Source organism: Microcaecilia unicolor, chromosome 14, assembly GCF_901765095.1.
Source record: "Microcaecilia unicolor chromosome 14, aMicUni1.1, whole genome shotgun sequence".
Taxonomy (NCBI): domain Eukaryota; kingdom Metazoa; phylum Chordata; class Amphibia; order Gymnophiona; family Siphonopidae; genus Microcaecilia; species Microcaecilia unicolor.
This window is the reverse complement of record NC_044044.1, coordinates 48,830,551-48,902,639: the sequence shown is the minus strand read 5'-3', so window position 1 is coordinate 48,902,639 and position 72,089 is coordinate 48,830,551. Positions and strand designations below refer to the sequence as shown.

The 72,089-nt window shown below is 44.2% G+C and overlaps 1 protein-coding gene across 1 annotated transcript; it reads left to right on the top strand.

Annotated features, from left to right (window-relative positions):
* Positions 1-19,812: 19,812 nt before the first annotated feature.
* LOC115457777 (vang-like protein 2) lies at positions 19,813-61,919 on the top strand. The gene is made up of 8 exons (XM_030187367.1): positions 19,813-19,889; positions 29,348-29,626; positions 30,159-30,279; positions 35,669-36,276; positions 38,023-38,159; positions 55,811-55,946; positions 57,465-57,696; positions 59,940-61,919. Exons 2-8 carry the CDS (start codon positions 29,556-29,558, stop codon positions 60,198-60,200), a joined length of 1,566 nt encoding a protein of 521 aa, XP_030043227.1. The 5' UTR covers positions 19,813-19,889; positions 29,348-29,555; the 3' UTR covers positions 60,201-61,919.
* Positions 61,920-72,089: the final 10,170 nt, after the last annotated feature.

Genomic DNA, 72,089 nt, shown 5'->3' with positions numbered 1-72,089 from the left:
TAGGTGAGGGGTGGGGTGATCTACAGAGACATACAGCTTTATGGTTTATAATGGGATCGCTTGAATTTTCTTGTATGGTTTTGCCTCTCCCTTTTTCTGTACTGGTTAAATTAAGCACTGCTCTAATGAAAATATATATATATTTTTAAGTTTGTAGACGGAAGATGGGTTTATTCTTTATTCAGGTGTAGTTATCAATAGAAATCAAACAAAAGAAAACATGGAAAAGAAAATAAGACGATACCTTTTTTATTGGACATAACTTAATACATTTCTTGATTAGCTTTCGAAGGTTGCCCTTCTTCGTCAGATCGGAAATAAGCAAATAATCAAGAAATATATTAAGTTATGTCCAATAAAAAAAGGTATCATCTTAGTTTCTTTTCCATGTTTTATTTTGTTTGATTTCTATTGATAACCTTTAAGAGTGGACTAACACAGCTACCACACCTCTCGACTTAGAAATATGCAAAAGCAATCAATCAAACTATGATTATCCATCTAGCATAGATACTAGAAAAAAGGTCTCTTAGTTTTTATGTACAAGGCACTTTTGATATTGTGCATGGAAATGATTCTGCACCCTTCAGATGATTTTTAGGGGTTCTCCTATAGGCGACTGCCCAGTGCGATGTGTAGTATGATGTCATGCAATTTTGTGTCCTTTGGTTTGTTGTCGTTGGGGGTCAGTGGTGCCTCATCTTCAGTATAAACTTGTCCTCGATAGCATGTCTGGTTCGGTGATTGCCATCGGATTCCACAAGAACTCTTTCTGCTTTCTTTTCCACCGGACAGAGAAGATTTCTAATGCATGCTAAAGAAAAGACCACATGTCTTTAGACTCATTTCTGAGATGTTCCTTTGTTACATTTTTCATTACTACATCTAAGAAATATGCCCAGATGCCACAAAATTGAATAATAAAATGGTGGTTACGTAATCATGTAAATTCAGTCTCTCAAAAGTCTCTATTGTTTGTTCCTTGTTCTCTTTGGCTCTTACGTCCTGGAACATCAAAGGATGGCTGCAACGCAGGAATGAGGTGGTGTCAGCACTGGAACATCTGGGGGTTCTACAGAGCAGGATTTAGGTGCATCAGCAGAGCTGCGTTTGCATGTGTGTGTGGGAGGGGGGGGGGGTCTTGGTGTTGGAACAAGGGATTCTGTAGGGCAGGAATGAGGTGCACTGGAGTGCATCTTAGGAGTGGAGAGAGAAAGGTAGAGGGGGACATGGCACATTCACATGGGGAGCATACACCACACCAGTGGGTCCCTTGTTTTCCTGAGCCAACTTTGTCTCTCTCTGTTGAAATGCTAAATGAAGCAAAACTGGATGAGAAACGGCGGGGAGGTTGTCCTTTCCAGGTTCACCAATGAAGCAGTGTGGAAGCCTGAATGTTGTACTTCAGAGTCGACACAGCATAGTCATTAGCTTGCCTGTGGGCATCCACTGTGAAATATCCTTCAGCGGTTCTCACAACCTTAGCCTTTATCTCTATAATAACATCTGGAACCTTGCCCGGAGCAGCTGCAGCCACGCGGTCTTCCTTGCTCGGTGAGGAGAGGCTTCTCATGCGTTCATTCGCTGCAGACTTCTCAGATTGTAAGCTCTTTGAGCAGGGACTGTCTTTCTTCTATGTTTGTGCAGCGCTGCGTACGCCTTGTAGCGCTATAGAAATGCTAAATAGTAGTAGTAGTAGTAATAAGTAGTAGTAGTAGTCTTTGAGATTCCGGAATCTTGCTGCTCTTTGGGATTCTGCACAGAATGTTGCTACAGTGGGACTCCGGAATCTTGCTACTCTTTGAGATTCTGCACGGAATCTTGCTACTCTTTGTCCTTCTCCCTTATTTGTCCTGTCTGTCCTGATTAGATTGTAAGCTCTTTGAGCAGGGACTGTCTTTCTTCTATGTTTGTGCAGCGCTGCGTACGCCTTGTAGCGCTATAGAAATGCTAAATAGTAGTAGTAGGGACAGGGGGGCACACAAGGTGTGCGACTGAATCACTTGTCCCTCTTTGCTCCTGTTCCCTCACCTCCTCTCACAGGCAGGTGTTCACAGTAAGGAGATGGATGGCAGATTTTGGGGGGGGGGGGGGGAGTCTCTTTCCATTTGTCCCTTTGGGATACTTCATTAGTCTCCTTGTAAGCTTTCTTTAGGAAATTATCACTCAGCCTGCTTGTTTTATGGATGAGTGAGGTTTAATGACATTGGACTACTTTATAACGATGAATCTTATGACGCTTGGCGCTCAGATAATGAAACGGCTTGGCAGCATGGCGTAATTCCGTCCCCGGGCGTAGAAAACAAGGTGGTTGAAAGGTCACAAACGACATCGCGGGTTTCTCGGGTAGGCTCCAACTCCGTCAACCGGACCCATGTATGAATAGGCCAGAGCTGTCGGAGTGCATGGGATTTTGAGACCTCCCAGGCCCTTTCAGATGAGACAAGGCACATGCGGCATTTCTAAAATAGTAAGTAAATTCAGATTATGGGGGGAGGGGGGGAGGGTGTTGCTATCAACCTGTCCTGGATAGTTGATTTGTCTTGTTTGGTGTTTCGAGGGGTGGGATCGCTTGAATTTTCTTGTATGGTTTTGCCTCTCCCTTTTTCTGTACTGGTTAAATTAAGCACTGCTCTAATGAAAAAATATATATTTTTTAAAGTTTGTAGACGGAAGATGGGTTTATTCTTTATTCAGGTGTAGTTATCAATAGAAATCAAACAAAATAAAACATGGAAAAGAAAATAAGATGATACCTTTTTTATTGGACATAACTTAATACATTTCTTGATTAGCTTTCGAAGGTTGCCCTTCTTCGTCAGATCGGAAATAAGCAAATGTGGTAGCAGATAGTATATATAAGTGAAACATCCAAGCATTACTTTGACAGTCTGACAGGGTGGGAGGGTGTAGTAAAATCTTGAAAAGCCTTTCAGAGATTAGAAGATGTTTGGTTGAGGGTAAATAGCTGGGTAGAGATGGGTCCTTTTTACAAGCAGGTCTTGGGAGGTTCCTTTATTTTCGCTGGGTAGTGCTGTGAAAGCCTCGATGCTTCTGCATTTTGTTCAGCGTCTCAGAAATGCCATCTCCACCCAGCTACGCTGCGACTGTTGCACGGGGCAACGTGTCCTTTGAATTGATGGCTTTTAGAGCTATCGACTTTGGAATATGGCCTCTTCCTGAATACCGGGTTGAAAGGTCATGTAATGATCTCGCATCTCGGTAATAATCTATGGTGAGCCTGTCAGGTCCTTTCCATGGAGAGAGATTTTTCTTTAGCCTGTCTCCCAGCCTCGCTGCTGATGGATTGCTACTGTCTGACCCCCTCCGCTTCACTTTATTTATTTATTTAGATTTTGCTCACTCCTTTTTCAGTAGTTGCTCAAGGTGAGTTACATTCAGGTACTCTGGATATTTCGGGCTCACAATCTAAGTTTGTACCTGAGGCAATGGAGGGTTAAGTGACTTGCCCAAGATCACAAGGAGCAGCAGTGGGATTTGAACCGGCCACCTCTGGATTGCAAGACCGGTGCTCTAACCACTAGGCCACTCCTCCACTCCACTTGAGTTTCTCTGGAAGTGCATCCAGCATCCATGGTATAACTGTCGGACAGAATTGTATTTTGTCTGTGTGTGTGTGTGTGCGAATGGCACACAGAATGAACGGATTCAGACGTTCCAGGACGGGCTGGGCAAAGGTGGGTTTTTGCGCGCATTTCATGGGATTTTGTCCTTAGTGGGTTTTTTCCCATTCTTTGTGGCTTGCTCTGTGTGTAAGGGCAGTAGCAGAGTAGGTCATATTCCTTTCTACGGTTAAGGTCATTGCTAAAGGGGAATGATGGATGTGTGAACGCTGTTCCAGTGCGGAGGTAACAGCTGCTGCTCCTCAGGGTATCGGGATGTTCCTTTTTTTCTCCTCCTGTGCCTATGTCCTCCATCCTCAAGTCTTCAGTGGAGTGATCTTCCTGTGTAAGTAACTGAGTGCTGTGCGTGGATTCCAGTGTGTTTCAGAGGGTGGTGCTGGATTTGGGTTATATGCTCTTTTGGTGTGGGGGGAGAGGGAGGGAACAGAACAGATGCATGCCGATGTTATTTATGACTTCCATTCATGGTGATTAATGGCAGTGACTGGAATAACCCATTACCCTTCTATCTGCCGTGACTCCATTTGTGCATGAAAACAAAAACAAACCCCCAGAATCCCTTCATGATATCCTCTCTGACTTTTGGAAAGTCAAATGAGTGCTTCGCATCTGTTAACTGAGCTGGAGGGTGAAGGAGAGGAGCAGGGACCAAATTGAATTAATCGGCTTTTGTCATAGCAGGGAAAGACCGTTCCATTACCACAGTCTCACCCGCCCCCCCCCCCCCCCCCATTATCTCATGCAGATTTGATCGATTTCTTAAATGGGGCAGAGAGGTGTGGTAGCCATGTTAGTCCACTTTTGAAGGTAATCAATAGAAATAAAACAAAATAAAACATGGAAAAGAAAATAAGATGATACCTTTTTTTATTGGACATAACTTAATACATTTCTTGATTAGCTTTCGAAGGTTGCCCTTCTTCGTCAGATCGGAAATAAGCAAATGTGCTAGCTGACAGTGTATATAAGTGAAAACATTCAAGCATTACTATGACAGTAAAATAGATACCATTGGAGATTCTACATGGAATGTTGCTACTATTGGAGATTCTACATGGAATGTTGCTATTCACTAGCAACATTCCATGTAGAAGGATGCGCAGGCTTCTGTTTCTGTGAGTCTGACGTCCTGCACGTACGTGCAGGACGTCAGACTCACAGAAGCAGAAGCCTGCGCGGCCACATTGCTGATCTACAAGGGCCGACTTCTACATGGAATGTTGCTAGTGGAATAGCAACATTCCATGTAGAATCAATAGAAATCAAACAAAATAAAACATGGAAAAGAAAATAAGATGATACCTTATTTATTGGACATAACTGAATACATTTCTTGATTAGCTTTCGAAGGTTGCCCTTCTTCGTCAGATCGGAAATAAGAAAATGTTGGTTGATATATACTGTCATCTACCAGCATTTGCTTATTTCCGATCTGACGAAGAAGGGCAACCTTCGAAAACTAATCGAGAAATGTATTAAGTTATATCCAATAAAAAAGATATCATCTTATTTTCTTTTCCATGTTTTATTTCTATTGATTACCTTTAAATGGGGCAGAGATGTGTGGTGTCCTTGGTTTTTGGGAAGGTTTGAAACTGTCCTGTGTAGGAGGCTCTGAAATAAAAGGAGCATCCCAGTTGGTAAAGAACCCGCCCAAGGTGGTGGACTGGCTTCGAAGTTGATTAAGTGATTGACAGCAAATGGTAGGGGGCGAGAAGAGGTCGGTTCCAGGCTGGTTCTGTTCCATATCTTTTCGAGTGATGTGGCCTATTTCTGAAAGAGACATTAAGACCTGCAAACAGAGTGGGACACCCTGGGGATGGAGTTCTTTTTTTAAAATTCAGTCGAAGAAATCTTGAGGAAGGGTAGCGTGCTCAGCAGTTTAGTTTCAATAGAAACTACATTGTGTTATGTGATGAGATGGGTGAGGATAAGATAGTGATATGTTTCAAGCAGGAGAGATCTTGGAGGGGAGTTGGGGGGAAGGTTCATATGTGATAGTTAAGGTAGTAAAAGAGTGTGATGTAGGTAGCAGCAAAGGGATGTTTGAACACGCAGGGTAATGGAGGTTTAAATAAGAATGGGCAGTTCTGAGTGAGTTTCTTGGTGGTAGGTGGACAAGGGGCTGTTCCGTAGAGAATCTTGTGGACTAGGGTACAGATTTTGAAAGTTATACGCTCTTGCACAGGAAACCAGTGTAATTTGTAGCTTAGTGAGTTTAGGTGGTTTACTATATTTACATGACCTTTCCCTCTGCCATCATGTTTATTCTGAATTCCTTGTTTCCTTTTGTCACCCCCAACTTCTCTTTATAAACTTGTTGTTGGTAGTAAGCCTTTAACAGACCAGTTTTGCAACTGCCCACTTTCGTACACAGCCTCCCCCCACCACTTTTTGCACAGTTTTAAAGGGAAGGTCTGTGCGTGTCTGCAGCAATTTTTAAAAGACTCTGTACCCGCCTTTAAGTGCAGATGCTGTAGTAATTGTTTTTGGAAAAGGGCGCCCATTGAGTTGAAAACAAAACAAATCTTCATGCATTGTCTCTTCAAATACACACCATTGGCTGCCTATTCTGTGTTAAATGCTTTTGGTGCTTTGGTAAATCTTTTGGTAATGGAGATTCCTGCTGTTCTTTGCTACTGATGGATAATAGTTTGATAAAAGTGTGTTTATTGTTTTGGCTCGGTTGCTGGGTTTCCTTCCTTTTTAAATTCTTTTTTTTCTCTGTATTGATAAATTTCTTAGAACATAGCATGGGTGTCTGTTTTCCGTTAGGAAAGCTCCTTTGTTTCGAACTCAGATGGCTTTAGCTGTCTGTTATAAAGTCATGCGCTAAATGCCTCCATGTGACACCTGCGTGAAGCCCTGATAAAGGGCTGCCCTAAAGTTGTCCATGTTATAAGACAACATCATTGATTAAATTACATATATAACAATGTAACTCACCTTGAGCTACTACTGAAATTGGAAGACATTTTGAAATTTATAACACACATGTATGGCCTTTAGTTGTGAGCAAAGTGATTAGTAGCAGTGCATTTGTTCCAGCAAAAAAGGTGCCGGTACTCAAATGCTAGGCCACCCATCAGGGGTGGGATGATCACTGAAGGGACCCACCCCACAATAACCAGGCCCCCTGCAACCAGTCAAAGAATCTATGGCAAGGCAGAATTGGTGTGTAGAGCCTGAGCTTTTTCATTAAAACTTTGGGTCCATGGGTCAATTTTAGCAGACAATGGAAAAGGTGCTGGTACTCAAACGCCAGACCACCCTTCAGGGGTGGGATGATCACTGAAGGGACCCACCCCACAATAGCCAGGCCCCCTGCAACCAGTCAAAGAATCTATGGCAAGGCAGAATTGGTGTGTAGAGCCTGAGCTTTTTCATTAAAACTTTGGGTCCATGGGTCAATTTTAGCAGACAATGGAAAAGGTGGCGGTACTCAAACGCCAGACCACCCTTCAGGGGTGAGATGATCACTGAAGGGACCCACCCCACAATAGCCAGGCCCCCTGCAACCAGTCAAAGAATCTATGGCAAGGCAGAATTGGTGTGTAGAGCCTGAGCTCTTTCATTAAAATTGGGGATCATGGGTCAATTTTAGCAGACAATGGAAAAGGTGCCGGTACTCAGTACCCCCTCAAAAAAAGCCCTGGATAGTACCCGTGTGTTGTTTTACTGTGTAAACTTTGGGGATATGAGATGAATGATTTTAAAAAGATAGGGATGTTCGAAGAGTGAGTGTGAGAATTTTGTATTGATTATATTGTTGAGGATTATTATTAATAAAGGTTATATTTTGTGGTCATAGTTATTTGTGATGTATGCATAATGAGCATTCGTGAGAGTTGTATGCAGTTCTATGTCATGCATGTTAATTAGAGCTATCCTGGAATCATGACCTCTTTTATGGCCTTTAAGTACTGACTGCCCCTTTTACCAAGCTGCGGCAAAAGGAGGCCTGTGCTGGCGTCGGTGCGTGTGTTTCACACGTGTCGAGGCCCCCTTTCACCACAGTGGGTAAAAGGAAAGTCTCTCTTTCCCGCAGAAAATGGCCGTACGGCAAATAAAGCACTTGCCGCTTGGCCATTTTGGGAGGAGGGGGGGAGCCCTTATCGTCACCCATTGAGGTGACAGTAAGGGCTCCCACGCTAACCCGGTGAATATGATGGTGTGCTAGAGGTGGGAAGTACCACCGGGCTGCTGTGGTAGCCCAGCGGTACTTCCTGTTTAGCGAGTGATAAGCCCACGTTGAGCTTACCGCCGCTTAGTAGAAGGGGCCCTGAATTTGTGAATCTCCAAGATTCCATAGTTAATCCAGCACTCTCGACCTCCACCTCCCCCTGCTTTGCAATAATTCCAGATGGCTCTGAAAACTGGTGAGTCTGTTACCCAAGCATCCAGTGCCCCTGCTTTGCCCACCACCACCCTGTAGACTGAAGGTGTAAACAAATACAAAATGATGTTGTGGTAAGATAGGTTCTCATGGAAAAGTCTCATTAGGGCGTCATAAAGCGGAAGGGTTGTGTTGTGACCATTACGTACTTTGGTTTTGATGTGTTGCAGAGTTTGGTTCATCTAGACTTCCAGTACCATCTCCAGCATAGTACCATAGAGCCTGGCATCTCTGCCCTTCCCTCCTCTTCCATTAGGAATATTGAGTGGAGGAGTGGCCTAGTGGTTAGGGTGGTGGACTTTGGTCCTGGGGAACTGAGGAACTGAGTTTGATTCCCACTTCAGGCACAGGCAGCTCCTTGTGACTCTGGGCAAGTCACTTAACCCTCCATTGCCCCATATAAGCCGCATTCAGCCTGCCATGAGTGGGAAAGCGCGGGGTACAAATGTAACAAAAATAAAATAGATACTATTGGAGATTCTACATGGAATGTTGCTACTCTTGGAGATTCTACATGGAATGTTGCTATTCCACTAGCAACATTCCATGTAGAAGGCTGCGCAGGCTTCTGTTTCTGTGAGTCTGACGTCCTGCACGTACGTGCAGGACGTCAGACTCACAGAAGCAGAAGCCTGCGCGGCCACATTGGAAAGTCCATAGACCATTATTAAATGGACTTGGGGAAAAGTCACTATTTCTGGGATAAGCAGTATAGAATGTTTTGTACTTTTTTGGGCTCTTGCCAAGTATTTGTGACCTGGATGGGAGACAGGATGCTGGGCTTGATGGACCTTTGGTCTTTCCCATTATGGAAATACTTATGAGACCTATTAATCTATAACGCTGTGTGCAACGTTTTGGAACGCCCCCTTTTGGTTCGCATGCTATGAGATGTTACAGAATAGTGCACAGCCCCATGCATGCGCAAATCCTAATTGATGCCAATTAACATAGTAAATGGCGGCAGATAGACCTACAGGGTCCATCTGCCCAAAAGGGTGGCCAGAGCTGCACCCGCAACTCTGCAGGTCACAGCGATCCATGCTTAAATAGTGGTTGGCAAGTCTCCAATGTGCCAACCAGATAGCCAGCCAAATATGATAGAGTCTTGGGTATAACCACATATCATCCTCAAGTATTACTGATAGTATTCAACTTTACCAGTCAAGATGTCTTCCTCCCTCCTCCCCCCCCCCCCCCCCCCCGAGCTGCACAGCGCATAACAAGGTGATCAACTTTGTTTTCGACTGTGCTACTAGAGACCAATTTGAAGCACCAACTACTCAATAATGCAAAATAGTACAGATTTATGCTGAAAGAGTAGCCAATTAACTCTACCTGTATCACAACACTCTTTTAAATCTCTTTATAATTTATATTTTAATTAAAACTTTTCACTTCACAGAAGTAACACAAACTGTGATATAGCTATTTTCACCTTCCTCCTAATCTTGCAGACCTGTGGGCGCTTGCAAAACATATTTTGCAAGAGAAGCTCCCTGTGGGATTTTTTTTCCCCTGCCATGCCAACTTTTTGGACCCCTGGGCCAGCTAGCAAATAGGGCCTCTCCCTCCCACTTCCCAGTTGCAACTGCCAAGAATCCATCACACAAGGAACACAATATACAGGCGACTGGGCAAGTGTTTTAAATTTATACAAATATGTGTTTAACATCAAGTCGTGTTTTAAAGTTAAATATGTGTATAACATCAAGGATATAGTTCACGGGCTGTTGTACATGTGATTAGTAATTGCTGTCTAATCTGCTATAATAAAACTCACCCTCAACGTTCTGACGACATTGACGTCACTGCAGGCACTCAGACACCGGTTCGTAAGTTCATGGTGGTGAAGCCACAACACTGACCATGTCTCCGTGCCCCGCCCTCGCGTCACACGTGATGACGTCGAGGGCGGAACAATTAAAAAAAAAAACCTTAAAAGAACGAACGGGGAGTCCCTACTCCTCCCCTTCCAATGAATCGCTGCAGACTGCCAAACAAAGAAAACCGCCCGAGGACGTGCCCAAACGAAGCCATCTCTGCCCGTGTTTCCTAGCCCCGCCCTCACGTCTAACGTTATGACGTCGAGGGCGGAGACATGGCCAGAGAGAGATGGCTTCAACCGACGAACCCTACAGTGACCCACAAAGGCCCAGCTAACCTCCAACCACCCCTCCACAAATGGCCCCGCAACAATCGCCGTCAACGCCGCTCCCACCCTCCACTCACCCCTCTCCGTCTGCCACCGGAACGCCAGACAAAGTGGTGAGTTACAGGGTAGTGGGAGAGGAGAGGGAGGACGGCCTGGAGGGCAGGAAAGGAGGGCGTGGGACTCGGGAGAGAGGGAGACAGCAACGGAGGGAGGAGGGAGCCCTTGCTAGCGCCCATTTCATTTCACACAGAAACGGGCCTTTTTTACTAGTAGATTAATAATAGGCCTATTGCACTCGTAGACACATGGCTTAGTTAGAGTACAGTATCTTCACAGAGGCTTTTTTCTTTTCTCTGTGAAAACTCATCTACCATGTCATCAGTCTGTTTAGAAAGTTCACTTCCAATTGACATAGGTGAAAGTGAATTTGGTTGTTTCCGTTTCATCCTTGTATGCAACTCATTTTTTTACCAGTCCCGTAAGTGAGAATGACCACTGTCCCTCACAATTTGTCACTGGTAAAGCTGAAATCAGTTTTGGAGCTGTATAGATGTTAGGAAAAATATATTGTATCTCATATATTCAAAGTATCCATGAATTTCTGTGGCAGCATTCTGTCATCTCATTCCTGTCCACGACATTCAGTGATGAATGCTCTCAGCTGAATCAATTTATCGTCCTGGCTGCTGTTCAGATCAAATGCAGGTGCTTGGCCTTGTGGATGATCGAAGGAGAAGGCTCTGAACAGCATACACAGATGCTCATAAGCATCAAGACAGCCTGAGATTGTTGACTAAGCATTAAATGTCTCTATCTGAAACGTTCCCTTGCCTTCGAGAGTAAGTCTGAATCTTCATCATCAGTTTAATCAGCAAAGCACTTGTGTTTTTGTCTTCCGTGAATGTCCATTTTGCAGGATCGACTAACACCAAGCACATCTAGAGCTTTGTATTCATAGCTGTTGAACAAATTTCTTTGTCATCCAGGAAAGTCAGCAGCGACTTGAAGGCTCCTAACACCCATGGCAAGATCAGCGTCTCCTTTCTGGAGTAATGGATGTTGTCTTGAATCAAGATGAAATGGTGTGCCAGAAATTTGCCATGAAAGCCATTTCTAGGGTGGCCAGCTGTGCACAGAATCCATCAGCTTTTCTCTGCATGTCTCACTTTTCAGCTACATCTTCTGAAATAGCCTGGAACGCCAACGTTATAATGCTGTTGTCATTCCAAAGGGCTTTGGCAGAATCTGCCCAAGCGCTAGATCGTGTGGTTGACAGAGATTTTGACGTAAGAGTGATGAACAAATCAGCATTTGCTAACACCCTGTTCCAGTGATAGGTGGAAGAAGATTCAAACACCTAGAGAGCTTGCATCAGGTCAACGTAGTTACGAACTGTTGAGTTGCATGCATCAATACTGTTCACGCCAACTGAGTTCAGTGAATGTGCAGCACAAGGGATATAATGGATCAAAGGATACTTTCTTTTGAGGTGTACTTGCAATCCATTGTAGGCTCCAGACATATTACTACTACTACTTAACATTTCTAGAGCGCTACTAGGGTTACGCAGCGCTGTACAGTTTAACAAAGAAGGATGGTCCCTGCTCAAAGGAGCTTACAATCTAAAGGACGAAATGTCAAGTTGGGGCAGTCTAGATTTCCTGAGTAGAGGTGTAGTGGTTAGGTGCCGAAGGCGACATTGAAGAGGTGGGCTTTGAGCAAGGATTTGAAGATGGGCAGGGAGGGGGCCTAGCGTATGGGCTCAGGGAGTTTATTTCAAGCATGGGGTGAGGTGAGACAGAAAGGGCGGAGCCTGGAGTTGGCAATGGTGGAGAAGGGTACTGAGAGGAGGGATTTGTCTTGAGAGCGGAGGTTACGGGTAGGAACGTAAGGGAGATGAGGGTAGAGAGGTAAGGAGGGTCTGCAGATCAAGTGCATTTGTAGGTTAGTAGGAGAAGCTTGAACTGTATGCGGTACCTGATCGGAAGCAAGTGAAGTGACTTGAGGAGAGGGGTGATATGAGTATATCGGCATTAATGTGCATCTGGCCATGTCAGTACTGTAGATCTATCCCCAAATCTTTTACCATTAACCCCACACAGTCTGCCAAATTTTCTCCAGTGTCTGTAGATTGGCTGGAATTTGACGAATCATTCTACAGCTTTACCATTGCTGTTCACAGATCTGAAAACGAAATGTTAACTGATTGTGAGCCAAGTCAGGTGTTGAGTCAGCAATCACGGAAAAATGCTTTGCCTTTTGCAGCTCTTCTGTATCTTCTGCTTTGTTTTGTTACCCATGAGCTCAATGAATTCATTAACAGAAGGTTGATGACTGATATGAAACACTGCCGTGGACCTGCCGACCAAATTTCTTGATGCAGTCTTTCAAAAATGGGTTGAACACAGACAGTAACTCCAGAATCCTCAGATAATTTCCATTCTTTAGCAACCCTACATCACCACTAAAAGCCAGTCCACTCTCAGCCAAAAACCTTTATTACTGCTGCCACCACTCTTCAAAACCACAGTAGCTCCAGAACGTCATTGCAGCTCATGTGCTCCTCGCTCCTCTCATGTTCTCTCATACGTTCTTGATGCTTCCAATCGTCAAAGCTGGTAACAAAAGCATGTGGTTTGGTCGAAAACCAGTTTATATGCAAAACGAAATGCATTGCCAGTAGATGGAGAATAAATGGCTCACTCCCTCGGCACTACTTGCCCATTGAGCAAGCTACCGTGTAGCAGCTCGTTAATAAGTACATGTCACTTGCTCCCGAGCCCACAGTTCCTAGTTGAGGCTGGGTAACTGGACCATCGGTTGTGGAAGCTTTCCGGCCCTCTGGCGATCAGCACTGTTCTGACATCATTTATGTCCTCTCACAAAGCAGAATCAGTTGTGGTTTCATACCAATAGAAATCAAACAAAATAAAACATGGAAAAGAAAATAAGATGATACCTTTTTTATTGGACATAACTTAATACATTTCTTGATTAGCTTTCGAAGGTTGCCCTTCTTCGTCAGATCGGAAATAAGCAAATGTGCTAGCTGACAGTATATATAAGTGAAAACATTCAAGCATTACTATGACAGTCTGACAGGGTGGGAGGATGGGGGTGGGTCGGAGGTATGCATGGGGACATCAAAGCATATCATTGATATTCTAACAGGATGGGTGTGGATAGGTGAGGGGTGGGGTGATCAACAGAGACATACAGCTTTATGGTTTATAATGGGCTAGGAACCCCAGATCCTTGTTAAGTCCTTTCTGTTGGGTGTTAAAATATTCAATCATTCTGACTTCAAAGGTCTTACGTTCTTGTATGGTTTTAAAGTTATCTTCATACCAGTAAGAGCTGGTTACCTTGTTTTCTTCTGTCAGAGTCTCACCTTGGACTCAGGATTCAAGGGCCCCATCCCCATTGCCTGCAGCTGCTTCGTACTCGTATCGCCCATCCCTGCTGCAACCACTGGCATTAACTTTTCTTCCTCTTCCAGTTTGACTTGTCTCTTGCCTGATCTGTTGCTAGTCGGGGGTCCTGGCCGTAATCCACTGACAAAAATATAAATCCAAAAGAGATATTAACAATTCTAATTCTTATCTTTTTTTCTTTCAAAGTTTGTGTTTAGACACATCAAGACTTACAATTCATTTAACAATAACAGTATCAACAACAACTGACAAAATGTCAACGAAAAATGATGTAAGCTGAAGTAGGTTGCAAAGAGTATGAAACATAGTCTATGTAGATATTGGTAGATGAAAGAAAAGGAAATATTTTGCTTGGTCACGTTACTATTAGTGTGTTAGAGTACTGACACAAACATTAATAAATGATATATAAGTCAGGGTTTCAGCAGAGTTTGTAGATTTATCGTGTTCCTGAAAAACACAACCACCGGAGTGTACAGGTAGGCTGCTACTCAAAGCCCACCTTGATGATAAGAAGAGCCTCCCCCCTCCCGACCTTTGGGCCCCCGGGCATGGGTGGGGATCTGTCCCCGGTGCCACAGCAAACCCATATCCTACAAAACATGTGTCATAAAGTAAGGGAACGAACACGCAGGCCGTGAAAGTAGAAATCTCCAGTCACCTGTCTCCAGTGCTGCCCCTTTACCCCTGCAGAGGGCTGGGATCTGTTATCGTAAGAGATTTTGTTTCTGTCCTGTAGGTAAATACCCATTCAGATCTCCTTTGAGATGTACATTCTAAAGACCTATATGGTGCTGTGCCACAAGAACTTACTGAATGGTTATAAGCTTTTCAGGACTGTATAATGATGCCTCAGCTTGGATGGATCTCTTTAAAAGTAAAATAAATGGGCCTATGCTTTAAAATAATTTTAAAATTTTTATTTGGATGAACTTGTGGATGTTTACTGGGTCTTGGCATACTACACTGCAGTGACTGACTCTTACAGAAGGTCATGGGGCTGAGAGCAGCAGGAGATTTTGGGAAATTGGAGCTGCAGCACCTGTTTCTCCAAGAATCTTGTTCCAGGTGGAGGGAGGCTCTTACTTCATTTTGCTGCAGGGAGATCTTGTTAATCCTGACTGCTTTCCTGAGCTGTGGTTGGGGGTGAAGGAGAGATTTCCCAGAAGATCAGAGCTTAGAGTACTGGAGACTTTGATAGGAAGAGATCAAGGCGATCGGAGTCGAGGTGTGGCTTACTAGTTAGAGAAGTGAGCCGCGGACCAAGAGAAGCCTGGGTTAATATAGCATTTCTCGCATTGATGTTTATGACCTCGGGCAAGTTGCTTCACCTTTCTCCATCTCAGGTACAAACTTAGTCTGTGTACTAGGCTCAGTTATGTCAGTAATGTGCATCATTTTCCAGTAATGCAGTTTAGTGGAAGAATTTTGACCATAATGTATATCAAATACCTGTATATAATATGTAAACTGCTTTAACTGTACTATTAAGACGGTTTGTGCTCTAACTGATTGGTTGTTCATTCCTTGAGACAGCTGATTATAGCAAAACTCTGGCCACAGTGGGTGTGATTGACTTTATATATATATATATATATATATATATATATATATATATATATATATATATATATATACATGCTTGAATCGTCAATTAAGTCAAAAGCCAAGTGTTTGCTTTTTTTCTTTTGTTTGCCACAGTTTTGGGTGGCTCCATTAAATTTGAACATTCCTTGGAGTTATAACAAAATTTTGGAAGAAAGGGTTTTTTTATGCTGATGAAGAGAATTTGATCCATTTTAAGTCCTTTCTACCCTGTTAATGTTTGTTGGGTGGAGGCGTAGGTGCTGAGGGTTTTTCCCTTTCTTACTTTTTTGTATTCCATAGGAATATAGTGTCTTAATAGTACTTTGCAAATTAGAAGAAAGAGGTTCTTATTTTTGGTTATATACACTCTTATTACTGAACAATAGTAGCTGCTTTAACTGTACCAGAGAAAGCCAGTATATCAAATCCCTTCTCCTTTCCCTTCCCCTTGAATGGCTTACCGTGGGACACGCTCAGGTGTTCTGTAGTAATTTTTGAATCTGTACGCACAAACCCCACGCTGAAATATATTTTTAATTTTAGTGCAGGGGGCATATGTGTGGGGGGGGGGGGGGTGGAGAGTGAACATTCCACTGACCCAACACAAATGTCTACCTTCTGCAACACAGCAAAACCAAAGCTCGTAATGGACACTATATAACCTTCTTCCCTTCGATCCCCACTGTACCCGAAACACGTGTACCTTTATCCGACCACATCACCACCTTGCACTTGTTTCTCTACCGGACTAGGCGAACACTTTTACGATACTTTGTAAGCCACATTGAGCCTGCAAATAGGTGGGAAAATGTGGGATAAATGTAACAAATAAATAACTTCTGCCCTAATCAGTGCATCTACATTATTACTACACGTTAACTGGTTAGCGTAGGATTAGCATGCAAGTCCTTACTTCCTACAAAATAGGCATTAATAAGTGCTCATGGTTTAGTTTTTTTTAATGGCTGTGTATTAATGGCAACATTAGATGGCAATTTAATTCAAAAATAGAAAATTGCCCATTTTTCAGCTGCAGTAAAAATAAATGGCCTTGGTGCACAGGAAAGACCATGTAAGGGTGCGCCAACGCAGGCTTTTACCGCAGCTTAGTAAAAGGGCCCCTTTAGTGGCTGTCTGTCGTTGGGAACCCACTTAGCATCCCCTCCCCCCTGAAAATAAAAACACCTGCAATTGAGATGGTTAACAGGACATGCAAGTCCTATTTTCGGAAAGAATAATGCATTTATAGGAAATCTTAAATGAAGCTTTGCCCCAATCAATATCGCTTGCTGACAAAAGCAAAGAAACTTCTTCCTTCCATCTTGTGTCCATTTTGAAGCATCCAGAAATATCTGTATTCACCCCCTGCCCGTAAAGGAAGCCCCAGTACAAAAGTAATAAAGCTTCTTTATCTTGGAGGAAATGTGAGAAAACTAATAAGGTTTTTCAGCTCGGAATCTCATCCACAGGACTCTCAAGGATAGCTGTCAGGTCTACCACAGAGTGCTCACCTTGTCTGTCAACCTGTCTCTGAACAGAATCTAGCAAATTTATCTTATGCAGAGGTGGCAATCAAATACCTCCTTCAGAAGTACATAAAATAGATCTCTCGGAGTACAAGACATCATTTGTGGAAAATTGAAAATGATATTTTATGTCTGAACTTGCAAATCCTTAATCTTTTGCTGAGTAAGCAATTTATCATGAGACCTTGTAGCCTGAACAAGTTTTAGCCTGTGAAACTTCATATTCTTTCTCTGCAGCCTTAGAGGTCTTGGTATCCAACTACTCTTCAAGCTTCTGAAGTTTGTTAGGCAAGTTTACCATAGACTTTAGAACAAAGTTATAGCTTATCTTATAGAGGGTGTCCAGAGCACGCCATAGAGAATCCAGAGTAATATCTGTAGGTTGAAAAAGAGGCAACAGGGGGTAGCTCCACAGTTGGAGATTGTCCAACCTTCAAACGAGGCCTTCTGTCTACCAGAGGACCACCATCAACTCTAGATGCTACTATGTCTTCCAGGAATGACACTGAGTCAAGTCTCGTTGCTGTTGTAGAATTCAGTGTGTGTGTGGGGGGGGGGGAGCATTGGCAGTGGCCTACTTCTACCATGTCAGGAAGTTCTGTGCTTCCTGCTGCATCACACAATTCTGATATCGCCAACCACCTTGGCCTCAAAGGAACTACTGGATCTGCTCAGTTGAGTGAAAGCTTCCATTCCTAATCCAGGCTCTTCCTCACACCCTGATCAATGGTTCGACTTTGAAGAAATTCTTTTCTCCTAAGTTGTGTGGCCTGTGACACAACCCGGAACACCTGGGTGGGCTGGCCACGAAGTTTTCATATGAAAATAATTCTTCCTGCTTCGTAGAAAGTGTAGCCCAGTATCATCCTTTGAGGACTCGAAAAAAAAAAAGAAAGGCATTTAAGCCAAGGGAATCCTCGAACACCTGTTGGCCTAATGCTTAGTGCCATGAGCTGAGATCTTGGGGAACTGGGTTCAATTCTCACGGCAGCTCCTTGTGATCCTGGGCAAATCACTTAATCCTCCATTGTCCCAGGTACAACAAACACCTTGGATTGTGAGCCCACTAGGGACAGAGAAAGTACCTGGATATATACAGTGCTGTGTACATCTGGTAGCACTATAGAAATGATTAGTAGTAGTAAAATGGGAAAATTCAAAAATCTCAAATTTCTGAGTAATGTGTATCAACAAATTATTTTTTTAATAGCAGAAACAGCTGTTGCCTGAAATTCTATCTGCTGTAACTCACATTGCTTTAAATGATTATCCACAGATGACCTCCCAATCTCAATCTCCACTCATTTCTCCACAGTTTCCTTGGAAAATTGAAATAATTAAAGAATTGTAGACATCGTACGCTTATCAGTTCTTGCCACTATTCGCCAGACATTTAAAAGAGAGACCTGTTTGTTAGGTTACTCTATAAGTCTAGAAAAAGTAGGGTATGAAACAGTTTGAGGAATAGGTACAATACCAAAATAAGATGAAGGGAGTTGTAGTTACATTTCCAGTAGATACCTTTTCAGAGGAGGGCAAACCTTGTAGGGACATGTCTCCAACTGAAGGAGAAAAGAGAGAAATCAGTGGGGGTGGGGTAGGATGACTCCCCCCCCCCCCCCCCGAGCTGAGAGAAGACCAAATTCTGGTGAGCCACCATGCCTTCTAAATGGGGGAAATTCTCTCATGGATGAATCCTGTGGCTACTGCTTTTAGTAAACATACATGGGTGCAGCGAAGGGCGACTAAAATGATAGCGGGGATGGGACGACTTCCCTATGAAGAAAGACTAAGGAGGCTAGGGCTTTTCAGCTTGGAGAAGTGACGGCTGAGGGGAGACATGATAGAGGTATATAAAATAATGAGTGAAGTGGATGTGAAGCGTCTGTTCACGCTTTCCAAAAATACTAGGACTAGGGGGCATGCGATGAAACTACAGTGTAGTAAATTTAAAACAAATCGGAGAAAACTTTTCTTCACCCAACGTGTAATTAAACTCTGGAATTCGTTGCCGGAGAACGTGGTGAAGGCGGTTAGCTTGGCAGAGTTTAAAAAGGGGTTAGACGGTTTCCTAAAGGACAAGTCCATAAACCGCTACTAAATGGACTTGGGAAAAATCCACAATTCCGGGAATAACATGTATAGAATGTTTGTTTGTACGTTTGGGAAGCTTGCCAGGTGCCCTTGGCCTGGATTGGTCGGTGTCGTGGACAGGATGCTGGGCTCGATGGACCCTTGGTCTTTTCCCAGTGTGGCATTACTTATGTACTTTATAATTTGGGGGGTATAAATGATTACAGAACTGAAACTGCCACTTTCTTGTATGTCTTCATTGGTCGAGGACTTTTTTTTTCACATTGGTGGACTTCAGAGAAAGAAATGGGGGTGGTGTCTCCTTTTAGAATCGGATGAGACTGCACAAAGTCATTAAATGTTGCTGCCTGTTTGTGGTTTGAAAGCTGCTGATGGATGGGAGCTGATCCTATCGCCAACTGGGAGCCTGGAAGGAATTTTATATCTAAGGATGGAAGGGCTCTTCTGTTCTCTATCATTCTACGTAATTAATCATCCAGATCTTGGGATGCATTGAAACAAGGCTGGGATGCTAAGGAACCTTTATCCTTGCAGCCTTGTGATCAGCTAGTGGAGGAAAACACAGAAGGGTGATTGAAAAAAAAAATAGGCAAAATCTCTTCTCTTTCTCCCTCCCCTTCTCTGTATCCGCTGCATTAGCGATCAGACTTCTGCAGTATGCATGAGAATGTTTGGTTGCATTGCACTCTGGCAGCAGAAAGGGTGGTTGCACTGGTATCTGCTACAGTGCACTCAAGTCTTCTAATGCTTGCCAAGTTTCTAGAAAATAAAGTGGTTTTATTTACTTAGTTGTGTGTGTTTTGTATTGATTTCATTTTATTTCCCTTTGTCTTTTAAGCTTCCTGGTGAAACTCTGGTGCCCAGGCTCTGGCTACAAACTGCTCGATGCTGAGCCTTGCGATTCTGCGAGGCTTCAAGGAAAGGGGAACGAGATTTGCACTGGGAAGCCCTACAAGGGACACTGGGATGCTAGAGGGTTTCGAAGACTGACCAGGCGCAGGGAACCAGCCTTCAACGACGCCTCTCTCTCTCCCTGCTGCTCTGCCCGACTCGGTGAGTTCCACCCTGTGACCTTCTGCTTACAGTAGGGCATCCCAGACCTGTCCCGGAGACCCCACAGGCAGTCGAGTTCTGAGGATACCTACAATAAATATGCATGAGATAAATTTGCATACGTAGGAATCCCAGAATATGCAGACTGATCTTATGCAGATATGCTGAAAACTCAACTGACTGGGATCTCCAGGATAGGCTTTGGGGAGCCTGAGCTTAGTGTGGCTGGAGTGGTCTTAGCCAATCTGATTCTAGATTGTTCGATCATGCCTTTGTTTCGGCACTGCTCCTCCCCCCCCCCCCCCCCCCCAAAAAAAAAAAGAATTTTACTGTAGTTTATTGGACTTATATTTGGAGCATTTGGATTGGAGCTTTGGGATGAGGTTGGAAGATTACATTTTTCCACAGCATGATTTAAATGGCCCTTTGTTTCAATATTAAGCAAAATGGGGGAGGGGGAAAGCTATCCCTCCAACATTCGTGGAAAGAGCAATATAATTTATTATGTTAAAATATCTGCGTTTTGGCCATGCATAAGACCTGTTCCAGAAACGGATGAAAAGCAAATTGATGGTGAGGGTGAAATGCTTCAGATATGGTGTTCTCACACTGTAAATATATACACCCGGGTACGTTTGCTAGAATTCCCTTAACCCGGCACAGTTTGGGGTTCAGAATTCACACTAAGGCAATTACTCCTGTGCTTACGATGTTCCCATCTACTTTATAATTAATAGAGAGGGGGAAGGGGGCAAGAGAGGGGGGAGTTTAAGAGTAGTACCACATACATGGTGGTTTGACAGGCCACTTGCTCAATGTGTGTGCATCACAACCCTCCTCCTTGGGAAGAAATCTCCTCCCGTCATTCCCAATTGTTGCTTTGGGGGGGTCTTTGGTGGAAGCAGATGCAGTCATCTGGTTTAGCAGTGAGTGAAGATCTAGAAGAGCTCTGATAGGTGCTCAGACTCTGATGCTACAGTCGCACGGACCCTGAGTGGTCTAGAACAAACCACTTTATCTTGTGTCTGTTTTTATGAGCGTCTGTGGGAGTGATACTCTAAAGTGCATCTATTCTATAAAAGAAATTAGGCACCTATAAATTATCTTGCACGCATACAGCTGGATTCAGTTGCATTTCGTTAGTCTTATAGCCTTCTACAAAGAACAAGTTCTAAGCGGGTAATGTCAAGAAAAGGAGCATATTCCAGATAGTTGCACAAAATGATCACAATCTTAGGGAAAAAACTTAACCTCTATAAGCTAAGAAAGATATTTTTTTAAAAAGGAAAGTCTTTAATAATTTTCGAAACTCAAAATAGTGTTCTATTTGCCTAAGAGAAGAAGGAAGGGAGTTCCAACTGATAAGTTCATGAACACTGCAAAAACCGTAGACCCTTTACGAAGAGTAGGAAATCCTAACGTAAACAGATTTCTAGTAACTCTACCATGATTCTTACTAGTAAATGATTCTCAAGATTCAGTATCGGAAAAAATCGGTTCCGAACGGTTTGGGCATGAAGAGTTACACCAACTGAAATTGTATTAAATTCCGGTGCAAGAGTTGGGCGTGGATCCACACTATTCTATAAGTCTTCATGCATTTTAAGGGAACGCCCCTTTTAAAAAAAAAATTGGATTTGCTCACACCTTTTTCACTAGTAGCTCAAGGTGAGTTACATTCAGGCACTCTGGGTATTTTACTGTCCCTGGAGGGCTCAAAATCCTAATTTTTTTTTGTACCTTAGGCAATGGAGGGTTAAGTGACTTGCCCAAGATCACAAGGAGCTGCAGTTGCAGGTCCGCACGGAAACACTTAGGTGCTCTTCTAGAAATGGGCGCATAAGTGTGTTTTCACACTGATCAGCCGTTTTTGCCCCCATTCGGCGTCTTGCGTTTGAAAGTAGCGCCTAACGTTAGGCACCATGGGGCAGGCTCTATATATGGCGCCTAAAAACTCCACGCAGAATAAATTTCTGCCTAAGTGTATTCTGTAAGCGGTGCCTCTACTTAGGTGCGGTATATAGAATACGCTTAGTTGATATCCACATCCATTTACACCAAGGGAAATGTAGCGTAAATGGCCAATGTGTAGATTTAGGTGTACGGGGGCATATCCTATAACAGTGTGCGTAAATTTTAAAACGCCTACAAAAACGCCCATTTCCCTGCACATAACCATGCCACTTTTTGTCTGCACGCATTAGAATTTAGGCGCAGTTCATACGCCAAATGTGTTTGCATAAATTCTAATGATCGCAAATCAGTGCTCATTATTGCTCATAAAGACCTGTTATCAATGCTGATTAACTTGTTAAACCAATTAAGTTGCGTGCGTTGTTATAGAGTACGCTTGGATTTCGGCGCGATATATAGAATCTGGGGCAAATGTAGAATTCTCCTGTTAACGTCGCCCATAGAACTACATAAGTGGTTGTTCCTAAATGCCAGGTAAGTGCGTAACTTATAATAGTCCATAGGTTATGTGCGTTGTGTGCACACCCTGCCCTTCTCAAACACCCACGGGTGGATTTTTCCTGCTACATGTAGATATGCCATTATTCTAATCGTTTACGCCTGTAATTGGCACATAAATGTTACGGCCCACTTTATAGAATTATCCCCTGTAGAATTACCCCCTAAGGCCTAGGGCCTGTTTGACTAATTCTGCTGATAGTGATTTGCTGCCTGTGTACGGAAGAAGAACAGGACTTGGGTGATTGTGTCTGATGACCTTAAAGTGTCCAAACGGGTAGATAAGGCAAAGGCCAAAGCCAGAAGGATGCTCGGGTGCATAAGGGGAGGGATGACCAGCAGGAATAAAGAAGTGATAGTGCCTTTGTATAAGTCCGAGACCCCGTTTAGAATGCTGCGTGCAATTCTGGAGACCACACCTACAGAAAGATATAAACAGGATGGAGTCGGTCCAGAGGGCGGCTACAAAATTGGTCAGCGGTCTCTGTCATAAAACATATAAGGAAAGGCTTATGAACCTCAACATGTATACGCTGGGAGAGAGGGGGATATTTAAATACCTCAGTGGTGTTTATGTGCAGGAGGAGAGCCTTTTCCAATTGAAGGAAAAAAACTCTGGAATGAGAGAACCTAGGATGAAGTTAAGAGGAAATAGGCCAAAGAAGAATGTAAGAAAATACTCTTTCACGGAAAGGGTGGTGGATGTGTGGAATGGTCTCCCGGTGGAGGTCGTGGAGACAAAGACTGTCAAATTTCAAAAAGGTGTGGGAGAAGCATGTGGGATCCCTTGGAAAAAGGAGTAGCTAGTGGTTACTGAGGCCCTTATCTGCCATGTTTCTAAGAAATTGGGAGGAGGTGCTTCTTAAGCAGTGGTGAAAAGTAAAAACTTATTAAATGAAGGGATGCCTCTTTTTTTTGTTACATTTGTACCCCGCGCTTTCCAACTCATGGCAGGCTCAATGCGGCTTACATGGGGCAATGGAGGGTTAAGTGACTTGCCCAGAGTCACAAGGAGCTGCCTGTGCCTGAAGTGGGACTCGAACTCAGTTCCTCAGTTCCCCAGGACCAAAGTCCACCACCCTAACCACTAGGCCACTCCTCCACTGTTGCTACTATTTGAGATTCTACATGGAATGTTGCTATTCCACTAGCAACATTCCATGTATGTAGACGTTGGCCCTTGCAGATCAGCAATGTGGCCGCGCAGGCTTCTGCTTCTTTGAGTCTGACGTCCTGCACGTACGTGCAGGATGTCAGACTCACAGAAACAGAAGCCTGCACAGCCTTCTACATGGAATGTTGCTAGTGGAATAGTATGTAGAATATAGGGTAGCATGTAGGAATAGCAGGTAGAATAGCATGTAGAATCTCCAGTAGTAGCAACATTCCTTTTTTTTTTAATTATTTTATTTATCATTTTCACATTATTTACAAGCATTACTACTTGGATAAGAAAAACAGTTGGAAAATCTTCAAATTAAACAAAATCCAGGAAACCATTCAAAACTTACATTAGACCACCCTTTCGGGGCTGAGAGCCGTTAACTTAGGAGAAAGTATATTCATTAAAATAAATTTCAAGATGCAATCTTGCATTAGCAGATTATTATAACCCCCCATTTCATAACACTTTGCCCTTTATTAAATCTTGAAGCCAAACAAGACGGTTTAAACTCAACAAGTACTATAATAATTTTTTCTGAGAAATAAATTGTTTTAAATGTTCAGGATTAAAGAAAACATATTTCGTCCCCAAATATTTTATATTGCATTTACACGGATAATTCAAGTGGAATGTGGCTCCTAAAGATAAAGTTTCTGATCGAAGTGCAAGAAAATCCTTCCTCTTTGTTTGGGTTAGTTTAGTAACATCTGGGAAAACCCAGATTTTCCCTCCATAAAATGGAGTTTGTATATTCTTCAAAGCCATTTTCCTGACGAGTTCTAGATCTTGGGGAAATACAAATGAAACCAACAAAGTCTGTCGCTCATGTTCATCAGACAACGTCGTTTCCAACAATTCAGAAGCATTCAATTCTGGCTGTTCCAATCTATACCCAGTTTTCTTTGTAGGTAGGTAATAAATTTTAGTTACTGGAGGTATATTTTCCGAAGAAAAATTTAAATTTTCCAACAAATATCTTTTGAAAATCTCTAAAGGAGTATATATTAAAGTCCGTGGAAAATTCAAAAATCGTAAATTTAACCTCCTATTAAAATTTTCAAAATACTCCAATTTATTGTGAATCAACATATTATCTTGTATCAATTTTGCTGAGGTTTCTTTTAATTTAAGGTTTTCATTTGACAAAGTCTTAATTTTTTCAGAAACCTCCTCTTTCATAGAGGTAAATGCAATAGATAAATCCTTCACATTACTCACTAATGGTTCGATTTTACTCGTTGAAATCATCACCATCTGCAAAGATTCCCATATTGCTTCAAGAGTCACCGCCGGCGAGGAGATATGAGATATTCCTGATCTCTGTTCCTTCTTACTCTCAGCCGTAGTAGCAACATCAACATCATGTAGAATCTCCAACAGTAGCAACATTCCATGTAGAATCTCTAACCCTAACCACTAGGCCACTCCTCCACTCCATTTTTGAACAATGGAGAAGACGTATGATTGTAAATAAAAAGTAATGTTTATTACAAGAAGTCGAGTTGTTGTAATAAACATTAAGTTTTATTTACAATCATACGTCTTCTCCATTGTTTGAAAAGAGCCTATCTTCCCCACCCCCTCTTTGTTTTTCCCTTACTTTGTTTCGTGGGTATCAAGTGCACCTCCACACTCTGTGTGGTACTCCCACGCCTTGTGTGTTTTTTTAGATCTTATTTTTGAAAACAGAAGGGCCCTGTGTGGAAAACAAGACGTTCGTAAAGTGACGTTTTTCTATATATTTTGTGACGTTAATATTTCAACACATGAAAGAAATGGGTAATACTGAGGGGAGGGGAGAGGAGGGCCGATTTATGTCATTTGCTGTGTGTGCTGCTTTGTCCCCAAAATGTGCTTGTTTCAGAGATAAAGAGGATGCAGAAACAAATACTTTTGGCATTTGGCCTTGGAGTGAGAACCCGAATAGGCAGAGGGGTATAAATCTCTTACGAAAAAAAGGAATCAAACACTCCAGCGAAGCCACTAGGGGTGGTGAGGGGAGCAGTTTGTCCGGAATAGCTGGTCTCGGTAGTGTTAAACTTTATTTTTTTTTTCCCCTTTTATACTACTTTTTTTCTTTTTTTCACGAGGGTGAGGACATTTTGGTTTACAGCTTTCTGGAGAAATCTGATCCTTCCTTCAGAACAAAGGCCCCTGAACAGGAGGAAGAAGTAGGCTGCCTTTTCTTTTCTCTCTCTTCCTTCTCTTGTCTCTTGCACTCCCTCTCTCCTCCTCCCCAACCTTTCAAATCCTTCTGAATGCAAGGGATGGGAGTGGTGGTGGAGAGAGAGCATACTCCTAGGCCCGGCTCCCATCTCCTAGGCAACCGTGGGGACTTTTGTTTCTATGGTGATAAATGGGTGAAAATCCAGCGTCTGGGACAAAAGCACCCCCCTCAACCCATTCCCATCTCCCTCCAATGATGGGAGAAAACCAGAACGCGAGGTTTTTACTGTTGTATTTTACCATGACCTGGATGCCGTTGCCTTGGTAACCTGACACGGCCTACCCCTTCTTTTCTTACCCATAATGCCTTGTGAAAGGACATAGGAAAGCATGAGAGACAATTGAAGGGGTTATGACCGCAGACATAGTAGAAATAGTTTTCCAAGTGTTGTCTTTATCTTTCTCGTGAAAGAGGGGAGAATAGTGGATAGTTTGATTGCCTCTCCAATGGGCTTACCTTGGCCTAAATTCTCCCTTTCTTCCACCCTAGTCTCCTTCCTTAAGACTCTTTTTTTTTTTTTTTAAATCTAAATGTACTTTGATGTATTTATTTTTGGAGTGCACACCACTTGGTTTTTAAGATGATTTCCTCCCCTGAGGTCCCACTTCACCTGTTGGCTTTGGGTTCATATGTTTGAATACCTATAGGGTGATATGTCTCCTCCCCAAAAGTAGTCATCTCAGTTGTCCATGCTGGGTTCATACTGGGCATGTCTAGGTGGATTTGGTAGCTGTTTCGTTTCTTGATCGGTACCCCCCCCCCCCCCCCCCCCCCCCACACACACACACACACTGGACGGTAATTTTGGATTTGGTGCACTCTCATTCCGTAGTAGAAATTATTTTTTTAATTTTCTACCGTGCGTGACGTTTCTGGCAGTAATCAGCAGTTGGCGCACGTTGAACGGTTACCGCGCATGTAGCATTGCGAGCCCTTACCGCTAGATCAGTGGGAGGCAGTAAGGGCTCAGGCCATAATTAAGCACACGCTAGTTTTAATTTTAGCTCCCGCCTATTTCCTGGCCCATTAAAAAAGGCCCTTTTCCCCAACGCGGTAAAAAAAAATGGCTCGTCGTGCATCAGAAGCACAACCCACACTACCACAGGCCACTTTTTACTGCAGCTTAGTAAAAGGGACCGCTAAGTGATTTGTCCAAGATCACAAGGAGCAGCAGTGGGATTTGACCAGGATGGTCTTGATTAGATATGGATAGGCTTGAGTGCAAATTTAAGGGGCTTAAACGTTAGCTTCAGAACTTTTAGTAGATGAAAGAGTGCTGGGAAGACTTCTACGGTCTTTGCCCTGACAATGGCAAGGACAAATTAAACTCTGGTATACATATAAAATATTGCATACCATGTAAAATGAGTTTATCTTGTTAGGCAGACTGGATGGACCATACAGGTCTTTTATCTGCCATCATTTACTTCGTTACCGCTGGATGTCAAGACCAGTGCTCTAACCACTAGGCCACTCCTCTACTTAAAATGCTTGAGTCACTTAAAAATTACAGGGTCGATATTCAAAGTGATTTAATGGGCCTGAAAGAGCTCCTGGTCAGTAAAATCGCTTGTTTGGTGCTAATCGGTTAGGCCTGCTGAATAATCACCACTGAATGAAAGCTGGCTATTTTGTGGGCAGCCTGGGCACAGAGTCAGCACTTAGGCGATTAAGTGTCGATATTCAGTAGTTAACTGCTTAAGTTAAGCAGCCATATTGGACCACATAAAACTCAGGCGTTGTTGCTTAGGCGGTTAAGTTCTGAATATCACACTTAACCAGATAGAATACTCCAAACAACTAAACAGACTATCAAAAAATTATTCCAAATTCCAAAATTATTAATTTTACCCCAACCATAGAAATCATGAATCGTTAATCAAATTCAAAATCTTTATTGATAAAAATACATATGCTTTCTGCATGCTAAATATTTATTTTATTTATTTAGATTTTTTGCTCACACCTTTTTCAGTAGTAGCTCAAGGAGAGTTACATTCAGGTACTCTGGATATTTCTCTGTCCCAGGAGGGCTCACAATCTACGTTTGTGCCTGAGGTAGTGGAGGGTTAGGTGACTTGCCCAAGATCACAAGGAGCAGCAGCGGGATTTGAACCGGCCACCTCTGGATTGCAAGACTGGTGCTCTAACCACTAGGCCACTCCTCCACTCAGTAACATTCCGTGTAGAATCTCCAATAGTAGCAACATTCCATGTTCCACTGCACTAACCACTAGGCTACTCCTCCATTAGGAGCATTCCATGTAGAAGCCTGCCCTTGCAGATCAGCAACACGGCCGCGCAGGCTTCTGCTTCTGTGAGTCTGACGTGCAGGACGTGCAGGACGTCAGACTCACAGAAACAGAAGCCTGCGCGGCCGCCCTGCTGATCTGCAAGGGCAGGCTTCTGTTTCTCTGTCCCAGGGGGGCTCACAATCTAAGTTTGTACCTGAGGCAATGGAGGGTTAAGTGACTTGCCCAAGATCACAAGGAGCAGCAGTGGGATTTGAACCGGCCACCTCTGGATTGCAAGACCAGTGCTCTAACCACTAGGCCACTCCTCCACTCAGCAACATTCCATGTAGAATCACCAATAATAGCAACATTCCATGTTCCACTGCACTAACCACTAAGCCACTCCTCCACTGTTCAATAGCAGGGAGTACTGTTGTCCACTGTTGAGGTGTTGGAAGAATGTTCTAGCTTGAATTAATAGATTGTAAGTGAGAGAGTTTTAAACATATGCATTTTTATAAATAAAGATTTTGAATTGGCTTATGGTGATTAAGGTTTCATGACTTCTATGTATTGGGGTAAACTTAACCAGATAAGAGAGAGTCAGCCACATAAACCTGGATATTCAACATCTGTACCCAGAAGTGACCTGACATTCAATATCTGGGAATAACACCACTGCTGGCTTAAAAAAACCCCCAACAACATAAAAATGTTCGCTTCCGCAGGCTGAATGTCTACTTCTATCTGATTGGTTCGGCTCTGTGCGTAATCTCAGTCTGTTGCAGTGGCGTAGCCAAGGGTGGGCTTGGGTGGGCCCAGGCCCACCCACTTTGGGTTCAGGCCCACCCAGTAGCGGCATACCTATGATGTGGCTGGCAGGGATCCCCAAGCCCCACCAGCCGAAAACTCCCAACAAGTGTCCCTCCTGCGTACCTTGTAAGTAGCAGATCTTCGCCTGCAGTGAGCAGTGACATACGTACTGCTCGCACCGGCCCCACAGCCTTCCCTCTGATGTATTTCTGCCTAGGCGGAAACAGGAAGTTGCATCAGAGGGAACGGTGTGGGGCCAACATGAGCAGTGTGTATTAGTTGCTGCTCACTGCTGGTGAAAATCTGCTATTTAAAAGGTATACGGGAGAGGGGGGATGTTTGAGAGACCTTATGGCATGCAGGCAAGAGGAGAGACCAAATCACCTTTGGGACGGGGCGAGGTTCTTCTGCCCACCCATCTTGGGCCCAGGCCCACCCAAAATTGGGTGTCTGGCTACACCCCTGGTCTGTTGTATTTGTCTTGCAACCTTTATTCTTGTGCTGATATTTCTCTCCTTTTCTTTTTTTTCTTTTCCCTCTTCCAAAGAGTTGGTGCATTTATTTTCTCCTAAGACGTGTCCAACCAGCTGATCAAAATAGAGTCCCTCAAGGTCAAAGTTGACTTCCTGAAGGTGCCCCTAGGCCTGAAGAAGCCTGCTCTGAAGGAGGCGGCTGCTGCCTTGGCCGCAGTTCCTGGCACTGGGAGACCCAAGTCGGTGAACTTGGACCGCGGCAAAGCCCGTCGCGCGGACACCATGGACAACGAGTCGCAGTACTCGGGATACTCCTACAAATCGGGACATTCTCGGAGCTCCCGGAAACACAGGTGGGTTGCTCACATCTTCTTCTCCTAGAAACATGTTCCCTCCTTTGTGAACCTTGGTGCGGCAGTCTTATGGTAGTGCTTTAGATCTGACACGGTTTAATGCATCATCACTCAGTAACAAACTGTAGAAATGATTAGACTAAAAGGATTTATAATCTGTAACATTGGGGTGGAGTACAATCAAATATACATAAATCAAAAAATACATTAAATAGAACAGACTATGAAAAAAAAAAAAGCATACATACATACAAATAAAATAAAAATATAAAAATTATTTAAAATGTAATAGCAAAAACTCCTGAAAATGCTCAAGCTTTATCCAGCGTAAGTATAAGGCCTGAACATTTTAGGGAGTCTCGTTATTACGTTTTTAATTGCGTTGTTGTTATTTTGTCAGCCCCTCTGCGCACTTCAGTTGCTTAGTGGGACAGAAGTTGATGACCTGGTGCTCCGTGGCTGACATTTTGAGTGTTGTAATGAATTTCTTTTTAAATTAATCCGATTCTTTTTTTCAATTTCTTTTATGCAGAGATCGGCGGGACCGACACCGATCGAAAAGCAGGGATGGGAGCCGTGGAGACAAGTCTGTGACTATCCAGGCCCCTGGGGAGCCCCTGCTGGACAATGAGTCAACGAGGGGAGAAGAGAGGGTGAGAGGACATTTCGAACAAGCAGTATTTAGAAAAGGAACCCAAAATATCGCATTGACACAGTGCTGTGATATAGCACTTACAATCTCTTTTGGGGGAAGGATAAAAAGGATTCAGAATTTTAATTTAGGAGGGGGCAATAAACGGATAAAAGCAGATGTAATAGCTGGGGAGCAGGGAATTTAACTCACCTTGAATTTGGAAAAGGTGATATATATATATATACAGTGGTGGAAATAAGTATTTGATCCCTTGCTGATTTTGTAAGTTTGCCCACTGACAAAGACATGAGCAGCCCATAATTGAAGGGTAGGTTATTGGTAACAGTGAGAGATAGCACATCACAAATTAAATCCGGAAAATCACATTGTGGAAAGTATATGAATTTATTTGCATTCTGCAGAGGGAAATAAGTATTTGATCCCCCACCAACCAGTAAGAGATCTGGCCCCTACAGACCAGGTAGATGCTCCAAATCAACTCGTTACCTGCATGACAGACAGCTGTCGGCAATGGTCACCTGTATGAAAGACACCTGTCCACAGACTCAGTGAATCAGTCAGACTCTAACCTCTACAAAATGGCCAAGAGCAAGGAGCTGTCTAAGGATGTCAGGGACAAGATCATACACCTGCACAAGGCTGGAATGGGCTACAAAACCATCAGTAAGACGCTGGGCGAGAAGGAGACAACTGTTGGTGCCATAGTAAGAAAATGGAAGAAGTACAAAATGACTGTCAATCGACAAAGATCTGGGGCTCCACGCAAAATCTCACCTCGTGGGGTATCCTTGATCATGAGGAAGGTTAGAAATCAGCCTACAACTACAAGGGGGGAACTTGTCAATGATCTCAAGGCAGCTGGGACCACTGTCAACACGAAAACCATTGGTAACACATTACGACATAACGGATTGCAATCCTGCAGTGCCCGCAAGGTCCCCCTGCTCCGGAAGGCACATGTGACGGCCCGTCTGAAGTTTGCCAGTGAACACCTGGATGATGCCGAGAGTGATTGGGAGAAGGTGCTGTGGTCAGATGAGACAAAAATTGAGCTCTTTGGCATGAACTCAACTCGCCGTGTTTGGAGGAAGAGAAATGCTGCCTATGACCCAAAGAACACCGTCCCCACTGTCAAGCATGGAGGTGGAAATGTTATGTTTTGGGGGTGTTTCTCTGCTAAGGGCACAGGACTACTTCACCGCATCAATGGGAGAATGGATGGGGCCATGTACCGTACAATTCTGAGTGACAACCTCCTTCCCTCCGCCAGGGCCTTAAAAATGGGTCGTGGCTGGGTCTTCCAGCACGACAATGACCCAAAACATACAGCCAAGGCAACAAAGGAGTGGCTCAGGAAGAAGCACATTAGGGTCATGGAGTGGCCTAGCCAGTCACCAGACCTTAATCCCATTGAAAACTTATGGAGGGAGCTGAAGCTGCGAGTTGCCAAGCGACAGCCCAGAACTCTTAATGATTTAGAGATGATCTGCAAAGAGGAGTGGACCAAAATTCCTCCTGACATGTGTGCAAACCTCATCATCAACTACAGAAGACGTCTGACCGCTGTGCTTGCCAACAAGGGTTTTGCCACCAAGTATTAGGTCTTGTTTGCCAGAGGGATTAAATACTTATTTCCCTCTGCAGAATGCAAATAAATTCATATACTTTCCACAATGTGATTTTCCGGATTTAATTTGTGATGTGCTATCTCTCACTGTTACCAATAACCTACCCTTCAATTATGGGCTGCTCATGTCTTTGTCAGTGGGCAAACTTACAAAATCAGCAAGGGATCAAATACTTATTTCCACCACTGTATATATATATATATATATACACATACATACACACACACTAGTGCAACCATGCCCATTTCCTCAACAATGAAACGGGCCTTAGGAAGGCTATCATGTAAGCTTTTTTTTTTTTCTCCCTCCCCTCCATGTCCAGCAATTCTCCTGTTCCCTGCCCTCCCATCCGTGTCTCGCGATTCTCTCCTCTACTGTCCTCCCATCCCATCCATGTCCATCAGTTCTCCTCTGCCCTTCCCTTCCTCCCTCCCTCCCCTCGATGTCCCGCGATTCTGTCCTCCCCTCAATTTGTACCTGAACGTTCTCTGGCTGGCTGGTGCTGGCTTCCGTTCCATTCGTAACATCCCTCCTGACGTCAGCTTGCCTCCAGCGTTCCCTTCCCTCTCGCTGTTCCACCCTCTGACGTCATTACGTCTTGACGCGAGGGCGGGACAGTGGGACAGTGAGGCGGAATGGAACGCTGGAGGCTGGCTGACGTCAGGAGATGTTACGAACCCAGGCAGCCAGACATGGCACGTTGGAGGTGCAAATATATATATATAAGTACTTAAGCATCGCCATGCTGGGACAGACCAAGGGTCCATCGAGCCCAGCAGCCAAAAGAACAAGCAGTTTGTCCCGCCCATCCTAGAAATACTGTATTATTCCCTCATCCATTCAATAACATTCTGTGGCTTTTTCCTCCAGGAAGCCGTCCAACCCTTTTTTGAAGTCCGCTAAGTTAACCGCCTTAACCACCTTTTCCGGCAGCGAATTCCAGAGTTTAACTACGCGTTGAGTGAAGAAAAATGTCCTCCGATTCGTTTTAAATTTACCACACTGCAGCTTCATCCTAGTAATTTTGGAACATAGTAACATAACATAGGAATCCTGTGCAGCAGGAATGGATCCTCAGAAGCTTAGCTGAAATTGGGTGGCGGAGCAGGTGGGGGGGGAAGAGGGGTTGGTGGTTGGGAGGCTAGGATAGGGGAGGGCAGACTTATACGGTCTGTACCAGAGCCGGTGATGGGAGATGGGACTGGTGGTTGGGAGGTGGGAAATACTGCTGGGCAGACTTATAGGTCTGTGCCCTGAAAGACAGGTACAAATTCAAGATATGAGTTTATCTTGGGCAGACTAGATGGACCATGCAGGTCTTTTTCTGCCGTCATCTACTATGTTACTATGTCACACTGCAGCTTCATCCTAGTAATTTTGGAAAGCGTAAACAGACGCTCCACATCGACCCGTTCCATTTATATATATAAAAATCCAAAGTTGAAAACAACAGATGAAAGTCAAGCAAATTAGAAGCCAGGACAAACCTGAAAGTTAAAATGATAGGGGAGTCGTTATAATTTAGCAGAAAATATAACCCTTGAGTGTTTGATGCTTTTTAACTGCCGTCAGCAGTTTGTGCTTTCACACTGAGAGGAACTTGCTAGTGTAGGATTATGACTGGTCACCATGTGTCTGTGTGGCTGATGATCTGTTTTCCTGGGGGAGTCTGAGGGGATAATTGACTGTGTGTGTGTGTGTGTGTGTGGGGGGGGTGATGGTATTGTTTCCAGGAGTCATTTATAAATGCCTCTCCGTCACCTGCCAGAAATGAATCATCACTACAGCTGCCTCTGATCGTTAATGTGTGCGTCCATTAGATATGTAAATGAACTCTGTAGTGGGATGGTCCTCTGGTTCGGCAGCCAGCTGGTGAGATGGTGGAGTTGGACCTGCTCCCATTTTTCTGTTTTGTTGAGGAGGTGTTTTGGTCTGCTGCTGTTCTGTGTGTGTTCTCGTTGGCCGTCAGTAATTTCACCGCTTTACCTAATTCTAGGGCCTGTTGAGCAATTTGTTTTTAGATTAAGTAGTTCACCTTTATCTGTTGTGCTTTCAAGTACTATTTCATCTTGGAGTAAATATATGCCCAGTGCAAAGGGACTTTAAAACACAAAAACTCCCAATAACGTCCTGCTGAGGCATGCGGCAGCCATCTTTGATTTGTCCAATATCGATCAAAGTTGGTGGAAGCCAAGAGGGTTCTGGGTAGACATAATCATAAAATGTAAAGGAACTTCTTAATAGGACTATTCTAGGCTTCACCATTTCCAAAATATCTCTAGTCTGACATTGTCTGAGTTCAGCCAGGTTGGTGCTGGCTGCAGCCTGCAAGGAAGCAAATTGAATAAGTAAGTTATATGCAGTGGTGTGCTGGTAAATGTTTAACAACAGGCTCTCTTAGCCCCCCCCCCCCCCCCCCCAAATTGCAGAGATGACTATAGCCGGGGAGAGAGCCTGGGGGGGGGGGGGGGCAATGCATTACTCCAGGGAAAAAAGTTAAATGATCCCAGGTTCCAATGTAATTCATGTTTAATATGCGATAAAATGCCATAAATAAGTAAATAAATATAAACTTTTAGTGTTGAGCACCTGATTCTTAAAGTGAACATATTCCAAACACTATAATGAAAATAAAATCATTTTTTTCTACCTTTGTTGTCTGGTAACTTTTTGTTTTTCTGATCATGCTGGCCCAGTATCCGATTCTGCTGCTATCTGTCCTCTTAACTCCGTTTCCAGGGCTTCCTTTCCATTTATTTCTTTCCTTTCCGCCTTTCTTCTTCATTTCTGGTCCTCCACAGACTTGACTTGTGGATCCAGCTTCTGCCTGTTTGCTTCATCCATGTGCAGTTTTTCCTCCTCTGTTCCTTTTCCCTCATCTCATCTCCTTCCTCACTCTTCCCTCCCCTCCATCCATGTCCAGCATTTCTTCTATCTCTCTTGCCCTCCCCTCTATCCACACATGTCCAGCGACCCTCTTCTCCCCTGCCCTTCCCTCCATCCACCCACCCATGTCCAGCAACCCTCCTCTCTCCCCTGCTCCCCTCCAGCCACCCATGCCCAGCGACTCCCTTCTCTCCCCTACCCCCCCAGCCACCCATGCCCAGCGACTCTCCTCTCTCCCCTGCCCCCCCTCCAGCCACCGAGGTTGTCCAATGGATGCTTCGGGGATCTTGTATGTCGTCGGTGGATAATTCGTACAGTGTACCGTCACAAAGGCTCACAGCAGGTATCACATTTAGAAGACTGCATCTTTTAAAAGAGTTTGAAAACTAGGGCGGCTAGAAGTTAGAACGTCCTTAGAACACCGTTCAGTGGACTTGAAAAACAAATTGATGCCGACTGCTTGACCGGGAAAATTGGACTTGCTCTAGATAAACAGGGTTGGCAGCAAGGTCAATTTGGTATGTGTTTTTCGTCTATCAGCAAATCCACCTTGAATCTGGTCCAGTTTAGTTTTATACATTCCCTGGTAGAATGATGCCAAATCTGCCTCCCCTTTAACTCTTGCCCCATCTCAGCCACGGGAATCTGAACTTGAACCTGACTGAAGTTTGACTGGGCTGAGTTTGAATTTTCAGTAAATTTCTAATTTTTAGTTTCAAAATAGGGTATTCTCCAGACTCCTGCATTTTTATAGGGATATACCAGTCAAATTCTTTGGACTGTACCTAATTCTTTTGCTTTTTGTTTTTTTTCAAATTTTCAATCTTTTTATCTATGTGCTCTTCTCCCCCCCCCCCCCCCCCCAATTTCCAGGATGACAACTGGGGAGAAACCACCACGGTAGTGACGGGCACCTCGGAGCACAGCATCTCCCACGATGACATCACCCGCATCACCAAGGACATGGAAGACAGTGCCAGCCTGGACTGCTCACGCCACCTGGGTGTGTCGCTGGGTGGCGCCCTGGCGCTACTATCTTTCCTGACGCCTATTGCCTTCATGTTGCTGCCCCAGTTGCTATGGCGGGACGAGCTGGAGCCCTGTGGGACAGCCTGTGAGGGGCTGTTCATCTCGGTGGCCTTCAAGCTTCTTATCCTCCTCCTTGGCAGCTGGGCGCTCTTCTTCCGCCGTCCCAAAGCCTTCTTCCCACGAGTTTTTGTCTTCCGGGCCCTGCTGATGGTGCTAGTCTTCCTACTGGTGGTGTCCTATTGGCTTTTCTATGGCGTTCGCATCCTAGACTCGCGGGACCGCAACTACCAGGGAATTGTGCAGTATGCGGTCTCACTGGTGGACGCCTTGCTCTTTGTTCATTACCTGGCTGTGGTGCTGTTGGAGCTACGCCAGCTGCAGCCGCAGTTCACCGTTAAGGTTGTGCGCTCCACGGATGGGGCAAGCCGCTTCTACAACGTTGGGCATCTCAGGTAAGTAAGGAGCGTCTGAATTCTTAGGCCTTAAATGTGATCTCTGTTGATTTTTCTACACTGTCGCTGCAGCATTTTGGTCCATTCTCGATTTTCCTCTCGGCTTAGAGAGCCATGGCGTGGACACTGCCTTTTTCAGGACCAACCTTGGGTGTGCTTAATGAAGCTTAGAGTAAAAGCAGGAATGGATAGAACTGCTGTGTAATGGGGAATCTTAAAATGTTCCTGCTAACAGTGTTTCTTATGAAACTGTGTTTCTTTAAGGTGATAACAATGAGAGGAGAAACAGATTTCTGATATTGACCAGGGCTGGTCTGACCACTAGGGTGGCAGTCAGCAAGTCTACAGAAGACTTATCATGGCTGGTATGGGGGGCATCTGTGTATGCTGAAGGCCTGCCGGGTCCTGCCCCCTCTAAACTTCCTGTTTCGGAAGGAGAAGGACTTGGTAGACCTTGACCATTTGCAGATACTCAAGGCCCCGTACCAGCTCTGTTGAATCATTTCAACATAAGCTGACTACCATGCTGGTGCCACCCTAGAGGGATAGGGACGGAAGGTGCTGAACACTTTGAAGGAAGGAGGGAGGGAGGGAGCGGGAGATTCTGAACAACATGGTGGGGAGGAGGAGAAAGGGGGGAGAGAGGTAGGAAAGCAAAGATGGCTGGAAATAGTGGGAGAGGGCTTTGAGCCACCCCTTGGTGGAGGCCCTACAGCTGAAGATTCACCTAGGGTGTCACATACCCTTGGGCTGGCCCCCATATTGACGCCCCCCAGTAACATCACTGTAGCTCTGACTGTGGTGCTGTAATGACATCAGAAGCGCCATTTCCCACAAGGCTGTTGGGATCCCTAATCGGCACCACTTAGGAGGAAAGACAGCTCTGCCCATGTTGAGCGATGGCAAAGTTAATTTTTTGGTAATATTCTTAATAGGGGGATAACACAGAGGGGGCTGCCTTTTCAGGTTCTGTGTTTCTTAGCCCTTTGGGAGAGAAAATTATTGATCAGTGCTGAACTTGAAATCAGGTCAGTTCTGTCCTGTAATCTTTCAAAAGTATATGGACCAAGTATCAGTATAAAACATTTTGTTTTACGCTTGTTACATATCGGGAGATGTTTAACCAGCTGCCCCAGGACTCCCATCTATATTTCATCGTGTATAGGGTCTGGGATCACTTGGGGTCCGCAAGGGAGCTGCATGTGATTTTGTAAATTTACGACGCCGTATGCAGTCGAGGGAGTGTAAAAACCGAACCCTCCCATCGAGTTTCAGCAGAGGCTTGAATCATCCACTGGGCAGCCATCGTGCAACATGGTGAAAGATTTTTGACCCCCCCCCCCCCCCCCCCCCCCCCCCAGCAAGATGTTAGGAAAGAGGGAAGTGGGAATGGCTGGAAATGTCAGCCCTGCTGTCTGTATAAATTTGTGGTGAAATGTAGAGTGAAAAGGGGTGTTTGCAGTGCTGGTGTAGATGTGGCTGGGTTTGGCGGGGAGGAGCTTAAATTCTTTTACACACTTTTTTTTTTCCCCTCATAATGTGGAAATCTTGTGAAAAGCCACCATTTCATGCAGCTCTGTTTTCAGCCTCCTCTTTCCTCTTCCTGACCTGTGCCCTCCTCTCCGTGTTTACCTCCTGTCTCCCTTCAGATGATGTTGTGTTGACCTGTGACCCCTTTTTAAAAAATCTTCCCTTCCTCCATTTCTGCTCCCCCTCCTTCCCCCCACCACCTCCAACCCCGCACAGTATTCAGCGAGTGGCCGTGTGGATCCTGGAGAATTATTACCATGATTTCCCCGTCTACAACCCTGCTCTTCTGAACCTGCCCAAGTCCATCCTGGCCAAGAAAGTTTCCGGTTTCAAGGTGTATTCCCTCGGAGAGGGTGAGGTCCTGCTTCTCTGTCTGGGGAGGGGGCTTTGTCGGGATTAATGTTTGTCTGCACATGTTGCTTCCTCCTTGTCTGTTGATGCACGCACCAAGCAACTCTCGTAGGCCTATAATGGGGGGAGGGGAGAAAGGGGGTAGTTCTGGTCCTCAAGTGCTTTGAACGGTTTTCAAGATAATCCACAATGAAAATGTAGAAAGGATATTTGCAAAAAACCAACACAAGTCTTCCAGTCAGAAAATGAGAGTTGGAAAAAATCAAGGAAACAAAGCAGCGTCGTAAAAAGTCTTTTGCTGGTACAAAGGTCACTTGTCTGACGTGGCCGTGTTTTGGTCGTGCCTTTTTTGGGGCAAATGTTTTCTTAATAGTTGTCAACATTTCAAACTTCCAGCGATAAGATCTAGTTGGTTCTTTTTACAGTTTACAAACTGTCTAAAACAAACGCTGTGTGAGCCACGTGGGTAGGCTCATTTGCTCAATAGAGTTTTTGAACCGCAGAATGGAATTGACATGGGAGCTCATTTTCAAAGCACTTAGACGCACGAAGTACCATAGAGACATATTTTCAAAGCACTTAGCCTTCCAAAGTTCCATAGGTTTCTATGGAACTTTGGAAGGTTAAGTGCTTTGAAAATATGCCTGATAATAACTTATGGTACTTTAGTGCCGGTTCGTCAAGCTCCATCTCTGGCCGTCTTCAAATCTAAGCTAAAAGCCCACCTTTTTGATGCTGCTTTTAACTCTTAACCCTTACTCACTTGTTCAGTACCCTCATTTTATCATCCCCACCTTAGTAATTCCCTCATCTCTTATTTGCCCTGTTTGTCTGTCCTAATTAGATTGTAAGCTCTATCGAGCAGGGACTGTCTCTTCATGTTCAAGTGTACAGCGCTGTGTTACATCCAGTAGCGCTATAGAAATGATAAGTAGTAGTAGTGCTTTGAAAATAAGCCCCTAGATCTCATTGCTGGATATTTGAAATTTTGGCAATTAAATCTGAGATTCTTCATTAAGGTAACAACGTATGTCCGTGAAGCAGGCGCAAGCCAAACTGACCGCCGTTTTGGGCATGTGACTTTTCTACTAGCAAACATTGTTAAAGACTTTTCTCCATACTGCTTTATTTTCATGATTTTTTTTTTCCAACTTTATTTTCTGAGTAAGGGGGTATTTGCATGCAGTGGCGTCCGATGAAGTGTTTAATGCAGACAAATACAAAGTAATACACAAGGGTAGAAAAATAATGCTAGGTTCCTTATGAGAAGTCGCCACACTGGAAAAGGGTTTTGGTGTCGTAGACAACATGCCAAATCCACAGTAGAATGTTGGGAATTATTAAAGAATGAATGGAGGGTAATACCTTATGTATAGATCCACGTGGTGCAACTTCAGCTTGGAGGATTGTCTGCCACTCTGGTCACCACATCTCAAAAAAAGATACCGCAGAATTAGGAAAAGTGCAGAGAAGGGCAAGGGAAATGCCTAATGGGACGGAATGGCTCCCCTATAAGGAAAGGCTAAAGAGGTCAACTTGGAGAAGAGAAAGCCGAGGGCAGATAAGATGATGATCTATAAAGCAATGAGCGAAGTGGTACAGGTTCATAAGGAATGTTTATTGACCCTGTCAGTTAGCATTAGTTCTAGGGAGTATGCCATGAAATGAACTGTAGACCAAGTTGGAGAACGTGTGTTTTTACCCAGCACACAACCGAGATGTGGTTGCTCAGGGTTAATGTTACAAAGGAGCTTAGAAGACGTTTAGAAAGTTTCTAGAGAGCGGGTCTAATAATGTTCGTTAGCCAGGTAAATTTGGGGAGAATTCCCTCGTAATCCAGGGAATAATCTAATCTTTGATTAGTGACCAATACCGGTCAGTGTCGGAGACAGGATTCTGGACTTGATAGACCACTACTTAATGCTCTTCAATGTATTGATTTTATTTCTTATTTACTGCTTGAAAGCCCAAGAGCTATCAAAGTGGCGTACACTAAGTATTTTTTGTCCCTGGAGGGCTCGCAATCTGCAGTGATATGAAAAAGTATTTCAACCCCCCACCCTCCCGATTTCCCCTATTATTGCACATATGTATCACTGAATGGTTTCTGTTCTTTAAACTGATTTGTAATATTAGACAAAGGGAACCTGAGTAAACATGACACAGTTTTTATACTATTAACGTATTTATTTAAGGAACAAAATTATCCGACAGCCATCTCTCACCCATGTGAAAAGAAACTGCCCTCTTAGTTAATCAACCAGTTGACCAAATTTAATTGATTTGATTTCAGCTCATTGAACACAGCCAGCCCTGTTGAATCTAAACCTCAGGAGTGGCCCAGTGGTTAGGGTGGTGGACTTTGGTCCTGGGGAACTGAGGAACTGAGTTCGATTCCCACTTCAGGCACAGGCAGCTCCTTGTGACTCTGGGCAAGTCACTTAACCCTCCATTGCCCCATGTAAGCCGCATTGAGCCTGCCATGAGTGGGAAAGTGCAGGGTGCAAATGTAACAAAAATAAAATAGATACTATTGGAGATTCTACATGGAATGTTGCTACTGTTGGAGATTCTACATGGAATGTTGCTACTGTTGGAGATTCTACATGGAATATTGCTACTATTGGAGATTCTACATCTGGGAGAATTATTGATGTCCGGAAGTACAGACTGTTGTGAAGGGGAGATGGGCAAGTGTTAACCCGAGTCCCTGACGAAAATGTTGAAACCCGCGGTGTCGGGCGTTATCTAGGGAAAGCCAAAGAGGACTCCAACAGTATAATACACGGAGAGGAACTTAAGATAAGTCCTTTTAAACAATTTTTGATTTAGAGCACTTGTAGCATTGAGCACATATAGCTTTGAGCACCTTTTGTAGTATATGTGTTTGCAATAGCACTAAAAATAGTTACCTAAGGGATTGTCCGATGAGGAGACGCTATGCCACTAGGCTAAAAATCTTTATTGAATGTGCCGGAAGTGGTGTCTTCTGAGGACTCCCAAACATTTTCTAGAACATATTCATGTCATTGAATCTTCAGATGTTTGGGCTTATGTTACTTTAAAAGTATAGAGATCTTCTAGATCCAATAGAAAATATAGAAGAATTCCCATAGGTAGAGGGGGTGTTTATCATTAGTTCTTTGTCTTTGGTTTGGTGTTATGGCTATTCCACTAGCAACATTCCATGTAGAAGGCTGCGCAGGCTTCTGTTTCTGTGAGTCTGACGTCCTGCACGTATGTGCAGGACGTCAGACTCACAGAAGCAGAAGCCTGCGCGGCCACATAGGTGATCTGCAAGGGCCGACTAGGGTGGTGGACTTTGGTCCTGGGGAACTGAGGAACTGAGTTCGATTCCCACTTCAGGCACAGGCAGCTCCTTGTGACTCTGGGCAAGTCACTTAACCCTCCATTGTCCCATTGAGCCTGCCATGAGTGGGAAAGCGCCATGAGAGTTAAGTAGTCACCTCAAGGTTTCTGCAAGAATACTGTGCCGCGATGAATGGAAATTCCAGAAGAGATAAGAAAAACGTTGTTACAATTAACAATAAAATGTCACTATAAGCCACAATTGGATCAACTTGGATTACAATATATAAAAGAGCTAGGCCAACACTAGAAAAATTACAATATCATACATAATCGACCGATGCTAACTTGAAACATCACAGATAATGTCAATGAAAAATTAACTCAAATATATAGAAAGTGCATAAGCCTTTAGCGACTTACGAAATTTCAGGTAAGATGAGGTCAATCTCAACTCCAAAGGAATTGAGTTCCAACATTGCACCAAACAATAAACAAAACCCGAATCATGAATAGATTTATACTACCCAAAGCAAATAACTCCACCAGATAATCCGGAGCACAACCATAAAGTGTCTTATACACTAGAGTGCAGAGTTTAAACTGACATCCAGCTTCTATTGGGTGCTAAAGAAGACTCCTCCTCAGGAGGGCTGTCACATGGCCTGACTTAGGCTTATGTCTTAGAACAGCCAATATAAAGCGAATTACAGTAATACCTCGGTTTTCGTTGACTTCGGTTATCGTTGGTTTCGGTTTTCGTTGATTCTTTCGACGAAAAATTTGTCTCAGATTTCGTCGGTTGCCTCGGATTTCGTTGGCGTGCCCACGTGACCTCGCTGCAAATTTTGCAAAAACAAAGGGTGACCCACGCGTTCTCCTGCTCATTGTGGCGTTGTTTCTCATTGTGTGAGCATCACTCCGCACATGTAACGCAACGCACGTAAGATAAAATCACATGTGCTCAAATCTCATTGGCCCTGTTAAGTGTTTCCCTTGCTAATAAGTTAACCCTTTCCCTTTAGCTCCATCATGGGACTATATTTATTCTCTATAAAATGTGTTTTTTGGTATGTATTTTGAGGTGTCTAAAACTAATTAATTGGAATTACATTGATTCATCCTATATAATAATTCTCACCACCAATGTTCTGATGTCTTGCCTGTGTCCGTGGCTCCTTCGGCGTTGCTGAGCTAGGATCCGTAGCCAGGCTGACGTCACTCACAGCTGATTCCCCCCCCCCCCCACACACACACACACTGCCATGCGCAAATCTGGCATCAAACACACAGCAAAAAAAACCAGCCTCGCGCCCATCAGCTCCCTGTCAGAGCTGCACGCACTACAAAACGGAGGACTGGCTTCAGCGCACTGTCGGAGACTGCCCACCCGCTCTCCCTCCATCCACAACTCAGCGACCGGCTGAAGCACAGCACAGCAGGGAGGAGTAGGGAAACTCGCGGAGCAAGTTGCAGGGAGCGGCGGAGGAGGAGGAGGAGGTGGGTGTGAAGGAGAAAAAAGCTGTCAGTGAACAGATATACAGCGTGCGCCCCTCAGCTGTCCCGCACCCAAACTGTCAGAGCTTTGCGCGCTACTAAACGGAGACCCAGAGAGCAGGATGAGCATTTTGGCAGCCCTTCCCCGCTGAGCTAGAAGAAAGGCTTCAGCGGACTGTCGGAGACCGCACGCCCGCTCTCCCTCCGTACACAACTCAGCGACCGGCAGAAGCACAGCACAGGTAACGGGCAGGCAGGGGGAGGAGTAGGGAAGCTCACTGAGAAAGTGGCAGGGAGCGGCGGAGGATTCTACAAATTCTCACTAAACTGTTTGGCTAACAACAATCAACATTTGAATATAACCTTGCTAGTGCCCGTTTCATTTCTTACAGAAATGGGCCTTTTTTTACTAGTATGGAAATAATTGCCTCTGTTTTCGTTGATTGTTATCGGACGGATTATCAACGAAAACCGAGGTATCACTGTACAGTAATCGAGCTGAAACGGTTAGCCAGTGCTTGAACCAATATTTGAAATGGGCCTGACTCATCACGGTTTTTATACATTGCAGCTGTCTCAGCCTGATAAAAACTTTCATGTTTAATTGTATCTGACTTTTTATATCCCTAATACCTTCAAAGACATCTCTAAGAGAAATTAAGTACTCAAAGTCTTCAAAGATTGACTTTGAGGGAAACATAGGATCTTTGTTTTATTAGTATTCAATTTTAATTTATATCAAGAGGCCCATTGTTCCATCAGCCTAAAATGACCGACTGTTTCACCCACACAGTCATCAACTGATATGGATAGAGAGAGTAAAATCGTTATGTCATCTGCATATAAATACATGCTCTCTTTAGAGATATCAGAAACCTCCCTAGAGTTGTAATTAAGACATTAAAAAAGTATTGGGGAGAGAGGGGAACCTCTACAGAGGCGTTTCAGGGCCTTGCCTTTTGTTGTCCCTTATGAGCCTTATACATCCTCCTTAAAAAAAACAAATCCCTCAAATCATTGTATCACTTCCCCTGCTAGGCCAAAATTACCCATAATACCTAATAAAATACCCTGACTTGCTGTGTGTTTATGTAGACTGTTGTAAGCCACATTGGGCCTACCCATGGGTGGGAAATTGTGGGATATCAATACTGTAAATAAATAATAACATAGAATGATCCAGTAAGTCAAATGCTGAACATAAATCGAATTGCAATAAAATGATTTGGTGACCTCGAGACATTAGAAGTCTGACTTGATCTAGCAGAGAACAATAATGTTTCAGTACTAAAATGTTGCCTAAAACCTGATCGGGTTCTCAGGAGCAGATCAAATTCAATCAACTAATCTTCCAACTGCCTGGCCACTAATTATTATTATTATTAGCATTTGTATAGCGCTACCAGATGCACACAGCGCTGAACACCTGACACAGAGAGACAGTCCCTGCTCAAAAGAGCTTACAATCTAAATAATACAGACAGACAAGACAGTTACGGGTGAGGGAAGTAATGGGGGAGAAGGAAGGAAGGGACAAGGGGAGGGCAATTGACGAGTGGCTAGGAGCTAAAAAGCAGCAGTGAAAAGGTGGGTTTTCAGCATAGATTTGAAAATAGGTAGAGATGGGGCTAGACGTATAGGTCCAGGAAGTTTATTCCAGGCATAAGGTGCCGCGAGAGAAAAGGAGCGAAGCCTGGAGTTAGCAGTGGAGGAGAAGGGGGACGACAGGAATTTTGTCCAGTGAGCGGAGTTCACGGGGAGGGATGTAGGGAGAGATGAGAGTGGAGAGGTAATGGGGGGGGGGGGGGGCTGCAGAGTGGATGCATTTAAAGGTCAGTACGAGAAGTTTAAACAATGCGGAAGCGGATAGGGAGCCGGTAAAGTGACTTGAGGAGCGGGCTAGTGTGGGTATAACGATTCTGGCGGAAAACAAGTCGTGCCGCAGAATTTTGGACAGATTGGAGAGGAGAGAGATGGCTGAGCGGAAGACCAGTGAGAAGTAAATTGCAATAGTCCAAGCGAGAGGTGACAAGGGTGTGGATAAGGGTTAATTCTTCCATGATCTTAGCAAACAATGGAATATTTGCTACGGGTTGATAATTTCCCATTTGTCCCGAATCTAAAGGGGGGGGGGTCTTTAAAATTGGTCTAAGCAAAGTATCCCCCAAACTTTGCGGGAACAGTCCAGCTAACAGATGGTCAACAGTCGCAGTATATAGCCACACCATAAATAACGGGGGAACAGTCACTAACGCAGCCCTCAGGCAGATACCCAACTGACAGCAAGATGTGGAGAAAACAGTCCCTACATTTATCAAATCCGAGTCCAATAACTGCAGGAACTGAAGTTAATTGAAAATAACTTGCAAAATCATCCGGTGTAGGTACTGATGCAGGATCCGGTTGCAAACCCAATACTAATTCCTATTTCAATAGAGAATTTGCTGTTTGGAATAACTGCTTAGTATTAGACCTTCAGAGTCAATTAATGAGCCGCATTGAGCCTGCCATGAGTGGGAAAGCGCGGGGTACAAATTAAAAAAAAAAAAAAATAATAATCAAATTTAGCCTGCCGTATTTTGGCTTTATAATCACCTACTGCTCTTTTCCAGTCTATCCTAACTGTTAAATCTCGAATTTTAATCTATTGCGTTCCAAATGACAGCATAGTTGTTTAAACACCAACAGACCAGGGTTAAACCAGGGAGCATTAATCCGAGGGAAGCAGGATTTTTCTGTGAAAGGGTCTTACTGATCAATTACTGTTTCCACTGTATCATCTCAAGTTATCAGATGCAACCCTTCCTCAAAACTGGGAGTCATCGAACTCCAAAATTGACCAAAATCAATCCTACTCCTAGAGACAAAGTATTTTTTATTCCGTACAGTGGTTATAAGATAATTTATTATTCTTCCAGTTCCGAGAGAATTCTAACAAAGAAATGATCAGACCAAATCATCGGGCTCCAGACCGGGTTGGCTACAGTTATGACATCAGAGCAACCTCCCGTTAATGCCATTAAATCGAGCTGATGTCCCATCAAATCTGACTGTGACACATTATAAATATTCAAACCCCACATCTCTCAAAACTCCCTTAAATCCTGAATCCTACAATCCACCGGAGACTCTAAAGATAAATTAATTTCACTCAGTACTAAGCAAAAATCATATCTTACTATTAAAAAAATGACATAAATTTGTAAACAGAATTTCTGGTGGCTGACCAGCTACAGGGAGTATGATAAATCAAAAGGCTGTCCAATTTGTGTTGTAGGGATGTGTCCGATATTTCACAAACCATTATTTCTAGTCCAGGTATCTGGAGAGAATCCACTAAAGAGACTAACCACCTCGTTTTCTGTCAAAGTGTGGTTTATGAATCATCTTGTAACCCAAAGAACACAAATCTAGTACTAGGGGATCTTTCTCCACTCTGAGCCACGTTTCTGTAGAAAAAAAAAAAAAGACCAGTCCTGGGTGAGTACTGACCATCCAGTCCTTAATCACCTCAACCTTATTACATAGTGACTACTACTACTACTGCTTATCATTTCTATAGATCTACTAGACGTATGCAGTGCTGTACACTTGAACATGAAGAGACAGTCCCTGTTCAACAGAGCTTACAATCTAATTAGAACAGACAAACAGGACAAATAAGAGAAAAGGACAAAGAGTAGCAAGATTCTGGAATCCCACTGTAGCAACATTCTGTGTGGAATCCCAAAGAGCAGCAAGATTCCGGAATCCCAAAGACTAGTACTACTACTTATTTCTATAGATCTACTAGACGTACGCAGCGCTGTACACTTGAACATGAAGAGACAGTCCCTGCTCAACAGAGCTTACAATCTAATTAGGACAGACAAACAGGACAAACAAGAGATAAGGGAATATTAACGCGAGGATGATAAAATAAGGAGTGAATAAGGGTTAGGAGTTAAAAGTAGCATCAAAAAGGTGGGCTTTTAGCTTAGATTTGAAGACGGTCAGCGATGGAGCTTGACATACCGGCTCAGGAAGTCTATTCCAGGCATATGGGGCAGCAAGATAAAAGAAACGGAGTCTGGAGTTAGCAGTGGAGGAGAAGGGTGCAGATAAGAGAGATTTACCCAGTGAAAGGAGTTCCCGGGGAGGAACGTAGGGAGAGATGAGAGTGGAGAGGTACTGAGGAGCTGCAGAGTGAATGCACTTATAGGTCAATAAGAGGAGTTTGAACTGTATGCGGGAACGGATAGGAAGCCAGTGAAGTGACTTGAGGAGAGGGCTAATATGAGCATAGTGACACTGGCGGAATATTAGTCGTGCAGCAGAATTTTGAACAGATTGAAGAGGAGAGAGATGGCTAAGTGGGAGACCTGTGAGGAGCAAGTTGCAATAGTCTAAGCGAGAGGTGATAAGAGTGTGGATGAGGGTTCTGGTAGTGTGCTCAGAAAGGAAAGGGCGAATTTTGGTGATATAGAGAAAGAAACGACAGGTTTTAGCAGTCTGTTGAATATATGCAGAGAAGGAGAAGGAGGAGTCGAAGATGGCCCCAAGGTTACGAGCTGATGAGGCAGGAAGGATGAGAGTGTTACCCACAGAAATAGAGAATGGGGGAAGAGGAGAGGTTGGTGTAGGTGGAAAGATGAGAAGTTCAATCTTGGTCATGTTTAGTTTCAGATGGTGGCGAGACATCCAGGCAGCAATGTCAGACAGGCAGGCTGATACTTTGACCTGGATTCCTGCTGAGATTTCTGGTGCGGAGAGGTAGATCCAGGAGTCGTCAGCTTAAAGATGATACTGAAAACCATGGGATGAGATCAGAGTACCAAGGGAAGACGTATAGATGGAGAAAAGAAGACCTGTGACCTGGCATTAATTTAAAAACAAGGAATAGGTACAATATTATCTCTATTACCATAATCATAATTTCTTTGCATAGATCTGAGATGAGACAAATTACGCTTATTACAATGTCTCTCTTATTCCTGGGTTCTGTGTCCTATTTCGAAAGGGTTACAAAGCCATTCCTAATGCTCTGGGGCTCCACTGAACCACAGTGAGAGTTTCCAATCTCCAAATGGAGAAGTCTTGGAACAGTGGCAAGAACAAATGAAGATCACATACGCATATGTAGTATCACATCATACCTTATGCTACGAGTTTGTCTTGTTGGACAGTCTGGATGGACCCTACAGGTCTTTATCTGCTGTCATTTACTATGTTACTATGGAGAGTCTTCCCAGGTGTGACTGGACTGTCAAAATGTTTCCAGGAGCAGCACAGAGAGGGTCCAAACTGCGAAAAGAAGCACCAGCAGGCCTTCAAAATAGGGACACGGTTTCTTTAATCATAGAGTTTAACATCAATTCTTTCCTCACATAACTTGTAAGCAACTTTACTACTACTACTATTTAGCATTTCTATAGCGCTACAAGGCGTACGCAGCGCTGCACAAACACAGAAGAAAGACAGTCCCTGCTCAAAGAGCTATGTAAGAAAAGTGAGCCAAGTATAGGACAATCAAGCCATTGTGACATCACTGATGAGGTTGGCTCTTATTGGTGGCCTGAGGCATTATGACATCACAATATTAGCTCTGGTTACAAGAGACTACTACTACTACTACTACTATTTAGCATTTCTATAGCGCTACAAGGCATACGCAGCACTGCACAAACATAGAAGAAAGACAGTCCCTGCTCAAAGATCTTACAATCTAATAGACAAAAAATAAAGCAAGCAAATCAATTACACTTGAATTCTTTAAAGTACCCTAAAACATGTTACATATTTACACATTTAATATGGTCACTCAGTGGTGTTCCTGGGGGGGGGGGGGGGGGGGGGGGGGGGCGGTGGGTGCGGTCCGCCCCGGGTGCACGCTGCTGGGGGGGGGGGGGGTGCTGCGCGCGCCTGTCCGTCGTTCGTTCCATGCTCCCTCTGCCCCGGAACAGGTTACTTCCTGTTCCGGGGCAGAGGGAGCATGGAACGAATGACGGACAGGCGTGCGCGGCACCCCCCCCCCCCCCCAGCGGTGTGCACCCGGGCGGGTGGGGGGGGTGTCCCTTCACCAGGGGGGAGGGGTGCGCATCGGCGATCCGCCCCGGGTTCAGCCCCCCTAGGAACGCCACTGTGGTCACTTTGCATATTTAATGTATTCTACCTTAATTAATATGCATATTCACTTCATTATTATTCATTTTCAATAGGTTTCACTAAAAGATTCAATTACGAACATACCTTATTATTTTTATGTTGTTCGATTACTATTTTCATTTTTGAATATTTTTCATGTTCGATATGGATTGTTATTTATGTGCAATATAGACCCCTGACGCAGCCGCTGTGTGCCGAAACACGGCCCGTGTCGGGTCATTCAAGAAAGAATTTGATGTTCAAGCTGTATGATTGAAGAAATTCTGTCCTGATTTTGAAGGCTCCTGGTGCTGCTTTTTGCCGTTTCAAATTTTTCCCAAGGACACAGCGACAACTGATTGTGGAAGTTACGACACATCGCAGAAGAAAATTAAAAAACAAAACTGCAGGCCTTTCTTGCTAAGTTCAGTGTTCCCAGACTCCACAGTAAGGAAGAGACTGGACAAAAATGGGATTGAGCATCGAGGCTCATCTCACTTTTGCAAAAACATATCTGGATGATTCCCAAGCATTTTGGGAGTATGTATTTGGACAGATGAGTCAAACGTGAAGGTTTTCTCGTTTTGTCTGGCATAAAACAAATACAGCATTCCACAGTAAGAACGTCAAACCAACAGTCAAACGTGGTGTGGTGATGTTTTGCTGCTTCTTGCCGTTATTGAAGGGACCATAAATCTACACTGTGCCAGGAAATTTGTAAGGAGAATTTCCAGTCATCTGTCGGTAAGCTGAAGCGTAATTGGGTTGTTTAACAACACAGTAATCCAGCACATAAAAGCACAACTCCAGATCTGAATGGCTGAGGAGAAATTAAATTAAAAGTTTTGCACTGGCCTAGTCAGAGTCCTGACTTGAACTCAATAGAGATGCTGCGGCAGGACCTGAAATGAGCAGTTTCATGCATGAAAACCTACCAGTGTGTCTGAATTCAAGCTGTTCTGCAACTAAGAGTAGCCTAAGGTTCCTTAAAAGCAATATGGATGACTGATATTAAATTATAGGATGCATTTGGTTGTAATTATCTCTGTTAAAGGTGATGTAACTGGTTAAGTTTAGTGGCAGTTACTTTTTCATATGGTTGTTGGAAAACTTTGTTCCTTAAATAAATTTATTTTATTTATTTTTTATTTTTGTTACATTTGTACCCCACGCTTTCCCACTCATGGCAGGCTCAATGCAGCTTACATGGGACAATGGAGGGTTAAGTGACTTGCCCAGAGTCACAAGGAGCTGCCTGTGCCGGGATTCGAACTCAGTTCCCCAGGACCAAAGTCCACCACCCGAACCACTAGGCCACTACTCCACTGTTGCTACTATTGGAGATTCCACTAGCAAAATTCCATGAAGAAGTCGGCCCTTGCACATCACCAATGTGGCCACGCAGGCTTCTGCTACTGTGAGTCTGACGTCCTGCACGTACGTGCAGGATGTCAGACTCACAGAAACAGAAGCCTGCGCAGCCTTCTACATGGAATGTTGCTAGTGGAATAGCAGTGAAGACAAAAGGGGAGGTAAAAAATCCTCACGAAACCGTGAAGATGACACAAAAAAGTGAGGAGAATGGATGAGGATACCAACTGTTTTATATTTATTCACTTAAAAAATTATGTGTACATAACAGCGACCCGACACGGCCGTGTTTCGGCACAATGGCCTGCTTCAGGGGTCTTTATTTGCAGATAACTCTCAAGAGAGGAGTATTTAGATGCTCGTTTTTCAAAATATATACATCTCATATATATTATTTTGAAGAGAGGAGACCAGAGAAATTTGTTTCCTGTTAATTTCCTTGGAGAATATACTCTCAACTACATCATTCAAGGTTATAAAGACCCCTGAAGCAGGCCATTGTGCCGAAACACGGCCGTGTCGGGTCGCTGTTATGTACACATAATTTTTTAAGTGAATAAATATAAAACAGTTGGTATCCTCATCCATTCTCCTCACTTTTTTGTGTCAGCTAGTGGAATAGCAACATTCCATGTAGAATCTCCAATAGTAGCAACATTCCATGTAGAATCTCCAATAGTAGCAACATTCCATGTAGAAGTCGGCCCTTGCAGATCACCAATGAGGCCGCGCAGACTTCTACATGGAATGTTGCTAGTGGAATAGCAACATTCCATGTAGAATCTCCAATAGTAGCAACATTCCATGTAGAAGTCGGCCCTTGCAGATCACCAATGAGGCCGCGCAGACTTCTACATGGAATGTTGCTAGTGGAATAGCAACATTCCATGTAGAATCTCCAATAGTAGCAACATTCCATGTAGAATCTCCAATAGTAGCAACATTCCATGTAGAAGTCGGCCCTTGCAGATCACCAATGAGGCCGCGCAGACTTCTACATGGAATGTTGCTAGTGGAATAGCAACATTCCATGTAGAATCTCCAATAGTAGCAACATTCCATGTAGAAGTCGGCCTTTGCAGATCACCAATGAGGCCGCGCAGACTTCTACATGGAATGTTGCTAGTGGAATAGCAACATTCCATGTAGAATCTCCAATAGTAGCAACATTCCATGTAGAATCTCCAATAGTATCTATTTGATTTTAGTTACATTTGTACCCCGCGCTTTCCCACTCATGGCAGGCTCAATGCGGCTTACATGGGGCAATGGAGGGTTAAGTGACTTGCCCAGAGTCACCAGGAGCTGCCTGTGCCTGAAGTGGGAATCAAACTCAGTTCCCGAGGACCAAAGTCCACCACCCTAACCAATAGGCCACTCCTCCACTGTTGCTACTATTGGAGATTCTACATGGAATGTTGCTATTCCATGTAGAAGTCGGCCCTTGCAGATCACCAATGTGGCCGCGCAGGCTTCTGCTTCTGTGAGTCTGACACGTCAGACTCACAGAAACAGAAGCCTGCGCAGCCTTGTACATAGAATGTTGCTAGTGGAATAGCAACATTCCATGTAGAATCTCCAATAGTAGCAACATTCCATGTAGAATCTCCAATAGTATCTATTTTATTTTTGTTACATTTGTACCCCGCGCTTTCCCACTCATGGCAGGCTCAATGCGGCTTACATGGGGCAATGGAGGGTTAAGTGACTTGCCCAGAGTCACAAGGAGCTGCCTGTGCCTGAAGTGGGAATCGAACTCAGTTCCCGAGGACCAAAGTCCACCACCCTAACCACTAGGCCACTCCTTCACTTAATAATTCAAAAACTGTGTTATGTGTTTGCTCATGTTTCCTCCTTTATCTAATATTACATTTTGTTTGACGATCAGAAACCTTTCAGTGTGACACACATGCAATAATAGGGAAAATCAGGAGGGGGTGGGGGGGTAAAAACTTCTTCACGTCACTGTAAGTTTGTACCTGAAGCAATGGAGGGTTAAGAGGCTTGTCCAAGATCACAGGAAGCCGCAGTGGGATTTGAATCTCGACTTCTCTTGTTCTCAGCTCGCCGCTCTGACCGTTAGGCTACTCTTCCACTTCTATATCTTGTGGATATCCTGAAAGCCAGACCTGCCCATGGCTCTTGAGGACCAGAATTGGGCCCCTCGGTGTATAACAGTGTATTTTTAGGGGGTTTACGGGTGGGCAGCTGTTACCAGTGTGCTTGGCTACCCTTGTGGGGGGGCTGGTTTAAAAGTAGAGGCTTCCAGCCAGCTTTGTGTGGTGCTTTTTTACCCTGTTGCTTCTGAACACTTGCAGTTCCAGTGTTTCTAGGTGAAAGCTAAGACTACAGGTCCACAGATACACTTGGGGATAAAGTGGGTATAATTCTGGCACTTTGAAAACTTATTAACAGCAGTGGAAGCAAAGACCTGTGTTCTTCTGCTTCCCCCTAGTGTTGCAAGGCATGAATTGCAGCGTACGTTGCTTTTTCACATAGCAGGATCTGCCTGGCCATAAGAGAGCAAGCTTCTTCCTTTATGAGCAAATTCACAAGTGTTTTTGGATCAGCCACCTTTTGAGATGTGCGGTCCGCTCTGCAGATGCTACCCATGGCTCTTCCATTCTTCACCCGCCAATGCACCGGACTCTGAGGCTGGTTGTTGGGGGAGATTAAGAGAGGGAGAGTCCATCTGAATTGCAGAAAAATACTGGGATATGGACACGTTTCTAGAAGCACAGGACAAAATGTTAAGATGATGGGGGTGTTTTTTTCAGATAATTTTGCCAGCTTGAACTACTACTACTACTATTTAACATTTCTAAAGCGCTACCAGGGTTGCGCAGCGCTGTTGAATTAACAAACGAGGACAGTCCCAGCTCAAAGGAGCTTACAATCTAAAGGACAAAAAGTGCAGTCAATCAAGATTGAGGCAGTCTAGATTTCCTGGATAGTGGTACAATGGTTAGGTGCCGAAAGCGACATTGAAGAGGTGGGCTTTGAGCAAGGATTTGAAGATGGGCAGGGAGGGGGCCTGGCGTATGGGCTCAGGGAGTTTATTCCAAGCATAGGATGAGGTGAGGCAGAAAGGGCTGAGTCTGGAGTTGGTGGTGGTGGAGAAGCGTACTGAAAGGAGGGATTTGTCCTGTGAGCGGAGGTTACGGGTAGGAGCGTAAGGGGAGATGAGGGTAGAGAGGTAGTGAGAGGCTGCAGATTGAGTGCATTTGTAGGTTAGTAGGAGAAGCTTGAACTGTATGCGGTACCTGATCGGAAGCCAGTGAAGTGACTTGAGGAGAGGGGTGATATGAGCATATCGGTCTAGGCGGAAGATAAGACGGGCAGCAGAGTTCTGAACGGATTGAAGAGGGGATAGATGGTTAAGTGGGAGGCCAGTAAGGAGTAGGTTGCAGTAGTCAAGGCGAGAGGTAATGAGTGGATGAGAGTTCGGGTAGTGTGCTCAGAGAGGAAAGGGCAAATTTTGCGACTGTTCACGCTATCCAAAAATACTAGGACTAGAGGGCATGAGTTGAAGCTACAGTGTGGTAAATTTAAAACGAATCGGAGAAAATTTTTCTTCACCCAACGTGTAATTAGACTCTGGAATTCGTTGCCGGAGAACGTGGTACGGGCGGTTAGCTTGACGGAGTTTAAAAAGGGGTTAGATAGATTCCTAAAGGACAAGTCCATAGACCGCTATTAAATGGACTTGGAAAAATTCCGCATTTTTAGGTATAACTTGTCTGGAATGTTTTTACGTTTGGGAAAGCGTGCCAGGTGCCCTTGACCTGGATTGGCCACTGTCGGTGACAGGATGCTGGGCTAGATGGACCTTTGGTCTTTCCCAGTATGGCACTACTTATGTACTTATGTACTTATAGAGAAAGAAGCGACAGGTCTTGGCTGTCTGCTGGATATGGGCAGAGAAGGAGAGGGAGGAGTCGAAGATGACTCCGAGGTTGTGGGCAAATGAGACGGGCAGGATGAGGGTGTTATCAACTGAGATAGAGAGTGGAGGGAGAGGAGAAGTGGGTTTGGGTGGGAAGATAATAAGCTCGGTCTTGGCCATGTTCAGTTTCAGGTGGCGGTTGGACATCCAGGCAGCAATGTCGGATAAGCAGGCCGATACTTTGGCCTGGGTTTCCGCAGTGATGTCTGGTGTGGAGAGATAAAGCTGGGTGATATTGAAACCATGAGATGAGATCAGCGAGCCCAGGGAAGCTTGAACACTCCGGTCTGTGCAGTTTCACTTTTACGCCTCTCGAGTTTGGCTTCTACCCTGAGGAAAATTGTGGAGCAGTGAGCGATCTACTTTGTGCATTTGCTTGAATGAATCTTTTCATAAAGGAAGTTAACAAATCCCAATAAATAAATTCACACATAGATTCCTGTGGGCCAGGGTTGGCCACCTCCAGTTCACGAGTTAAAGGAGCTCTGTTTTTTGGAATATCGTTGCCGGAGAATGTAGTGACAGCAGCTGGCCTTACGGAATTTAAAGGGGGTTTGGACAGATTCCTGGGGGGGGGGAGGGGGGTTGCCGGGTTCTTGAAGCCTGGATTGGCCGCTGTCGGAGACAGAATGCTGGGCTTGATGGACCCTTGGTCTTTTCCCAGTATGGCGGTGCTTATGTACTTATGAATATGCAGGAGAGATTAACTGCTCAGGGTTTCTAAGATAGCCAAAAATGAAATGCATATCAGAGAGATGTATGCACTGGGGGTCTCTGATCGCCTTTTCAAAAGAGTGTGCAATGTGTTTGTGAGATCACAGGGGAGGTTAAGAAACTCACCCAGGGTTGCACAGCGAATGGTGAGGGCCAGGGGGACGGGAGAAAGAAGGGGGGAAGCACAGCATAGTCTACAAGCTCCCAGTAATGTGTTCAAGCACTGTGTCAGAACAGTGGTCTTGAGGGGAACAGGCATCTCTTTTATATGTGACTCTGGCAACCTCTGAACTAGGGGCGAGCGGAGTAGAGTATGGACTTCCCATGATACTGGCATAGGAGTTAACTTTTCAAAATGACTAGAGGTGCTAAATTTGACACACATTATCCTACCTGGACACAGTGCAGAGGGTTGTTCAATATTGGGGATAATAAGCACCCACAGAGCTGGTGTCTGTGGACCCTGGGGACTGACCCCTTTCCTCTATTGAGATGCATTTGTAGTCACAATGAGGGCCACACCCTGCTCCAGCTCTGATTGGTAACAGGGCACAAAAGCTGCTTAGTGGATGGGAGGGTCTTACTTCCCCCCCTCCCAACCCCTAATCATCTGATAAGGACTGGGGCACAGGTGAGATGGGGCTTCCTTTCCCATCCAGGACTTCTTACTCCCCCTCTGTGCTCCTCACACAGAAAACTCCACCAATAATTCCACTGGACAGTCCCGGGCTGTCATTGCCGCTGCTGCTCGCCGGAGAGACAACAGCCACAACGAGTATTACTATGAGGAGGCGGAGCATGAGAGGCGGATCCGGAAGCGCAAGGCTAGGTATGTCTGGACGGGGTTATTTAAAAGAGGGGTGGGGGTTTAATGGTAACCAGACCGTATAGAGCTTTGACTGTTACATGGAGCCAAGATGTTGGTGAACAGCTGAATGCAGCTGGAAAGATCACATACAGCAATACTTAATAAAATAATGTTTATTTGAAATGTTATAAAACTTTGTTGTAGCTTGCAGATAACCTGATGTAGCTGCTTGATGTTTTGGAAACTTTACCAGTAAAACCAGCTTGACATGTTCGTTTTAGTGAAACCACTTGGCTTCCTGCTAAGGTTACATGAAAGGAAATAGGCCATCTAGATAACTATAAATTGCAGCACATCTACTTTACAATACATTTAATGCCAATCGGAGAAAATGTTTCTTCACTCAACGAGTAATTAAACTCTGGAATTTGTAGCCAGATTAGCTTAGCAGGGTTTTAAAAAGGTCTGGACGGCTTCCTAAAGGAAAAGTCCATAGACCATTATTAAATTGACTTGGGGGAAATCCACTGCTTATTTCTGGGATAAGCAGCATAAAATGTTTTGTATTTAAGATCTTGCTAGGTATTTGTGACCTGAATTGGCCACTGTTGGAAACAGGATGCTGGGCTTATGCAGGGTCCATGGGAACCCCAGATCCTTGTTAAGTTTAACACCCAACAGAAAGGACTTAACAAGGACCTGGAGTTCCTAGCCCATTATAAACCATAAAGCTGTATGTCTCTGTTGATCACCCCACCCCTCACCTATCCACACCCATCCTGTTAGAATATCAATGATATGCTTTGATGTCCCCATGCATACCTCCTACCCACCCCCATCCTCCCACCCTGTCAGACTGTCATAGTAATGCTTGAATGTTTTCACTTATATACACTGTCAGCTAGCACATTTGCTTATTTCCGATCTGACGAAGAAGGGCAACCTTCGAAAGCTAATCAAGAAATGTATTAAGTTATGTCCAATAAAAAAGGTATCATCTTATTTTCTTTTCCATGTTTTATTTTGTTTGATTTCTATTGATAACAGAATTCGTCAAATTAATTGGATCTACAAACACAAGTTTTACCCCCAAACTTAACAGTACATTTACATTTGGAAAAAGGTCCCTCCTAGGGTGACCAACTACTACTACTTATCATTTCTATAGCAGCACTAGACATACGCAACGCTGTACACTTGAACATGAAGAGACAGTCCCTGCTCGACAGAGCTTACAATCTAATTAGGACAGACAAACAGGGCAAATAAGAGATGAGGGAATAACAAAGGTGAGAATGATAAAATACGGGTACTTAACAAGTGAGTAAGGGTTAGGAGTTAAAAGCAGCATCAAAAAGGTGGGCCTTTAGCCTAGATTTGAAGATGGCCAACTGAGGTCTGGGGACCAAAAGGCCCTCCTCTCAAGTTGTGGTTTCCTGGAGAAGTCAGACAATGCATTATTAATTTGTTGTGACCTTGCAGTAATCGTTTTGTCCCTGATATCTGGCTGTTATTTTGGGTCTCTTTATCTCACGTCAGGTTGGTGGTAGCTGTGGAGGAGGCCTTCACACACATCAAACGACTGCAGGAAGAGGACCAGAAAAACCCACGGGAGATCATGGACCCTCGGGAAGCGGCACAGGCCATCTTTGCCTCCATGGCCAGGGCGATGCAGAAGTACCTAAGAACCACTAAGCAGCAGCCATACCACACCATGGAAAGTATTTTGCAACATCTGGAGTTCTGCATCACCCACGACATGACCCCCAAGGTAGATTCCTGGGTCGCTTATCTGAGCATGGGTTGAGTTCGTTGTGGGTCTAATTCGCTCAGGATAACAAGTTTGAAGTGGGGGATGGGGGGGAGGGATGTTGCCTGCGCTGCTGCTAGAGTGAGTCTCTGCAAGTAGAAGAGCGATGTTCAGGGGCTTGATTTCTTTGTTTTCTTTTTTTTTTTTTAATTACACACTTTTCAAAAATAACAAGTAAATTACTTGTACAGACAGATAAATGTAAAGAAAAGAAAAAATAAATAATTTTCCAGTTAAGAAAACAACCAAGTAATAATTTAATTGCAAAATTATAGCTCAAGTCTGCCACAATTGAAGGGATCCAATACTAATAATTGAGCTACTGAGGGAACTAGGATTGTTAGCAAAGGGGGTGTACAAAGAGGAGGTAAATGGTTCATCTGATAGTAACATAGTAGATGACGGCAGAAAAAGACCTGCACGGTCCATCCAGTCTGCCCAACAAGACAACTCATATGTCCTACTTTTTGTGTATACCCTACTTTGATTTGTACCTGTGCTCTTCAGGGCACAGACCGTATAAGTCTGCCCAGCACTATCCCCGCCTCCCAAACACCAGCCCCGCCTCCCAACCACCGGCTCTGGCACAGACCATATAAGTCTGCCCAGCACTATCCCCGCCTCCCATCTCCGGCTCTGGCACAGACCGTATAAGTCTGCCCAGCACTATCCCCGCCTCCCAACCACCAGCCCCGCCTCCCAACCACCGGCTCTGGCACAGACCTTATAAGTCTGCCCAGCACCAGCCCCGTCTCCCACCACCGGCTCTGGCACAGACCGTATAAGTCTGCCCAGTGTGAGCCTGCTTTGGTGGCTACTAAAACCTTGCCCTTACCTCGGCTCTTAGGTTTCAGAGCCCAAGGTGCGTTCAAAGAACAGGTAATTATCCTCGGCCAACTATTCACAGCTCCCTTCAAGGCTACTTTTTTCAGCTTCAGAGGAACTGAACAATTCCTCGTCATAATATGACCGACGCAGACTTTCCATTTCTCCCTCATCTCCTACTGGACTCCCCAACTCTCCAGTTCTCCCGGGTCCCCTCCAGGGCTCTTAGAAAACACTTTCTGATGGGCTCCTTCCAATAATGGGGATTATGAGGTCTGAAACAGTGCAGTATAGATAATTAGCATATGCTTATTTCACCAGTCAGATTGCAGAAATATTATTCAGAAGATTGAGAGGTGACTTTCATTCTAATGGAGGACAGAATTTGGTCTTATGGCTGGGAAGCAGGTATCTTTCAGTGACATTAAAATTTATTTTCCAGATAAAAATGTGTTTTATAATTGATTGTGGAATCCTGATCACACTGCTAAAGTCAACAGAAAAAAAATAAATGGAAATGAGCGATGTCGTTACTGGCGATACCTTACCTTACCTCATAACATTAAATCTGTTGTCCATGTTCACAGCCCACCTTAGGGCGTTTGTATTATGGGATCAGAAGCTTTCTTTGATGTCTGAGCCTGGGTAATGTTCCTTCCTCTGTGGTATCATGGGACAATTTTTCAATTTTTTATCAAAACACAGACAGTGCAAACGTCTTACCTTCAGTTTGTTCCCCGGTTTTCACATTGAAAATATGTTCTCATTTTTGTTTTGAAACTTGCCAGGGTAGAAAGTATATGTAATCTCTTGTGCCTGATTTTCTTACAGGCAATCCTTTTCTGAAAAATCATTTGAAAATGCTGTCAATGAGCATAACTTTCCTCCCCCAATGTAGATTTTCTCCTCATTAAGGGAGGATGTTTTTCAGACAGCCAATTAGTGTAGGTAAAACACTTCTGACCCCATGAAGGTGCATTGGAAGTGATCTTCCTCATGGTCCTCATGGATCCTCAGGAGCTTAGCCAAGATTGGGAGGCGGGGCTGGTGGTTGGGAGGCGGGGCTGGTGGTTGGGTGGCGGGGATAGTGCTGGGCAGACTTATAAGGTCTGTGCCCTGAAAATGACAGTTACAAATCAAGGTAAGATATACACAAAAAGTAGCACATATGAGTTTGTCTTGTTGGGCAGACTGGATGGACCGTGCCGGTCTTTTTCTACCGTCATTTACTATGTTACTATGTTTATGATGCTATGAAGATGTCTCATCAGCCAATCATGTTGCAGCTTTCATCCATCAACAGGTGCCTTGCAGCCATTTTGTTTCCTCATGTAACTAACTGCCTTCTCTCTTCTCTCTCCACCTTTCTCCTTTTTCAGGCCTTTCTTGAAAGATATTTGAGCCCCGGACCCACCATCCAGTATCACAAAGACCGCTGGCTGGCCAAACAGTGGACACTGGTCAGTGAAGAGCCCGTGACCAATGGCTTGAAGGACGGTGTTGTTTTTGTCCTCAAGCGTCATGACTTCAGCTTAGTTGTCAGCACCAAGAAGATTCCTTTCTTCAAGCTCTCGGAGGAGTTTGTGGACCCCAAATCTCACAAGTTTGTCATGAGGCTGCAGTCTGAGACCTCAGTGTGAAGTGTGGGACTCCTGTAGTGGGAGGATATCGAACAGTGTGTGTCTTGAGACAGACCAAGGCTCTGCGTACAAACCTCCGCCTGTGTCCGTTTTCCATTCTTTCTCATTCTCTGATGTTTCACTTGTGTTGTCTGTCCCTGTTCACCTTTCCCCCAGCACCTCTGGGAGAAAGCATCAGTGTTTTTCCTTTCAGGGAAACAGTCACATTTCCCAAGTCCTGTGAAGTTATTTGCAGGATTTTTAAGCTTCTTTCTCCTTGATAATTGGTAATACAAATGCATGTAGACTGCCGTCCCCTTCCTTCCCAACTTCTCTCTCCCTCTTTCTTTCTTTCTTTGTCTGTCTCTTCTTTGTGTTACCTTCTCTCTGTCTTACTCCTGAGTTGAGATGTGACTTCCTCTATTCTTTTGTATGAGAATTTCGCCCTAGACATTTTTAACATTCTTTCAGAGTTGTCCTCTAGTCATCTCATCTCTGAGGGTCTCGAGGTCAACGCCTGCTGCTGCAGGGGTCAAACACAGAGCTGGATATCAAGGGCTAGCCTTTTTTGGCTTTTCTAATAACAGGGTTCATTTCCTTCAAGTAGTGGTGCTGGGGCTCTCAATTGGCCTCTTGTTCCTGCGCTTGGACTCGGAAGGACTCCTGGAATCAGAAGTTGGTCTTGGATTTGTTTTTTGTTTTTGTTTTTCTTTAACACACGCACATATGAGAGAGGGCATTTGAAGAAAGACAGCTGCCCCAAATGTGGTCACCGAAGTGAGTGTCGCAAATCATGGGTGTTGCAGTGATTTTGTGACCACTAAATGACTGGCCTGGCATTTGGACTGTTCTCATTGTTTTGTTCTTGGTTTTTGTTTTTAAGACTGTCTCGTGTTTGTACATAACAGGACAAGGGCTTTCTGGCCCTTGTGACCTGCTGTTTTCAGAATGTGGGACTGGGACGTGGAATGTACCACCCTAGGCCTTGGGAGTGTCATATGTCTCTGTACCGCTCTGCACTGTTACAACCTCACCTGAAATAGACCTTACAGACCTGAAAAGGGGTTTGGAAAGCTGAGAAAGAGGAGTTTCTGACACGGAGGAGAAAATCTGGCCATCCTAAAAATTCCTTGTTCTTGAGATACAAGGAAAATGTATGGGCCCAATATTCGTCTCGCTGCAATTGGTGGTTTTAAGCGGCTGGCAGCCGTGGACTGAATTAAATCCGGATATTCAGTGCTGAGCCGTGTCTTGGTGTTGACATTGAAAATCTGGATTAGCTGAACTAACTTTATGCGCTTAGTTAGCAGACCGAATATCACTGCTGACCGGATAAATCCCGGTTCTGCCCTGGCACTGGCCGGACAGCCCTGCGGTGGTCAGAGGAGGTGTTTAATAGCACTGCGGAGTTACATGCTGTTGAATATCCCCTCTCGGCATAATTTAACCAGGCAGGAGTTAAACCCTTTGGAATATCAGGCCCTGAGTTTTTGAAAATCCATCTAGGTACACAGATATTACTGTATATATGTGTGTATACTTTGACACAGACACACACATACACACTGATACATTGTGTTATTTGCACACAAGGGGTTGTGGTATCCGGGGGGGGGGGGGGGGCATTGTTAGAGCAGTGGTACTTACTGACAAGCCTCGGAGTGTGCCAAACTATTGGAAGCTGAGCAACAGAGGTATTCTGGGTGGGTGTGGGGGAGAAAGGGTGACCATCTTTGTTCATTCTTGCCGTATCATCAGCCCAAGGTTGGTGGAAATATATTTTAAGGTTTCCAGCAGCTGGCTGTAGTGCTTTTTTTTTTTCAGGGGGGGGGGGGGGGATTCAGAGAAGAGTAATCTCATAATGGAGTCAATTTCCATGGTGTGAATTCTGTGTGTGGCTACCCCTGTCATAGTCCCTTTGCCCATTCAGGTGCCCCCTTCTACTGGTAAACAAGCTGCTCATCTTTACCCCACTTTATACCACTAGGGAGACCTTTTTTTTTTCAATATTTGCAACCTATCTAGTGCAGCTCTGAAGCTTCTGCTGATTGTTTTTATATTTGCAGCATTAAAATTGGTGACATCACCCCACATGGCTCTTACAGATGCCTCTTGATACAGCCCACCCTTTAATAATAAATTTCAGTTACAACAAGCTATATTCCTGTCCCTGTTCCCCACCAAAGCAAGTTTCAAAAGTACACGTGCTATGTTGCAAAGGAGCTTTCCATGATTATCTGTACAGTGACCAGTCAGCTCCGTGGACCTAAGGGGTGATGTCCTGTTGGATGTGTGAGCTTATATATTTTTTATTTTCTTACGGAGCTAGAACTACACACAGTGGGGCAAACGGGGTTGACTTGTCCTTGATATCCCCCTTCTTCCACTGCCTCATCTCCCAGATGACATGGGAGTTACCAAGTAATTAGCAGACAGCCTGTTTTATATACAGAAGGATAGTCATATTTGTGTTTCGAAGGGCAGCAAGAGAACTCTCTTCCCAGGTTGTCTCCTAAAGATGATGTCATAGTCTCGCTCTATCCTTGGACAACTATGATGTCATCACCAGGTACCCAGCTACCATCTTCTCAGCAAATGGAATAGTTTCTGTTATTAAATACCTCAGTAATTCACAAGGATTTTCTAGTGGCAGTCGCACTTTTGGGGTACATTCTTTCTGTGTAACAATGACAGTGCTTTTGGGGTACTTGCGGAGTGATCTTACTGCCATCTCTAACATCACTGTGATTTCGTATCATCCTTTTTTAAGGCACTGAACTCTTAAGAAAAACTGTTTCATATATATAAGAAAAACAAGAAATGTTTATTTGTTGCCCTTAATGTCAAAACTGTGGTTTTCTTTTTATATTTGTAATTTTTTAACATTTCATTCTGTTTACAAGAGGTTTACAGTTGTAGGAATTGTGGGGGGAGGGGGGAGATAAGAATGAGCAGTATAGTCAGGAATGATGCTCTCTTTCCAGGGTTGGCCAGCAAGCTCCATATTATAAGGCAGGGGTCCCTGATTCCAGTCCCCAAGGGCCTCAAGCCAGTTTATTCAGGATTTCCACAGTGACTATGCACAAGATGTATTTGCATGTGCTGCTTCCACGGCATTCAGCTCATGCCTCATACATATTTATTGCTGACATTCTGGAAATCGGACCTGCATTTGACACTCAAGGATTGGGTTTGGGGACCCCGTGTCATAAGGAACAAGCTGAGCCTGCCCCACTTTTCCTTTGTCGTTCTGAGAGGGGGCAATCTTGTCTTTACCCCTTAACCTCTTCTTTTATATTTGTCCCAATTGCCTTGTTTCCCTCTCTGTTACCCTTAGCTTCTTTTCACAGTCCCCTAGGCTATGAAGATGCTCCCACTCCATGCCTACCCCTTGGCTCATTTGCCTTGAAGATCCTTCTGTTCGTGTGCCCCGAACACTTCCTTCATTTTGCCTCTGGTGAATTCCTTCCATTCTTTTCTGGCCAGGAATCCAGCCTGGACTGTTACAGCCTGTATTGAAGCTATGGAACCACCTTCCTGTACTAGTCCCCATAATGGGTTGTTCTCCACATACCATATTTTTTCACTCTTTGTGTCTTGAAAGAGTAAACTAATAATTTCCACTTGCCGAAAACGACTAAATCAGGTAATGTACAAACTATGCTGCTCTTACTAAATATGAATCGAGCAGCACACAGCAGGAAGGAAAAAAGGCCTCAAACAGCTCCTAAGATAGACAAGATCTACCGGAGCTAACCAGATCCCTAAGATCTTCCCTTCATCATCGGCCAAAAAACCCTTCAATTTGTGGTCGACTTCCTGCTGCACTTATTATTATGTACGTCCCTATTTAATTTTTTATATATTTTTCATTTATTATTTTTTTCTGCGTGTGCATAATATGCTTAATGCGAGTACAGACACTTATTTTAGAAGTCGGTACTATCTTCCATCAATCGCAGCGCGTGCCGTGCTGTCTTCACCCTCTTGCCCCAAGCCGACAGTGGTCAGCATTTCGCGCTGCTGCTTCAGGGTCTTGGTGACAGGGTTACTGTTGGGACAGCCACAGCTCAACGCCACAGTGCTCCACCGGATGTCAAATGGAAGATAGTACCGACTTCTAAGATAAGTGTCTGTACTTGCACTAAGCGTATTATGCACACGCAGAAAAAATAATGAATGAAAAATATATAAAAAATTAAATAGGAACGTACATAATAATAAGTGCAGCAGGAAGTCAACCACAAATTGAAGGTTTTTTTGGCCGATGATGAAGGGAAGATCTTAGGGATCTGGTTAGCTCCGGTCAGGGGCGTAGCCAGACTTTGGCGGGAGGGGGGGGGGTCCAGAGCCCGAGGTGAGGGGGCACATTTTAGCCCCCCCACCATTGCCGACCCCACCACCACCAACAACTTTGACCCTCCCCCTCCCCTGCCGACGAACCTCTTGACCTTCACACCGCCGCCGTCGCCTACCTTTGCTGGCGGGGGACCCCAATCCCCACCAGCCGAGGTCCTCTTCTTCCGGCGCAAGGCTTCGTTCTTCAGGACGTCAGACTCAGAAACTGAACGAAGCCTTGCCCTGGAAGAAGAGGACCTCGGCTGGTGGGGGTTGGGGCCCCCCGCCAGCAAAGGTAGGCGACGGCGGGTTGACGGCAGGTGGGGGGGTCGAAAGGGTAATCAGCAGTGGGGTCCAGGGCCAAATCTACAGGGGCCCAGGCCCCACGTAGCTATGCCACTGGCTGCGGTAGATGTTGTGTATCTGGGAGCTTTTTGAGGCCTTTTTTCCCTTCCTGCTGTGTGCTGCTCGATTCATATTCAGTAACCCGATTTAGTCATTTTCGGCAAGTGGAAATTATTAGTTTACTGTTTTCTAGCACGTTTTTTTTTTCCACACCCCACTGGTTTTGGTTTTCGTTGTGTCTTGAAAGATACTTTGTCCTTTGGAGGTGTAGTTATCATTCTTTTGAACCATAAATAAATAATTCTCCACAAATGTTGTGCTTGAGCTTAAGTTCATTCTGCCTTGTAAATTCCCATTCCCAGTGAACTCTGGACCATCTGGTTGTTTTTTATTTAAAAGCAAAGGATTTCAATCCAGTCCTTGGGGGCACACCCTGCCAGTTAGGGTTTTCATGATTTCCCTGAATTCAAAGGACTATCCTCAAAACCCCAACTGTCTGGGTGTGCTCCAAGGACTGGGTTGAAAACCCCTGATTTAAAGAATGAATCTACAGGACCCGTTGGGGTGGAGTTTGAAAAAGCCAGATGAAACCTTAAAGCTTGGAGCCAGATAACCCCAAAACAACATATTTCTAGGCTTGAAATTTTGAAGGCGTTTTCTTTTTGCATATCTGATCCATGCTTGTTCACCTGATTGGTTAGGAGCCATGAAAAGGTAACTGAAACACTGTGGCCCGTGTTTAATTAATCAATTAATTAATTGATAGCATAAATACAAACAGTGAGAAAGTAGGAGTTGGCAGAATTGCCATGTTCTCTGTGAAGTTTCTCATTGTCAGGGTGTGGGATGAGGGGCTGGGGAAAGGTCTCACCCACCCCAGTCTTGTCACTTTTGGAAAGGGTGGGCTGGTTCCAATCTAAGCTTGATCCAGAGTGACCACTGCAGGTTTCCTAAGGCACACATATACAGGAATTGCCGAAAGAAAAACAATTCCAGCAGGACAACATGATGGAGAAAGGCCTAAAAATGTTGCAAAGCATAGGCGCCCCGTATAAGAGGCTTGGGGAGGCTAAGCCTCCCCAGCCCAATCGTCGACTTCCGCTTGTGGTGCAGCCCACCCTCCCGCCCCGCGCATTTTCATCTTTTATTTCCGTGGCAGCGACGTCAATGAAGAAAAAGACTACAGGCTCGCCGCCAGCTTCTCCCTTCTCTCTGCACACAGTGTCCCGCTCTCGCGGAAACAGGAAATGCATCACCGCAGAAGGCGGGACACTGTGTGCAGAGAGAAGGGAGAAGCTGGCGGCGAGCCTGTAGTCTTTTTCTTCATTGACGTCGCTGCCACGGAGCGTATGGAGGTAAGCTCCGCCCCCTTTAGCCTCCCCAAACAGTTGGGCTACTGACCGTCTATGTTGCAAAGGTCTGAAAATTATGAGACCAGCTGTTCTTTGCACAGTTTTCATGTCCCTACCTGTGGAGTTTAGTCTTTTATTTATACCTGTTGAGTCTACCAGTCTTAGGCTTTTTTTTCTTTTCTGTATTCTCTAGTCTTTCTCTCTCTCTTTATTTTAAACCTTTCTCTTGTTTTTCTAACAGAATTACTAGATCATTCACTGGGCTCCCTGAAACACCAATATTGCCCAGTTCCACTAAGATTACATGGTGTAGTGTTAGTCTTCTAAAACATGCAATGAATGACTACGTACCTCTATTTTTCCTACTGAAAAGTACACTATTGTGATACTTGGAAAGGTGGCATGGTTGCTCAGACCAGCACTCAATGAACCGCGACTGAGCTTCCTGAAGAAAATTTCTTGTAGTCAAATGCCCCTAACTTGTGCTGATATTTAAAAAAAAATCTGTGTAGGGAAGGCAATTTTTCTATAAAGAATTGGGACCACAGATTCCATAGTCTATTGCAATTTGTTGAAAAGGTGGCCTCAGATTGTCTGATTTGTCCAAGGGTCTGAATCCTGCTTTAAAGGCTTAAGTAGGGTTGGAGATTTATTTTTTAAAAAGGAAGTGTTGCTGCTTTATTCATTGGTTTGGGCTGATATTTTGCAGAGGGTAGGCCAGTAAAGGGCGTTTATTTTCTCAGTACAGATCTCACTCGTCCTCTTTTCTCCCTTTTGAAGATTTCCTGCCTAGCTTAAGTTGAGAAGTTACTCTTGCCTTCTCTACCGTTGGCTCGTAATGTTGACCTCATTTAGAGAAAAGTGACTAGGTGGTTACAAAGGCTTCCGTGCATCACATTTTATAGTTAAGAAACTCATGTTGATTCCATGAAAAAACATCACATTACTTTGAAGCTTTGAGTCCAACAACCTTTTCTCGGGACTTCAAGAATTGTCTCAGTTTCTCCTCTACACAACAGAAGTGCCCTTCAGAATTGCATTTGGCAGACCGCCACCTCTCGCTTCACCTTCTCCTTCTGTCCCTCTCACCTTTGAGCATCTTTGCTGATATTGGACTCAGAATTTGGGTTGGGGGAGGGAAGGGTCCCAAGAGAAATGATGGTTGGTGGGTGGAGGGGAACAGGGATTTATGTTGACAGATCTCCAGTTGATGAGCAAGATTGTAATGTAGAATTTTTCTACTTAAGTTTTCAGATTTTTTTTAAATTTTCTACAGAACTAAGGAATTTTGTGCATGCCTGTAGACACTTCTACAATGTAAAATTGAAAAATTTTCTTTGTAATATATATACATACGTTTGTTTTTACTGTTTGCAGTGAGCGTTAAAAGAAGGTTAGAATTTTTCTTTTTTATAAATATAGAAAACTAAAACTGTTCAAATTTTTAATTTTTTTTAAATATAAAATAAAGACATTTGAATTTTATAAGCTGTTTTTATTTTTCTTACTTGGTGCAGACAGAAATGAGCTACGAGACCCCAACCTCTGCAGGGAGAGTGCAGATACTTTTATGAAATATTTAGGTTTGAGTTCTGCCGAGTCCTCCAGAACCACATGTGTAGGATAAACTGCAGGATGCAGTGGGTCTGCTACTTCCAAGTATTATCTCCCAGGTTCTGTAAACGGTGACTAAAATATAGGCGTGTTGGAATAACGCGCATAGCGCTATTCTGTAAACAGTGTCTATAGTAAGACGCAGTTTATAGAATAGTACATAGGCTGGGGGAACGTGCGTACGTTTAGGCGTTCATTTATGCCACTAAAAATCTGATGTAAATACCTGCACCTAAATGTATGAGCATTTCCCGGAATTCTATAACAATGCATGTAAATTTGATTGACGCTCTGACACACCTACACTCCTCCCATGGCTGTGTCCCCTTTTCAGCTATGCGCGTTGAAATTCATGCATGCCTCTTTTTAGAATATGCCTAACAAGCGCGTGTAAATTCCAATAATTGCCAATTAGTGATGATACACGGTTGTTATTGGCAAATCCCAGGGCTTTTTTTGAGGGGGTACTTGGGGGTACTGAGTACCGGCACCTTTTCTATTGTCTGTTAAAAGTGACCCATGGTCCCCAATTTTTAATGATGAGCTCAGGCTCTACACAACAATTCTGCCTTGTCATAGATTCTGTAACTGGCTGCAGGGGGCCTTGTTATTGTGGGGTGGGTCCCTCAGGGATCACCCCACCCCTGAAGGGTGGCCTGCCATTTGAGTACCAGCACCTTTTTCGCTAGAAAAAATGCACTGGCAAATCCTATATAATAAAACGCACCTCCAACATTCTGAAGCTGAGGCATTCCTGCTCTCTGTATCCATCTCCTGAATTGACATCACATACTTCCGGGTTCGTCACAAGCAGAAGTGACCAACCACTCGAGGTTTCTCTGCTTCAGAACGTTGGAGGTGCATTCTATTAAATAGGATTGGTCAGTTCCTTGAAGCACAGCCAGAGTTCAACATCCTGCACAGTAACGCTCAGACACCAGAGAGAGGGAGGGGGGCCCTGACCCCAGAGAGGGGGGAGGTATCTGTCACACACACACACACACTCTCACACACTTTCTCTCACAGTCAATGTCTTTCTCTTACTCTCACACACTGTCTCTCGCACACTCTGTCTCACACTGTATCACATTCACTCTCTATGTGTCACACAGACACTCACACACTCTCTTGGTCTCATAAACTCAGTCTTACAGAGAGTCTGTGTCTCACACACTCTCTCGCACACACTGTATCTGTGTGAAACACACTCTCTCTCACACTGTCTCACATACGCACTTGCACACACTCTCATTCTCACACACACACACACTCTGTCTCTCACAGACACACTCGCACCCAGACTCACTCTCTCACACACACTCGCACATTCATTCACTCTCTCTCTCTCTCTCTCACACAGTCACCCGCACATACACTCTCTTATACATACACACTCCGAGGAAAACCTTGCTAGTGCCCGTTTCATTTGTGTCAGAAACGGGCCTTTTTTACTAGTTATCACTAAATGGCTCATTGCTCAGTTGAGTAGCGTGCGCAAATTGACCATGTACACAATTTAATGCACACTACTTGCCACACATTATATAGAATCCAACCCTATATGGGTAATCCACTTGATGTAACCCAGACCTCCCACCAGCAGGGAGTGACAGAGAAATTAGATTTCTCCAGTTCAGCAACTGTTAATTGGATGGTAATTTTCCACAGAGGGGAAAGCTTTAATCTCCTTATGGGGTGGGGGTGGGGGGGAGACATCCCGCAGTTCTCCTTTTTGTGGTTTCATTCCTAAAATGAATGAACCCCCTCTTTATTTCTTTGTTGCTTTATACTTATGTTTCTTACATGCTTACTGCTATACTATGTATTTGTATTAGTGAACCGGAGCATACCCTAAAGAAAGCCACAGCACAGTGGCCGAAATGCCGGCTCCACTTATTCAAACATGGCAAGACCTGGACCACTGCAAGAATCGGGAGTAGGAAGCCCGATCTGGGCCAGAACCTTTATTTGCACTTGAGCATAAGGGTAACTATTTTGATCTTTTGACAGGACAAATATGTGTCTGGCTTACAACAGCCCTTGGTAAAACGGGAGAGGAACAGGAAGTTGCTGGTACACAAAGGACCCCAGGTACTATTATAACAGTGATGCACATAAAAATGTTTTGTTATTCTACAAAGCCAGCATACAATGTAATCACAAAAACAATAAAAAAAAGGAATTGGTAATGACTATACAGATATTAATAGATGGTCTGGCTGGAGATAAATCCAAAATATAGAACAGGAAAAGTTCTCTACGATGACGAATCACAGAAGGCAAAAGTAGAGACTAATAGATGATTCACCACTGGAGACGTGAGTCCAACAGTCTTTATTATATCAGAGATAACGATCCGACACAGGCCGTGTTTCGACGCTAAAAAGCGTCTGCATCAGGGGTCAATAAATACACCAAGTAGTGAATGCAAAACGAAGAGTCCTACTTGTATGTGTGTTGTCAACTCACTGATCACGTAGCACCAAACAGAATATGCTGGATCTATGGGTTTGAAATGATAAAAGTAACATTTCCCCATTTCGTGTGAAAGCTTTTCAAGTACGTGTTTTAAAGACCCAGAGCTAGAGGAATTCTCGTAAATGTATTTGCAGTTCTTCATTTGGAAACTAAAACTGATAGAATCTTGATTGACGTCTTCCTTTGAACTTTGATATCATGACTGGAGGATCAGTAGGTGGTTTTGTTTCACAGTCTGTCACCTGACCTGTTGCCTTCCATTAGGAATTTTACATAAAGTGGAGGGATGACGGGGCTGTGCTAGTCGTCATCAGCGAAGGTATCATGATTCACAAGTGAACTGTGGATGGAGCATGACTAGCACAAGACAGGGGAGATTTAAAATCACATGGTGCGGTTACAAAAATACCCATTCATTTTGTTTTGTCTTGTTAGTTGATGCTGATTGCACGTGGCTTTGGTACTGTTGGAAGGTCACGGGCACTCCTAGATCACCAAGGGGATCATTTTCAGAGCACTTAGCCTTCCAGGGTTCCATAGAAACCTATGGAACTTTGGAAGGCTAAGTGCTCTGAAAATATGCTGTAACATCCACATTATTTTTTCTGTATTGTTGTTCCAAATGCATTGAAAGCATCTAGAGTAGGGGTTTAACCCCATGCTTGGGACACACCTAGCCAATCGAGGTTTCAGGATACTCACAATGAATATGCATGAGAGAAGTTTGAATGCACTACCTCCATTCTAGGCAATCTGTCTTATGCATATTCATTGTGGGTATCCTGACAATCTGACTGGCGAGGTGTGTCTCGAGGACTGGGTTAAAACCCCCTGGTCTAGAGGGTCATTTTATATAATGTCACCTATGTGTGAAGGACCAAAAACCACCTGTTTGCTTTTATAAAGACAGGAAATATGGGGAGTAATTTTCTATAGGTCACCTAAAGTTAGGCGCTGGAATGATGCATTCTAAGTGCAAATTTGAATATCAGCAATTGCTCGTGCAATTACTGTTACAGAATTACTAGCATAAGGTGTGCAGTTACATGACTAATTGTAGGTGAGAGCACCTATGCTAGATCAAAGACTGGTGTAAAATGCTTACACCTAACTGCTATCAGTTAAATGCATATCACACAACTTTTTAGAACCTACTACTACTTATCATTTCTATCACGCTACAAGACGTATGCAGTGATGTACATTTGAACAAGAAGAGACGGTCCCTGATCGACAGAGCTTACAATCTAATCAGGACAGACAAACAGGACAAATAAGAGATAAGGACAAAGAGTAGCAAGATTCCGTGCAGAATCCTAAAGAGTAGCAACATTCCGGAATCCCAAAGACTACTACTACTACTACTTATTTCTATAGCGCTACTAGACGTACATAAGTACATAAGTAATGCCATACTGGGAAAAGACCAAGGGTCCATCGAGCCCAGCATCCTGTCCACGACAGCGGCCAATCCAGGCCAAGGGCACCTGGCAAGCTTCCCAAACGTACAAACATTCGGGAAGCTTCATGTGAACATGAAGAGACAGTCCCTGCTCGACAGAGCTTACAATCTAATTAGGACAGACAAACAGGACAAATAAGAGCGAAGGGAATTACTAAGGTGGGAATGATAAATAAGGGTATTGAACAAGTGAGTAAGGGTTAGGAGTTAAAAGCAGTATCAAAAAGGTGGGCTTTTAGCCTAGATTTGAAGACGGCCAGAGATGGAGCTTGACATCCGGCTCAGGAAGTCTATTCCAGGCATACGGTGCAGCAAGATAAA

Excerpts from the sequence above, each read along its gene's own strand:
- LOC115457777 (XM_030187367.1), top strand. The coding sequence starts at position 29,556 with ATGGACAACGAGTCGCAGTACTCGGGATACTCCTACAAATCGGGACAT. Across the intron at positions 29,627-30,158 it reads CGGAGCTCCCGGAAACACAG|AGATCGGCGGGACCGACACC; the intron begins GTGGGTTGCTCA and ends TCTTTTATGCAG. Across the intron at positions 38,160-55,810 it reads GGTGTATTCCCTCGGAGAGG|AAAACTCCACCAATAATTCC; the intron begins GTGAGGTCCTGC and ends CTCCTCACACAG.